Consider the following 72,089-nt stretch of genomic DNA (forward strand, 5'->3'; position numbering starts at 1 on the left):
ATTTTTCTGACATGCTAGTTTTAAGGATTCAACAACCATTTGGTCCAGAACTCTATTTCTGAGAATTTATCTAAAGGAAATGAAATTACTATCCAAAAAAGATATCTGTACCCCCATGTTCATTGCAACATTATTTGCAATAGCTAAGACATGTAACAACGTAAATGTTCACTGATGAATGAATATATAAAGAATATATAAGATGCACACACACACACACACACACACAGGAATATTATTTAAACATTAAAAAGGGAAATGCTGTCATTTGCAACAGCATGGATAAATCTTGAGGGCATTATGCTAAATGAAATAAGTCAGACAAAGACAAATATTGTATGATCTAATTTTTGTGGAATCTAATGTAAAAAATGAACTCGTGAGACACAGGGAATGGATTGGTGGTTACCACAAGGGGGTCCTGGGAATGGGAGAAATGAGAGAAAGAAGTCAAAGGTACAAACTTCCAGTTGTAAGATAAACAAGTCCTGGGGATATAATGTACAGCATGGTGACTATAGTTAATAATAATGTATTGTATATTTGAAAATTGCTAAGAGAATTAATCTTAAAAGTTCTCATCACAAGGAAAAAAAGAAACTATGTAAGGTGATGGATGTTAATTAAGCTTATTCTGGTAATCATTTTTCAATGTTTACATATATTAAATCATGATGTTGCACACCTAAAATTAATAAATTATATGGAAGTAATATATCAATAAAAAAGATTTGACTGCATAATGGCATACATTTATTTATGTGTATGTATATTTCAATCATACATAATTTTAGGACTTTGAATTCAACAGTGGATAAGACAATGTGGTGTTGGTTGTAAGCATGATAATCACATAATTCTAGATTATGTTGTAATAATTTATAAAGTAGAACTTGAAAATTTATTTTAATTTACTGTTTGATATAAAATATATGTGATATAAATATTTATGAAGGTGTTTATAAGTGTTAGGGAAATTTACTAATAGTGGTCTTTAAACAAGAACATTTTTTCTCTTATCAAATGACTATATATTAAACCCTTCATCACATTCAACACAGAATAAAAAGAGATGTTTTAAGCAATCTTTTAAGGAATATATTAAGTTTTATCTTCTCATAATGTTACTGCAAGAAACAAATGATACACTGAAGATAGTTTTAAATCAGCTGCCTGTGTTCTATTGCTTTCTCTTCACAGGTAATCGATGTTAAAAATTTTAACATTGTTGGGCCTGATATAATAAATAAAAAACAGTATTCTAAAGTCTGAGTGTTTTAAAATCTTAAACTATTAGAATGATCATAAAACAGATGCACATTTTTCTGTCCCTTTCTGAGAATTTCACAATGTTAAATTGTGATTTTTCTTTATAAATAAAATTAAAGTTATCTCATATAACAATTCAATCATTGATCTTAATGAAATATATCATATGATTCTGATTGTTTGAATGACTAACATAATTATCTTTTACTCTCTTCAACTATACTCTTTTTTTTTTTTTTTAATTTTTTTATTTTAATAAACATATAATGTATTTTTATCCCCAGGGGTACAGGTCTGTGAATCGTCTGGTTTACACATTTCACAGCACTCATCATAGCACATACCCTCCCCAATGTCCATTTCCCCACCACCCTCTCCCATCCCCCTTCCCCCCCGCAACCCTCAGTCTGTTTCTTGAGATTGAGTCTTTTATGGTTTGTCTCCCTCCCAATCCCATCTTTTCATTTTTTCTTTTCCTACCCCTCCCCAAACCCCCCCACCTTGCATCTCCACTTCCTCATATCAAAGAGATCATATGATAGTTATATTTCTCCGATTGACTTATTTCGCTAAGCATGATACCCTCTAGTTCCATCCACGTCGTCGCAAATGGCAAGATTTCATGTCTTTTGATGGCTGCATAGTATTCCATTGTGTATATATACCACATCTTCTTTATCCATTCATCTGTTGATGGACATCTAGGCGCTTTCCACAGTTTGGCTATTGTGGACATTGCTGCTATAAACATTCGGGTGCACGTGCCCCTTCGGAGCACCACGTTTGTATCTTTAGGATATATACCCAGGAGTGCAATTGCTGGGTCGTAGGGTAGCTCTATTTTCAGTTTTTTGAGGAACCTCCACACTGTTTTCCAGAGTGCTTGCACCAGCTTGCATTCCCACCAACAGTGTAGGAGGGTTCCCCTCTCTCCGCATCCTCGCCAGCATCTGTCATTTCTTGACTTGTTAATTTTAGCCATTCTGACTGGTGTGAGGTGGTATCTCATTGTGGTTTTGATTTGTATTTCCCTGATGCCGAGTGATGTGGAGCATTTTTTCATGTGTCTGTTGGCCATCTGGATGTCTTCCTTGCAGAAATGTCTGTTCATGTCCTCTACCCATTTCTTGACTGGATTATTTGTTCTTTGGGTATTGAGTTTGATAAGCTCTTTATAGATTTTGGATACGAGCCCTTTATCTGATATGTCGTTTGCAAATATCTTCTCCCATTCTGTCAGTTGTCTTTTGGTTTTGTTAACTGTTTCCTTTGCTGTGCAAAAGCTTTTGATCTTGATGAAATCCCAATAGTTCATTTTTGCCCTTGCTTCTGTTGCCTTTGACGATGTTCCTAGGAAGAAGTTGCTGCGGTGGAGGTCAAAGAGGTTGCTGCCTGCATTCTCCTCAAGGATTTTGATAGATTCCTTTCGCACATTGAGGTCCTTCATCTACTTTGAGTCTATTTTCGTGTGTGGTGTAAGGAAATAGTCCAATTTCATTTTTCTGCATGTGGCTGTCCAATTTTCCCAGCACCATTTGTTGAAGAGGCTGTCTTTTTTCCATTGGATATTCTTTCCTGCTTTGTCGAAGATTAGTTGACCATAGAGTTGAGGGTCTATTTCTGGGCTCTCTATTCTGTTCCATTGGTCTATATGTCTGTTTTTGTGCCAGTACCATACTGTCTTGATGATGACAGCTTTGTAATAGAGCTTGAAGTCTGGAATTGTGATACCACCGACTTTGGCTTTCTTTTTCAATATTCCTTTGGCTATTCGAGGTCTTTTCTGGTTCCATATAAATTTTAGGATTATTTGTTCTATTTCTTTAAAAAAAATGGATGGGATTTTGATAGGGATTGCATTAAATGTGTAGATTGCTTTAGGTAAAATAGACATTTTCACAATATTTGTTCTTCCAATCCATGAGCATGGAATATTTTTCCATTTCTTTGTGTCTTCCTCAATTTCTTTCATGAGGACTTTATAGTTTTCTGAGTATAGATTCTTTGCCTCTTTGGTTAGATTTATTCCTAGGTATCTTATGGTTTTGGGTACGATTGTAAATGGGACTGACTCCTCAATTTCTCTTTCTTCTGTCTTGTTGTTAGTGTAAAGAAATGCGACTGATTTCTGTGCATTGACTTTATATCCTGACACTTTACTGAATTCCTGTATAAGTTCTAGCAGTTTTGGAGTGGAGCCTTTTGGGTTTTCCACATATAGTATCATATCATCTGCAAAGAGTGATAGTTTGACTTCTTCTTTGCCGATTTGGATGCCTTTAATTTCTTTTTGTTGTCTGATTGCTGAGGCTAGGACTTCTAGTACTATGTTGAACAGCAGTGGTGATAACGGACATCCCTGCCGTGTTCCTGACCTTAGCGGAAAAGCTTTCAGTTTTTCTCCATTGAGAATGATATTTGCGGTGGGTTTTTCATAGATGGCTTTGATAATATTGAGGTATGTGCCTTCTATCCCTACACTTTGAAGAGTTTTAATCAAGAAGGGATGCTGCACTTTGTCAAATGCTTTTTCAGCATCTATTGAGAGTATCATATGGTTCTTACTCTTTCTTTTATTAATGTATTGTATCACATTGATGGATTTGCGGATGTTGAACCAACCTTGCAGCCCTGGAATAAATCCCACTTGGTCGTGGTGAATAATCCTTTTAATGTACTGTTGGATCCTATTGGCCAGTATTTTGGTGAGAATTTTCGCATCTGTGTTCATCAAGGATATTGGTCTGTAATTCTCTTTTTTGGTGGGATCCTTGTCTGGTTTTGGGATCAAGGTGATGCTGGCCTCATAGAATGAGTTTGGAAGTTTTCCTTCCATTTCTATTTTTTGGAACAGTTTCAGGAGAATAGGAATTAATTCTTCTTTAAATGTTTGGTAGAATTCCCCTGGGAAGCCGTCTGGTCCTGGACTTTTGTTTGTTTGGAGATTTTTGATGACTGTTTCAATCTCCTTACTGGTTATGGGTCTGTTCAGGTTATCTATTTCTTCCTGGTTCAGTTGTGGTAGTTTATACATCTCTAGAAATGTATCCATTTCTTCCAGGTTGTCAAATTTGTTGCCATAGAGTTGCTCGTAGTATGTTCTTATAATTGTTTGTATTTCTTTGGTGTTGGTTGTGATCTCTCCTCTTTCATTCATGATTTTATTTATTTGCGTCCTTTCTCTTTTCTTTTTGATAAGTCTGGCCAGGGGCTTATCAATCTTATTAATTCTTTCAAAGAACCAGCTCCTAGTTTTGTTGATTTGTTCTATTGTTTTTTTAGTTTCTATTTCATTGATTTCTGCTCTGATCTTTATGATTTCTCTTCTCCTGCTGGGTTTAGGCTTTCTTTGTTGTTCTCTCTCCAGCTCCTTTAGGTGTAGGGTTAGGTTGTGTATTTGAGACCTTTCTTGTTTCTTGAGAAAGGCTTGCACTGCTATATATTTTCCTCTCAGGACTGCCTTTGTTGTGTCCCACAGATTTTGAACTGTTGTGTTTTCATTATCATTTGTTTCCATGAATTTTTTCAATTCTTCTTTAATTTCCTGGTTGACCCATTCATTTTTTAGAAGGATGCTGTTTAGTCTCCATGTATTTGCGTTCTTTCCAAATTTCCTCTTGTGATTGAGTTCGAGCTTCAGAGCACTGTGGTCTGAAAATATGCAGGGAATGATCTCGATCTTTTGGTACCGATTGAGACCTGATTTATGACCCAGGATGTGGTCTATTCTGGAGAATGTTCCATGTGCACTAGAGAAGAATGTATATTCTGTTGCTTTGGGATGGAATGTTCTGAATAGATCTGTGATGTCCATCTGGTCCAGTGTGTCATTTAAGGCCTTTATTTCCTTGTTGATCTTTTGCTTAGATGATCTGTCCATTTCAGTGAGGGGAGTGTTAAAGTCCCCTGCTATTATTGTATTACTGTCGATGTATTTCTTTGATTTTGTTATTAATTGGTTTATATAGTTGGCTGCTCCCATGTTAGGGGCATAGATATTTAAGATTGTTAGATCTTCTTGTTGGACAGACCCTTTGAGTATGATATAGTGTCCTTCCTCATCTCTTATTATAGTCTTTGGCTTAAAATCTAATTGATCTGATATAAGGATTGCCACCCCAGCTTTCTTCTGATGTCCATTAGCATGGTACATTGTTTTCCACCCCCTCACTTTAAATCTGGAGGTGTCTTCGGGTCTAAAATGAGTTTCTTGTAGGCAGCATATGGATGGGTTTTGTTTTTTTATCCATTCTGATACCCTGTGTCTTTTGATTGGGGCATTGAGCCCATTAACATTCAGGGTAACTATTGAGAGATATGAATTTAGTGCCATTGTATTGCCTGTAAGATGATTGTTACTGTATATTGTTTCTGTTTCTTTCTGATCTACTACTTTTAGGGTCTCTCTTTGCTTAGAGGACCCCTTTCAATATTTCCTGTAGAGCTGGTTTGGTGTTTGCAAATTCTTTCAGCTTTTGTTTGTCCTGGAAGCTCTTTATCTCTCCTTCTATTTTCAATGATAGCCTAGCCGGATATAGTATTCTTGGCTGCATGTTTTTCTCGTTTAGTGCTCTGAATATATCATGCCAGTTCTTTCTGGCCTGCCAGGTCTCTGTGGATAGGTCCGCTGCCAATCTAATGTTTTTACCCTTGTATGTTACAGACTTCTTTTCCCGGGCTGCTTTCAGGATTTTCTCTTTGTCGCTAAGACTTGTAAATTTTACTATCAGGTGACGAGGTGTGGACCTATTTTTATTGATTTTGAGGGGCGTTCTTAGCATCTCCTGGATTTTGATGTTTGTTCCCTTTGCCATATTAGGGAAATTCTCTCCAATAATTGTCTCCAATATACCTTCTGCTCCCCTCTCTCTTTCTTCTTCTTCTGGAATCCCAATTATTCTAATGTTGTGTCGTCTTATGGTGTCACTTATCTCTCGAATCCTCTCCTCATGTTCCAGTAGTTGTTTGTCTCTCTTTTGCTCAGCTTCTTTATTCTCTGTCATTTGGTCTTCTATGTCACTAATTCTTTCTTCTGCCTCATTTATCCTGGCAGTGAGAGCTTCCATTTTTGATTGCACCTCATGAATAGCTTTTTTGATTTCAACTTGGTTAGATTTTAGTTCTTTTATTTCTCCAGAAAGGGCTTTTATCTCTCCGGAGAGGGTTTCTCTAATATCTTCTATGCCTTTTTCGAGCCCGGCTAGAACCTTGAGAATTGTCATTCTGAACTCTAGATCTGTCATGCTACCTATGTCTGTATTGATTAGGTCTCCAGCCTTCGGTACGGCCTCTTGTTCTTTTTTTTGAGGTGAGTTTTTCCGCCTTGTCATTTTGTCCAGGTAGGATTTGCTTTCTCCTGCTGTGGAATTCCGCTGTTCTTGGTGACTGAAGTTGGTTTTGGATGGTTTCTTGTTGATCTTCTTGGGGGAGGGGCCTGTTGTAGTGATTCTCAAGTGTCTTTGCCGCAGGCGGAATTGCACCGCCCTTGCCAGGGGCCAGGCTAAGTAATCCGCTCGGGTTCGCTTTCGGGAGCTTTTGTTCCCTGAGCGCTTTCCGTAGAGTTCCGGAGGACGGGAATGAAGATGGCGGCCTCCCAATCTCTCGGCCCGGAGGAGCCGAGAGCTTGGGGTTCCGCTCCTCAGTGCACTCTCAGAGCAAAGCGCCCAATAGCCCCGCCTCCCTGGCTTGCGGTCGCGACTCGAGGAAAGCAGTCAATTGTTGGAGCTGGAGAAAAGCGCCGGGTCGCTTTTGTCTCCGTGGCCTCCGGCCGCGCTCCGAGCCCACCCAGCCTGCGACCGGCACAAGGTAACCCCGGGCTTAGAGCTCACTCCTCGGCTTTGTCGCTATAGCCGGCTTCCCCGCTCTAATACCTGCGAGCTCTGCGGCACTCAGACATCCCCAGTCCTTCTGTGACCCTGCGGGTCCTGGGATTATGCTGACCCCGCCTGGGTTTCCCCCCAGTTTAGCCTCTGGAGCGATGTCTCCCAGTGGAGCCGACTTTTAAAAGTCCCGATTTTGTGCTCCGTCGCTCCGCCGCTTGCCGGGTGCCGGCCCCTCCCCCCGGGGTCTATCTTCCCGTCGCTTTGGATTCACTTCTCCGCAGGTCCTACCTTTCAGAAAGTGATCGATTTTCTGTTTCTGGGATTGTTGCTCTTCTTCTCTTCGATTTCCCGTTGGATTTATAGGTGTTCACAATGGTTAGATAAGCTATCTAGCTGATCTCCTGCTACCCGATGTTGTCTCAGCCTGCTACTTCTCCGCCATCTTGACTCCTCCCCCTTCAACTATACTCTTTAGGGATCCATTCCATCACCTATTTAAAATCACTACATGCCTTTTTAAATCAGTTAAAAATATGTGGAGGAAATTACATGAAAAAGTAAAATTCAGAAAATATAATCCTTAGCAAATTTATAGACCTAAAAATATCTTAGTATTGACTAACTCCATTCAAGGGGAGAGAACAGAATACTTTTCGATTAAATTATGAGCTGCCCCTTGAGAAATAAAGTTAGATGGGTATTTGTAATATTGTACATTGTATAATACTGTATGTAACATTGAAATGGGTATTTACTTCAAACGGTGCTATGGTAACCCTACAGGTTAGAGCTGGAGGATTAAAAGGGAACTGATCTTATTTATTTAAAATCTTAAAGTCTAGGGAGATATCCTTGACTGTGTATGCCTTTTAAATAGAATGCTATTAATTATCTACAGTTTAAAAGGAATTTTCAACTTTTCATAAAGAGGGAGTAAAAGAGCCAGGTTTACCTGCTGCCAGAAATCACAAGACAAGACAAATACATGAAACAACCATTTTCCAAGACACTGGACAACAGGCAACACAGGACAGTAATTCCTGAAAGAGAGGAAACATACAAGATAAACTCTTAAGATTGCCCCAGTTTGCGGCATGAGAGAAACTCCAGGTTGTGGCATTTGTAGGAGGACCTCAGGTACAACCTGGAGATACCACGTGTTGAAGAGATTGAGCTGAGAGAACAAGGAGACCAGGACTGGTAGAGCTCTCAGGACAGATTACCAGACAGAAGTGAGCTGTACAGAGAGAGAGCTTCCGAGATCTACAGCCCGTCCCCTTAGTATTCAGCAGAGCTCAGACTGATGTATGGTACAGATTCACTGGGGAAATGAATGGTTTCAAGAATTATGTAAGACCAGATAAATAAACCATCTGACATGATTAGAGATAATGGTGTCTGACATTCACACAGACATGCCTGTGAATGTTGTCGGTTTCTACCAGCCAAACTGGAATACCTCATAATTCACAGAGTACTGACCTTGCTTCAGTAGTGGGAGATAATTACATGCACACGAACTGCTTCTCTTAAGAATTCAGAGAATGTGAAGCCATGTCATTACTGGGAAACAGTTTAAAATCCCATATCTCATAAAGCACTATTATCCAGAATCTACTAACAATGCTTAAATTCGACAATGGGAAAACATTTTAACAAAAATGTGCAAAATATTTGGGCAGACACTTCATCAAAGAAGATGTATGGATAACTAATAAGTACATGAAAAGTCACCTGACTTTTTTTTTCCCCCGGCAAGGAAACAAATGTTGAAACCACTAAGAAATACTACTGTGAACCAAGTAGAATGGTTAAAATTAAAAGATCGACCATAACTAGTTCTGAAGAGGATCATCCAATTCACAATCTTATTTGACCCCAAAACTATCAAGAGGTTTTCATTCATTCAAGTTTATTTCCTACTCATATCTAGTCTTGAATATATTATTCTAATGTGCAGTTCACTTGGGAACCTCTAACTTTTTTCTCAATCCAATTTTATTATTAGTTCCAGAACCTGACCTATATGACTTCCTAACTTTGTTTTGCAGAACTTCTACGCATCTATCAATATTTTAATAGTAAAATTTAAGTGGATGCACGAAGAATTCATAGTGTAGTGCCAGGTAAACCTTGAAGACCATCTTTCCCTATGTTTTCATATAAGATTTTTGAAATTATATTAAAAAAAGACAATCTTGACTTAAATTAAGATAATCGTGCCTAAAATTATACAATCAAACAAAAATACTTCATGAATATGGCTCTATAATCCTCCCACTATATTGATCTCTTTGGTTTTGTGGAGCGCTTGTCACTTCTTATGTTATTATGAAGATTCTTTTCGACTTCTCAGAGGACTTTGATTCATGTTCCTTTATTTCAGATCCGTATGGAAGACTATATATAGATCATGCTCTAAAGAATCCCATTGCAAACAGAGGCTATAATGTGACCTCAGTCTTTCAGGCAACCACTTATGTATGACATTATAGTTTCTATCAGAACCCCCCAAATCAGTATTTGTTCTTTCCTATGCTTCCTCAGGGTGTTTTCCTGGTTGACAGAACTATTTTTAAATTGTTTTAATGACTGGGAGAAATAGTTTTGCTGAATGTATTAATTCTTATCGAATTTATGAGCTTAAAAATCTTCTCTAAAATATAGTATCTAATTTTCAAAGTGAAATCTATCTCTCAGATATGGGTCTGTCCCTATATATTCACTTGCCATTTTTGTTATGTTAAAGGAAAATATCAACAATTTTTAATGAAACTATGTATCTTCAAAATGATTTTTAAACATTTTCTCAGGCTCTAGGAAGGTATTCTTTTTTTTTAAAGAAGATTCCTTGACCAGCAAGGAGCTCAAATTCATGACTGGCAGATCTGACCTGAGCCAAGATCAAGAGCAAGTGTTTAACCGACTGAGCCACCCAGACACTCTTCTAGGAAGGTATTCTAACGAAATGCCAATTATAGGATTCTAATAATAATGCTACCCATTAATAAAGTGTCAACCTTCTCACTCTTATGCTATTAATAAAAATACACCTACACTTGAATGATGTTATATGCCAATTATATCTCAATAAAGCTAGAAAGGAAAGAAGGCTTTGAATATTACATGTTACTTTAAAGATTACTGCCTTACCATCTACTTACAAAAACTGATATCAAAGAAAAATTAACTGAATGAAGTTTATACTTTAATAGTTACACTGTATTATTAATTAATATAGACATTATATCATAGAAGAAAAGAGCCATAAAGGAACAATTTTTCATTATGTAAGTGATGGCTAGAGAAAATCTTTTCTCATAGGGAACCTTATAATAATTTTTGCTGCTCCATGGTTAAATTTATTAGATCCTGACTCAAAACTTATTCAAATGACAGAGCAATCATATTGGAAATCATTGAGTTTTATAGTGACATATTATCATATAACTTATATGTATATATGTAGGTATACATATATTTTTTTTCTTCCATTCAGTAGTTGTCCTTTCATTTTGCTGATTATTTCTTTTGCTGTACAGAAGCTTTTTATTTGATGTAATCCCACTTGTTTATTTTTGGTTTTGTTGCTTAAAAATACTTTTGATGTCATATCCAAAAATTCATTGCCAAGATTCATGACAGGGAACATTTTTTTCTATGTTTTCTTCTAGGAGTTCTAGGGTTCCAGTCTTACATTCAAGACCTTTATCCCTTTCAAGTTATTGTGAGTGGTATAAGATATGCACCTGGTTTCTCTTTTTTGCCTGTGACTATCTAATTTTCCTGGCACTATATATTGAAAAGACTCTTTTCCATTTACCCATTTAGTATTCTTACCTCCCTTATCAAATATTACCTAGGTACATGGGCTTATTTCTGGGATCTCAATTCTGTTTTATTGATCTATATTCCTGATTTTTATACCAGCATCATTCTACTTTGGTTGCTATAGCTTAGTAATACAGTTTAAAATTAGCTGTGTGATGCCTCTACACATTGCATTATTTTGATTTACATGCCTATAATTACTAACATGTCTGGATTTTTTGAAGACACTTATAATGCACATATTTTTGAACATAATGCGTTCTTAATACCTTTAGTTAAAGCCTACGTCAGGTACAATAATGGCAAACTAAAATAGTTACTAAGTTTGCATGTAAAATTCTCATTAAATAGTTTATACTGTTGAATGATAGGGAGATAAATGACAGATATTAAAATATTGAGGGTGATTATATAAGGTAAATAGATAACTTAAAAAAGAGTGTAGGTTTTTAAAGATAAATTGTTTATAAAGTTTTAAATTAAAAATCAGAATAATATACTAGTTTTCAAAACCATAATGTATTTCTTAGACCATTCTATTTAAGCATAGCTCTCTGAAGAATATGTCTTATTTCAGATTTTTGTATATTGAAAGACAGATTAAAAATGTGTCTTCATTTAATGGAATAATATTCAGCAATTGGAAGTGATAAAAATTACATCAAGTGAAAAAAAAGCCACATGCAAAAACTATGTATGGTAATATTACTTTCTTATGAACTTTGTAAAAACGAGAAATTCATAAAGAGATAGAACAGGTCAGTGGTTGCCCTAGAACAAGGGTAAAAGTTCAGATAGATAGCAAATAATAGAATGATAAGTTTTGGTTGATAAAAATCCTTCAAATCTGAATTGTTTTGATGATTGTACAAATTTATAAATTTAGTAAAATCATTGCATTGTATACTTAGAATAGATGCATTTTTCTGCATGTAAATTATATCCTAATAAAGCTATTCAACTATCATGTGAACTCTGTCATTTTAGAAATTCACCAAGAACCACTCTGAAATCATGTACAATGAAATTGTGATACCTCATGTTTGATCCAGACACGATAAAGAATATAAAAATTAGAAAAAGAAAAATCATGTAAAAGAAAAATTTGGTGACCTGAATTCCTTAAGTTTTCACTAAATACGATTTGAAAAATATAATAATTCTTAGTGAATACATTAAGAAAAAATTCCTTACAGTTTGCAGTTTGGAAATTTTTAAAAAGACACAACCTAAAAGAAATATTTGTTAAAGATTTCTGTGTGTTCTGGAGATGGAAGATTTTTTACATTTCCTAGACTATATATACCGAGCACAAAATTTCCTCTAGAAAACACATAGCTAAAAAATTTCTACTCAGTTATGTACTGACATTACTAAATAGGCCATCTGAAAGTGAGTGTAAATTAAATTATAATTTTACAATACAAGGATTGTAATCAAACTGAACTCAAGACTAAATGATCCTTTCTGCAATAAAATGTCAACTTTTAATATATGTTTAATATAATTTAAAATAATAATATAACACCGTTTGGATTTTTAGCTCACATTTTATTTACAGTGTGATATTTCCATAAAATGGACATGACAGTCAATGCAACAGATTAGAGATTCCAGAAGTAAATCCACTCTATAGACATTGAATGAGACAAAGTGCAAAGGGTAAGGATAGTCTTTGCAACAAATTGTACTGGAACAACCAGATATCTGTGTGCTAACAAATGAACTCCACATTTTCTATTAAACTGAATACACACACACACACATACACATACACACACGTCTTGACAATGACCAGAGATCCAATTAAGAAAAACAACAACAACAACAACAACAACTAGGGACCCTTGGGTGGCTCAGTTGGTTAAGCCGCTGCCTTCGGCTCAGGTCATGATCCCAGGGTCCTGGGATCGAGTCCTGCATTGGGCTCCTTGCTAGGCAGGGAGCCTGCTTCTCTCGCTGCCTCTGCCTGCCTCTCTGCCTGCTTGTGTGTACTCTCTCTCTCTCTCTCTGGCAAATAAATAAAATCTTAAAAAAAAAATTATTCAAAGAAACAAAAAAACAAAAAAACTAAAGGGGGCACCTGGGTGGCACAGTAGGTTAAAGCCTCTGCCTTTGGCTCAATTCATGATCCCAGCATCCTGGGATCGAGCCCCGCATTGGGATCCCTGATCAGCAGTGAGCCTGTTTCCCCATCTCTCTCTGCCTGATTCTCTGCCTACTTGTGATCTCTGTCTGCCAAATAAATAAATAAAACCTTTAAAAAAAAACTAATAATTTAAAATTTGTAACATAAAGTATAGACAAAAAACTGAAAAGTGGAATTGTGCAGCACTCTTTTAAAGGAGATAAAATAAGCAAACCAAAAACAAAAAAAAAACCAAAACAAAATCCCACAATAAATGTTCTTCATAAAAATTAAAACTTCATGACTTTAAAAAGCACTGTTAAGAGAATGAAAAGACGCACACCATTCTGGCAGAAAATATTTGCAAAACAAATTCTGATAAAGGTTTTGTATATAAAATACACAAAGCAATCTTACAGCACAATAAGAAAGTCTAATTTTAAAAAATGGGCAAAAGAGTTAAGCAGTCATTTTACAAAGGAGATACAGATAGAAAATTAATCACATGAAAAGATGCTCAACATTAGTTATTATAGGAATGCAAATTAAAACAATACTATGAAATACCATAACTCACTCATTAGAATTGCTAAAATTAAAAAGACTAAGAGGAGATTTGCTACTGAGGATGTTGAACTGGAGATCTCATGTATTCTGGTAAGAATGCATAATTGCTCAGTTTCTTCGGAAAGCAGATTGTCAGTTTTTTGTAAAACTAAACATACTGTTCCCAGACATTTTAGCAATCCCATTGCTAAGTAGTTACACAAGAGGAATGAAAACATGTGTCTGAAATATGTTTTCTACATGAATGCTCATAGCACCTTTGTTCCAAATAGTCAAAACCAAAAGCACTCTAAATGTTTTTTAGATAGAGACCAAAACATGTTAAGTGTTTAACATGGAGTGGGAAAATCATATAATGGAATACTCTTTAAAAATAGAAAAGAAACAGGGACGCCTGGGTGGCTCAGTGGGTTAAGCTGCTGCCTTCGGCTCAGGTCATGATCCCGGGGTCCTGGGATCGAGTCCCGCATCGGGTTTTCCGCTCCGTGGGGAGCCTGCTTCCTCCTCCTCTCTCTCTGCCTGCCTCTCTGCCTACTTGTGACCTCTGTCTGTCAGATAAATAAAAAAAATAAAATAAAAATAGAAAAGAAACAAAACATTGATATCATGATACAACACAGATGAATCTGTAGACTTATGCTAAGTGATCAAAGCCAGATACAAAAAGGCTCTGCAGACAGTGGCTCCTGTCATGTGACATTGTAGGACAGGCACAGTAGGAGTCCTGGAGTGGGAGGGGACGAGTGATAAGAAGGGGCAAAAAGAACTTTTAGGAGTAATAAAATGCACATGCTTTTTGAATTTTGTGTTTACACTACCATTTAAATCTGTCCTACATCACACTGCACATTTTTTAGCAATATTGCAAATCAAATGTAAATACATATACAGATAGGATTGTGATTTTTGAGAAACTATTCTGTTGAAATGCTGTTTGCTTGCTGTATGGTTTCTAGATCCTTGATTCTTGTCTTCACTTAACATGGGAAACCTCAGGTAATAAGACCATCTCTTAACACCAGAAGTGAGCTCTTGATCAGATATTACTAGGAAAAATAGAGTACTACAGGCATACCTCTTGTTATTGTGCTTTGCTTTATTGTGTTTCTTAGATACTGTGTTTTTTTACAGATTGAAGCTTTGTGGTGACCCTGTGTCAAAAAAGTTTATTGACGTGATTCTTCCATTTTCTCCACCTCCTGTCTCTGTGTCCCATTTGGTAATTCTTGCAATATTTAAATTTTTTTCTTTTTTATTATTCTTGTATTAGTCATGGTGATCTGTGATCAGGGATCTTTGATGATACTATTGTAATTGTTTTGCGGCCACTAACCACCCTCACAGAAGACAGTAAATTTAATCCATAAATGGAGTGTGTGTTCTAACTGCTCCATAGACCAGCTGTTCCCCTTTCTTTCTCCCTCTCCTTGGGCTGTCCCAGTCCCTGAGACCCAACAATACTGAAATTAAGCTAATTAGTAATCCTACCATGACCTCTAAGTGTTTAAGTGTAAGAGGCACATATGTGTCACTTTAAATCAAAAGCTACAAATGACAAAGCTTAATAAGGAAGACATGTCAATAGCTGAGATAGGCTGAAAGCTAGACCTCTTGCACCAAGCCAAATTGTGAATGTAAATGAAAGTTCTGGAAGAAAATTAAAAGTAATATTCTATGGAACACATAAATAATAAGAAAGAAAAACAGCCTTATTGTTGATATGGAAAAAAATTTAGTGGTCTTCATAGAGAATCAAGCCAGCTACAACATTCTCTTAAGCCAAAGTTTAATCCAGAGCAAGGCTATAACTCTCTTCAATTCTATGAAGATTGAAAGAGGTAAGGAGACTGGAGAAGAAATGTTTGAGGCTAGCAGAGGTTGGCTCATGAAGTTTAAGGAAAGAAACCATCCCATCTCCACAACATAAAAGTGCAAGGTGAAGCATCAAATGTTGATGTAGAAGCCACAGCAAGTTATCATGAAAAATCTAGTTAGGATAATTAATGAAGATGTCTACACTAAACATCAGATTTTCAGTGTCGATGAAATAGCCCTCTATCAGAAGGAAATTCCATCTGGGACTTTCATAGCTAGAGAGGCAGAGTTAATGCCTGGCTCAAAGCTTCAAAGGACAGGTTGACTCTCTTATTAGAGGCTAATGCAGATGGTGACTTCAGGTTGAAACCAATGCTCATTTACCATTTTAAAATTCTAGTGCCCTTAAGAATTATGCTAAATTTACTCTGCCTGTGCTTTATAGATAGAGCAACAAAGCTTGGATGACAGCACATCTGTTTACAACATGGCTTACTGAATATTTTAAACCCACTGTTGGGACCTACTGCTTAGAAAAAAGATTCCTTTCAAAATATGACTGCTCATTGACAATGCACCTGGTTACCCAAGGTGTGATGAAGATATAAAATGAGAATAATGTTTTCATGCCTGCTAACACAACATCCATTTTGCAACCCATGGATCAGGAGCAATTTAGACTTTCAAGTCTTATTATTTAAGAAATACATTTCATATGGCTAAAGCTGTCACAGGTATGTGATTCCTGTGATATATCTGGGCAAAGTAAATTGAAAACCTTCTGAAAAGGATTCACCATTCCAGATGCCACTAAGAACATTTGCAATTCATGGGAAGAAGTCAAAAGACCTCTATGAACAGAAATCTAAAAGAAGCTGATTCCAACTCTCCTTGATGACTCGGAGGTGTTCAAGACTTTACTGGAGGAGGTAACTGAAGATGTGGTGGAAATTGTAAGAGAACTAGAATTAGAAGTGGAGCCTGAAGATCTCACTGAATGCTGTAATCTTATGATAAAACTTTAAATGCAACTAATGAATCATTGGAACTCTACATCAAAAACTAATGATGCACTATATGTTGGCTAATTGAACTGAATTTACAAAAAAAAAAAAAAACACCTTATTGATGAGGAGTTGATTTTTGTGGATGAGGAAAGAAAGTGGTTTCTTGAGATGGAAAGAGCCCATGGTGAAGATGCTGTGAAGATTGTTGAAACAACATCAAAGAGTTTAAAATATTACATCAAATCAGTTGATAAAGCAGCAACAGGGTTTGAGAGGATTGACTTCAGTTTGGAAAGAGGAGTTCTACTGTATAATGTTCTACTGTAAAATGCCATCAGATACGGTCACATGCTACGGAGTAATTGTTCATGAAAAAAGGGAATAACCAGTGTGGCACATGTTGTTGTTGTCTTACTTTAAGAAATTGCCACAGCCATCCCAACCTTCAGCAACCACACCCTAATCAGTTAGAAGCTATCAACATTGAGGCAGGACCCTCTACCAGCAAAAAGATTATTATCACTAAAAGCTGAGTGAGGTGCTATCTCACCAAAAGCTGAGGTGATGGTTAACGTTTTTTAGCAGTAAGTATTTTTAATTAAGGTATGTGCATTGTTTTTTTAGACATAATGCTATTGCATACTTAGTAGACTACAATGTAAACAAAATTTTTATTTACTCTGGGGATTCCAAAAACTTCATCTGACTTGCTTTATGGTGATATTCAGCCTGAAATTGAAATTGTACTATCTATGAGGGATGGCTGCATATGAGAACATTGCACTTTTATACCCTGGACTGAGTATATAAAATAAAAAGTAGATTAAATATAATTTTACAAGTGCAAAAACTTTTAAAGTCATGAACACACAGTATTAATCAGCAGTCCCCTTTTAGAAATTGAAAAAAAAAAAAAGACAAATCAAGTAACTGTCACAAAATGTTAGCTGTTGTTCTTATTATGATGCTACTATTAGTAGTATGGCTTTTATTAGGTCCTGCCTTGAATGTATCACCTGATATACTTGCATGTGCCTCATATTGTCCCACCAGTATGGCTACAACTTCTTTTCATATAGATGTTTAAAGTTTGTATTTTAAAAGCAAACTTCATCAGTTTTTTTTAAACATTCCAGCTACTTCAATAACTTGTGTTAAATGATACTCAGCTGCTTATCTTAGAAAGGGAAAAAAGGGCTCAATTATTTACCCATTGCTTCTTATTCCAAGCCATATTCCCTCACAGAAGGATACTCCATGGTCTTATACCTGGTGCAGTATTTTGTGTGAGATAGTCTTAACTGGAAATTCAGTCATGTGTATTAAATATAAGTGCTTTCAGTATGTTTTAAAAAATAAATACCCTATTGCTACCTAAGTTTTATTAACCATTATATATCCATTTCATGACATTACTGTGTGGACACTTAAACACTTTAGATCTGAAACAATTCTTTAAAATTTGAAATATCGATTATTTTTCTAAATATAACATGTGGCTATATCTACCAGAGTATAAAAATATTATTTTAGAATACTTCAGATTCATTTTCTTTAAGTTAGAGATTATTTTTCCACATTTCTAAGGAACTTGGATTCAACAACCTCTTAAAATTTAGAGTGCATTAATAAGCCATTTATTAAGGCAGTCCAACTATCTTTACATAAGTGAATTTAATATATCCATTCATTTTATAAGAATTAAATGAGTTTAAGATTAAATTCTTATAATACCTGATATATTATTAGTGGTTAGACATATATCAGTCATTATCTAGTGATCATTGTTACTTATTGTATGATCTTCTCATATACACTACTTTCCAGTATCCTTCCAAAGCCTCCTAGGTAAATTTAGCCAGTAGGAGTTGCTGCTGATAGCCTGGAGAACAAAGAAAGGAGAGAAACCAGATATTCCCATCTTTTATCCCTCACATCTCTGAGCTATTCCAGTAGAGACTGCCTCTCTTTCAGAGTGCCTGCTCTCTATAAGACAAACCCTTTTTCCATGACCCCATATCTCCATGGTCCTTGAAAGGATTGCATAATCCAGAAGACAGACTGGATTGATAGCCTCATTAATATTATTTCCTCCAATTCCGAAGAATGGCTATTGAGTTTTGCCTCTTGATGATGTCTGAATTGCTCTAACACTCTCTATGTGACAGTGATTCTTTCATAACCTGTGTGTTTAGTTCCCTTCATTAAATTAGTTGTCATTAAAATACCCATAGACGTTTTAGCAAATGTTCCAGAAAACAGTTCCTCTTGATGAGCTGTTGGGATCATGTGGTTAACCAGCATGAAAACTTTCCTCATTAAGATTCCTTGCGTTGAAAAAAAAATAGAATATTACAATCAGTTTAATGTAGTGACAGTGTAATTATAAGTATCATCTACTGTAATTGTTTAGTACTGTGTACCAGGCTAAGCTGGGAACACATTTTTCAGTCTACTCTTCTCTGTGTGCATCTGAGTAGAGTCAGGCAAAAGAGAAACATGACCCTTGGAGGATGGAAATGAAGTAGCAGCCATTACTATCTGAAAGTCACCACGGATAGATATGGTGAAGTAGTTCCGTTTATGTCTTCTACAACTTGCCTGCATCACATCTATTTCCTCTTTCTGAATCCTACCCCTGCTGACTAATAGCAACCCAGGCACAATGCCAGATATGAAAGGAAGAAGCCTTTTACAGATTAATCCAGGAGCTCTCAATAGCAGTCCCACTCTGGTAGCTGGACAAGTCTTGCTACAAATTTGTCTCAATCTCAAAATTGTTTGCCTACACCATTGTTTCAGAACGACTGCTTAGTAACTTTTTTTGATGATTCTCAATTTCTCTTTTTGTGGTTTTATTTTTACAGTTGTTCCCATAAAGGCAGAAAATTTAATTGTATGATTTAATTGTATCATCTCTAATTCTTCCAAATATGTGACTTTATAATATGATAATCATAGTCTGTTTCTGTGATTGAGCCCTGGCAGATCCGTTTGTGGTTAGTCGGAATGAAGAAGTGATTGAAGGCAAGCCTAGGAAAATCATGTAAACACTGAACTTAATTAAATGATAACAATGAAGACTTCTAGGGTTTTGAAGTGTGATGCGGTATTTACTTCTATATTGTCTCTAGAGAACTTAAAAAATTACAGACAATAATTTTTTAATTCAGAATTTTGTTAAAATCTCAACAGACTTAGAAGAGTTATATTAAGAACAAGGAATTAAGTGGGAATTAGTAAGCACCTCAGATTTGACTTGAGAGTTTTGTCCACCTACCAAATCCTTTGGAACTCCATTGTCATCAGAAACATTGATCTTCATTCATGTAAGGAAACTAGATTTCATTTGTTCAAATATATTATAATGATAACATCTGAGACTTGAAGAGGTGCCTATTTTTCTCAAGTGTCATTTCATCTTCTCTTGTTGCCCCCAGAACCTTATCTCAAAGGTATCCGTAGAGAATTTTGAGGTCTATTTTAAGATGAGACAGCTTATATACCAAATAATTGCATTATCTAGTGAACTTTTAATCTCAAATATCTGTATAATATATGTGGAAATGGATTCTAATTTTTTAGCCCAAAGTCAAAACACAAGATCAGAAGACATTAAATTTATAATATTGTCAAGTTTTCCCCAATTCCTAGATTGAATATACTTGATTTACTAAGTTGATTGACTTAAAATTGGTTCAGTAAAATTGGTTCCTGGTGAATATCCTATGAAATCAATAGCCCAGAGTTGCCATAACATGAAGACAGGTAGAGAAAAAAGGTGATGTGAGGAGTGGGAAGTCAGGGATTGTGGTGGGAGGTGTCACCATTGAATTGGGCCCCTGATTTCATTGAAAAGATGGACATTTCAGATTGGTATAGCCAAGATAGTGAAGTGTAGGATGGGTAATTATTGCCTATTATTGTAGGGGGTAGAAGAGTCAGAATGACTCTCAGTCACGTTGACCCATAGGGAATGGGGAGGGGGTGGGAAATTGAATAAAACAACACTAAGAGCAAAGTATATGTATCCCTCCAAAATGCTATTTAAGCAATTTTAAGTGGAATATCCTAACCAAAACACCTTATAGAGACGTTCAAATATTTGTGTTATTCTATATGCAGTGACTTTGCTGGAACAAATTAATATGTATCATGAGATGTGAAATGAAGACAATAAATGGTCTACGTTACCTGTGTAAGAAAGATCAGAACAGTTTACTTTCAATTGACAGCAACAGCAATAACTTCATTATCTTTCTCAAGACTATGTCGAATGTCCTTTTTTAAAAATAATCCACTGGAAAGATTGCCTAAATATTGTTGAAAATAGCAAAATGACTTTTGTATGATGATTGAATATAAAAAACAGATATGTTATATTTATCTAACAAATATCCTGCTTGTTCTGTTTCTGAACCTAAGAATACTTGTTGAAACAATGATCTGTTGTAAGTATACAGAAAACCTACCTCAAAAACATATTTATTTATTTATTTATTTTAAAGATTTTATTTATTTATTTGACAGACAGAGATGACAAGCAGGCAGAGAGGCAGGCAGAGAGAGAGGGGGAAGCAGGCTCCCTACTGAGCAGAGAGCCCGATGTGGGTCTCGATCCCAGGACCCTGGGATCATGACCTGAGCCGAAGGCAGAGGCTTTAACCCACTGAGCCACCCAGGCGCCCCTCAAAAACATATTTAAACAGGTATCATAGCAGTTGCATTTTTTTTTCATTTTTTTCTGACAGCAGGTGAATATATTCATACACATCTCAGAAATACTTTTTACTTAAACTGCATTCGGTCTCCCAAATCTCTTTTAACATTGTAAATACAAACAACCCCAAAAATGTTTTTTAGTCTCCAATAATAGTATTCTATGCAGTACATCAAAGGCCATGAATTGAAGGATAAAGTGAAATAAAAGATGCTGATCTCTGATGAGATAGGTATCCTCATAAAACATATTTAAGAAAAGACATCTCTTGCAGAGTTCACTACTACTCACCCACTAACACACTCATTTTAAAAAAAACAACAACTCAGAAGAGAGTTTTCCTGGCATGATTTAGAAAAGCCAAAGTTAAATTTTTGGGGGGACCTTTTTGTTTTAGTTTTATTTATTTATTTGTGGGGGAGATGGGCAGAGGGAGAGAAACTCTGAGCAGACTCCTTCTGAGTACAGAGCCTGATGTAGGGCTCCATTCCACCAATGAGATCATGACCTGAACCAAAACCAAGAGTCAGGCGCTCACCTGACTGAATCACTCAGGTGCCCCTTTTTGGGGGAGCTTTAAGTAGTAAGTATATTAGTAAGTAGTAAGTATACTAAAATCTAGTCTATGAATTGTCAAGCAACAACCAAGAGGTTATAACATTAGAAACATATAGTAGTTCTACCATTATTTTGTTCTGTAATTGAACAAGACTTAAAGTAATTAACACAATATAAAATAAACATAACACAGTTACTAAAAGCAAAGATAAACACTAGGGAAAATGTTATCTCAATATTATTTCATATGCACCCTTAGCTACTATAGTGGGTTGAATGATGGTCTCATAAGAAATATGTGTACTGGGAACCTGTAAATATGTCTTTATTTGGAAAAAGAAACTTTGCATATGTAATTAAGGAATTTGATTTGAGATCACTCTAGATTAGAGTCAAGTATCCAATGACAAGTATTTTTATAAGAAGAGAAGACACCGGGGCACCTGGGTGGCTCAGTGGGTTAAGCCTCCGCCTTTGGCTCAGGTTATGATCTCAGGCTCCTGGGATCGAGCCCCGCATCGGGCTCTCTGCTCGGTGGGGAGCCTGCTTCCCCCTCTCTCTCTGTCTGCCTCTCAGCCTACTTGTGATCTCTGTCCGTCAAATAAATAAATTAAAAAAAAAAAAAAGAAGACACCAAGAGGAAGACCATATGAAGATGGAGACAAAGATTAAAGTTATGATGTCACAAGTCAAGAAACTCCTGGAGCTAAGAGATGCTAGAAGATTCAAGAAAACGTTCTTTCCTAGAAGCTTTGAAGGAGGTGCAGCTCTGTCCGCACCTTGATTTTGGAATTTTTGCCTCTTAAAGTATGACAGAAAAAAACCCAAAATCTGTTGATCTAAGCCACCAGATACATAGTAATTTGTTACAGGAATTCTAGGAAACTAATATAAATACTGTCAGAAGAAAAATTTTCTTTGGGGAATTTATAATTGTCGGTGGAATAGGAGGTCAGTGTAAGATTTTAAACTAATCTCAGAGCAGTGTCTTCAGACATGTGGGGAAAAACCGGCATATGTTATTGTAGTCACTTTCTGCCGGTTCCGGGACATGGTCATAGGCAATGCTTCCTCCCCCCGACTTTTCCATGGCCATTATCAGATAGCGGATGTGAAATGCCAAAGAACCCCTAACAGAGTAATGGCACACTGAAAGAGGAACCGTGGGCTATTCTATATGGTATATGGTATCCTTTCAAAGACTAACTTAGGCAACATTCATAAATGTGTTGTTCCAGTTCTAATTCCCGGTAGTCTCTTTATAAAATGTGTTTCCCCTCCCTCTTCTGCACAGATGTTAACACTACTTCTTTTTCAGTAATAATGTGATGGATACTTTAACCAAGCTATAAAATCACTTGGGGACAAATGTGTAACTCAATCTGAAATAAACTCTGTTTAAGACACCTATCAGGGGGCACCTGGGTGACTCAGTGGGTTAAAGCCACTGCCTTCGGCTCAGGTCATGATCCCATTGTCCTGGGATCGAGCTCCGCATCGGGCTCTCTGCTCGGCGGGGAGCCTGCTTCCTCCCTTCTCTCTCTGCCTGCCTCTATGCCTACTTGTGATCTGTCTGTCAAATAAATAAATAAAATCTAAAAAAAAAAAAAAAAAAAAAGACTCCTATCAGTAACAATTTCAAGGACAGTACATGTAACATGAAACCTGATGGACAGGAGACATCAGTTCTCTTTGAACAGTTATTTCATGATCATGAGAGGTTCTTTACTTATCTCTTATACAAGTCTCCCAAGTGATTGGCAACAAAACTGTGGAACTAAAGTGTCTATGAGCTGGGGATTTAAATGATGTGAAATAAAGTTTAATTAAAAGCAGAGAGGCTGAATTATGTTGATACCTTGTAATAATGATGTAAGAGGAGAGATAGCACTGTATCAATTAGTTAAGTGAACTTAATGTAATTGTTTTAGACCTGTTCGTAGGAGTGGAGACAGATAGGGAAACCAGAATCTTTAACATCTTGATCTTAGCCAATCATGAGTTTTGTAATTGAAAAAGATGAAACCTCTGGCTTGCTACCATTCTATTAGCAATGTGTTCTTTCTTGCTCTCTGACATACTGTTCATGTGTTTTCCTTAGGGATCTTATCGTATAATGATCTTCTATGAGAATGTGAGGTATATCGTGCAATACTTGAGAGCGTGAATAATTTTATTCATCACAGTGTCTGTAACAGCCAGTACATTCTGGTACTTACTAGGATGCAATCAACCTGTGGACTATGAATGGATGCAGGTGGAAAAAAAGAAGAAGAATACACAGAAGTAATGAGCAGGAATGCTGTCTGAAGAAAGGATAACAACTACTTTTTGCATTGTAATGTTAAATTTTTATTGTGAATATTATGTTTATATAAGCTCACATGAAAGGGTAATAATTATGTGACTGAGTAGTGGACATAGGAACTACATGAATATTCTGATCAGTTAGGATGTACGGTTTCACATGCATATATAGAACTGATTTTATTATTTTATTCCTTAACTCAGATATTTTATGGCCTTTCTAGTTTCTTTAGCTAGACCTGCATTTTTTTGGGTGTGTTAAATGTGTTAAAAACTAAATTGTATTTATACCTATGCCATCAGAGCTTGGTAGTTCACCTAATTTATACACACACATATTTGAAACAATATTTTAGTCATATGAAATTCAGATTTCTGTATCTTCTTCATAATTCTTCTTTTATATAATTACACACTATTTTTACTTTTATTATTTATATAGATTTTTCACCTGAAATTCAATTTTCTTTGATTTTTAAATATCACTTAAAAAGATTTAATATGTGAATATCTTATGAGACATAGTTTTCCATCTTTCATTACTTATTTTGAATATGAAATTACTGTAGGTGCTTAGTATTAGCATATAGATAAATTTTTATTTTCCCCATTTTGTTTTTATTTACCATGGTGTTACATTTTTTTTCTTTTCAAAATAGCCCTAATGTGGATTGATTGTGCTTTTTAATCAGTCTTTTGCTGATTTTTAACATTATCATACAATAAATTATATCATACAACATAATGTAAACAAGCTATGGAAATTTCAAAGAGATAGACTAAATTAACCCATCTATATCAAGAAATAGAATGGCACCAGCTCTTTAGAAGCTAAAAAGATGTGCCTTTCTTATGTACATCCTTCCATCCTTTAAAAGTTAACACTGTCATGTTATTTTTTATTTTAAAAATTTCTTTAATGTGTTACTACATATATACCTATCTCTTAAAAAAACAGTTTTATTTGCTTTGAACAATATATTATGGCCAGATGTCATATGCTTTTTCCTGTGGTTTGGTCCTTTTTATTTTCTGGTATTTTTAAGAATATTTTTTCACATAAATCTATAAGGATTTTGTATAATTTTCTTCATGATGACTTTCTTTCCCTCACCCCAGATTCACTGAGGTATAATTGACTAATAAATATTGTATATATGTAAGGTATGCAACTTGATGTTTATATGTAATATAACGTATTATAAATAATTATAAATGTATATAAACATATAATATAATATAAATATGTGTAAATATTTTATATAATATAAATATGTGTATATACACACATATTATATATGTAATATAATATAATAGTATAATATTTACATCAAAGTCCTAAGAATAGTTGCTGCACCAAAGTAGTCTAAATTTATAAATTAAAAAAACATAATTTTATATTAAAATACTTATATAACATAAAATTTAAAATGTAAAGTAATTAAAAATAATACACAAAGAGCATTTTAAGTTGCATACGAACAAAATTTTACTACTTCTTCTGACTACAAAAAGTAAAATAATCCAAAATTAGAAATGAGTAATTTGAAGTATAAGACAAAACCTTGAAAATCACTTAGATCTAATGATAAAAGAAAATAGGTTATTTTTTATGGTTTTAATGTGTGGAGGGAAATATATGATTTGGAACAGACACTTGCATTTTAAACTATGCATTAACCCATTCTCTAAAAGAAATGAATCATTTATCCTTATTATTACTAATTTAGGGAGTGACTTTCTACTATTCATTGGAAAGGCATTTGATTTGAAAGTTATTGTTCTTATTTTTTTTATTCAAGCAACTTTGGGTTAAAGAATTATTAGATAAGTATCATGTTTGATATGAAAAGTTTCTGAATAATACTTGACTTAAAAAAATCTCTCAATGTATAAACAGGATAAGTTATTCAGAAGTGCCCTTGAGATAATATCCATTGTTCTTCCTCCTTGGTGAGTACTTGCTAGCCCAAATCAGTATGTGTGATGACTATGCAGACAGCTGGCCAGTAAAAGAGATGATGGGCTCCAGCTGTGCTGAACAGCAAGGGAATTAAAAGACACTAAATGGAAATTCACCCATTCCCATGCCAAAATATTTTAAAAGCAGTGGTAGTATGATCTGTTCTTATATGCATCAGTGACACTGGTGAATAGACATACTGGACGTCAGTCAAGCAATTAGATCTACATAGTGTACAGCGTGTGCACACGCAAAAGGCAGGTGCTCATAAAACTTACCAAAACATAAATCTAATCCGGGTGCCTGTATGTGAACCCTATGAATATTGCCTTAATCTGCTCAGATTTCTATAACAAAATGCCATAAAGTGGGTAGCCTATAAAAAACAGAAATTCCACTGATTCAGTGTGTGATGAGGACCCACTTTTTATACTGTTACATGGGGAGGAGATGAAGGATCTTTCTGTGGCCTCTCTTAGGGGCACTAATCCCATCCAGGAGGGCTCACCCTCATTGCCTACTCACCTCCTAAGGGACACGCCTCCAACACCATCACATCAGGTATGAGGTTTCAGAATATGAGTTTGGGGGTGAATACAAACATTCAGCCAATAAAAATTCTCAAATAGAAAATAAAATGTGAAGACTATTTAATAAACTGATACCATCAAGAACAAATCTATATTATTATATTGAATAAAGAAAATACTCTAAAAAAAAAAGACTTATCATTTATATTTTCCCCCATAAAGAGTCATCTGGGAAAGTCTTTCTTATTGGTCCTTTCTATTTACATTAGAGAATGACATTTTTATTACCAAGCATTATTATTATTAGAGACATTGCAGTGATTCCCAGCTCTCAAAACTGTGAAGCCTGAGCCACTAATTATAACAATACAAGGCAACACAAGGCCCTGCATTCCTCAGTTTCTGCCCCACCTCTTGTCAAGGCACATGTGGTAAACTGTACATAGTAATAATTGCCCCTAATGATTCCTGCATCCATGTATCTATATCCAAGAATAGTTCTCTTGTATGGATGCCAACCATTCAACATCAGCAATATGACACCAGTAGAAGCTAGGAAAGTTCTTGTGTACCAGAAATTGTTTGCTCTTCCTCCTCGGGATGTTTTTATTACCATGTGCCAGATCCTAGCCTAGCATCCTAGAGAAACAGGGAGAAGGTACAGATAAGCCCCTGCTGTACCAGCCATTTCAGACCACATGCAAACACACAAGGAAACTCCCCTGTCACCACCTGGAGCAGAGCTAAGCTAACCCAGCTGAACCCATTACATATTGAATCAGAGCTGTGAGGGGAAGAAAAAAAAGTTATTATAAGTTATTATAACCACCAAACTTGGGGGATTTGTCATGGAACATCAAATGAAGATGATCAAACATGAAAATTTTGCAGCTCATTTTCTAAGCTATTTCTATTGCCTCAAATGGCTTTTGTGTTTCTGATTACCTCTTACTCACCTTCCAATGTTCAATTTAGGCATTATTGCTTTCACAAAGAGTTTCATGAATTTCCAGTTAGGTTTAATTCCTCTCTTTTAACATCCCATTGGATACTCAGTGTATAATTATCTAACAGTTTCTTACATTATACTAACTATATTAACAAGTGATAAGTGGTAAAATTAAGTGCTACAAGCTACAATATTAAACTTGTGAAGGTCCAATGTTTTAGGAACATTGGAATGAATTACACAGAGAACCAAAAAGCTGGAATTCTAACACTCCTATTATATTTATGTTAAAGGTATGATCTGAAAAAATGATCAGATATTTGTATAATTTTTCATATGTTCTTTTTGTTGTTCTTGCAAAAGGCCCTGTGTTCTAATATTTGTGCTTACCCCCTTATATAATTTTTTGATGGTCCAATTAGAAACCAGATTTCCTGGTATTTAACGTTCTGTTAATATGAAATCAACCATAAATAAGGGCAAATTTAATTATGGCAGGTTCCAGAATGTTTTAGGAGTTGGATGAATACCTACCATATGCATTGACATGGATGGAACTGGAAGATATTATGCTAAGTGAAGTAAGTCAATCAGAGAAAGGCAATTATCATATGGTTTCACTCATATGTGGAACATAAAGAATAACGTGGAGGACCACAGGACTCTGGGGAACAAACTGAGGGTTGCAGAAGGGAGGCAGATGGGAGGATGGGGTGTCTGCAAGATGGGTATTAAGGAGGGCACGTTTTGTGATGAGCACTGGATGTTATATGCAACTAATGAATTGTTGAGCACTGCATCAAAAACTAATGATATACTGTATGTTGGTTAACTGAACATTTAAAAAAAAAAAAAAAAAAAAAAAAGTTGGGAGTGTGCCTGGGTGGCTCAGTCATTAAGGATCTGCCTTCAGCTCCAGTAATGATACCAGGGTCCTGGGATCCAGCCCTGTATTAGGCTCCCTGCTTGGTGGGATGTCTGCTTCTTCTCCCACTGCCCTTGCTTGTGTACCCTCTTTCACTGAGTCTCCTGTGTCAAATAAACAAATAAATAAAATCCTGAAAAAAAAAGTTGGATAATTCCAGAATTCAAACAATTAAAATGATAACTTTCCAAACATTTTTGGTTTATTAGGTAAATTTTGGTTATCTAAAAAAAAACAAAAAACAAAACAAAAAACAAAAAAGGAAAAATGAAGAAAACCCACCAGTTCTGAGAGATGATTTTTTATGGACCATATCATTTTTCTATTATAAAAGATTTTAAGACCAGCATTTTTTGTCTCCATGTCATACGCCGATGTCATTAAAATAACCCAGTTTTCCAAGTTTCCAAATAAGAATTGTTTTATTTTGTTTCTTCATTCTTTGAGAGTCTCCTTGTAGCAGTAATGGGAATTATCCATTTCAATTTTTCTCTTCTCCATTTGGCAATATATTGCTAAAAAAACAGAGTTTCTTAATTTTTGTAAACTCTGTGCCTAGACATTTAGTGTTGATCACCAAGTTCAAGGGACCTTGTGTGGAAAACACTTTTTTTTTTTTTTTTTGGGAAAACACTTTTGTTTAAGGCATGTTCTCTGTTATGTCTGACAGAGACTTCAAAAGCAGCTTCTCTTAGAATGCCAGTTCCTTTTTTTCCTTTTGTATGTTTATTTTAGCAAAGAAAAAGAAGATTATGTACATCTATTTCTGTCTGTTAAAGAACGAAATTCCTCTGTCAAATAAAAAAATTTATAGATTCTTAAAACCATGAGACAGATATATTTCTGTTATTTCCTATCAACCTCCTAAAACTCTTGAGTTCATTCCTTTATCATAACATGATGTGCTTCTCAATGTCTTTACTTAATATGTTCTTGCAATAAAAAGATAGTAAATAAAATTATATATTTCTCATCCTTATCCTAAAGCACCAGATTGTATAAAATGGCAATGGAGAGCCCAAAGCATCAGAATGTCTTCACCTCTATGCTACACCCAACAGGCAAGGAATTAAAAATTTAGGATGAAATATTTATAACAATTTACTCCATTGTGAGATGATATTAAAGAATGGGAAGGGAGGGGCAAACAGAATGTCTACTCAACAGAGTGATACTCTCTTCCATTTCCTTTCCTATAGCATGCTCCTGAGTGGGGCCAGGCGTAAAAATTAATATTTAAAAATTGGGTTTAATAAGTCCTAGCCCAATGCCAGTATCAAAGTGGTTCAACTCCTCATTTGAGAATGATTTTTGCTACTTTCAAGTACAGAGAAAATAATATGAAGAAGATTTCAGAAGGAGCTTAATCTAGCTTTGAGCATTATTGGAATCCCATATTTGCAAACACAAGGAGGGAATGGCTCTTCTCCATGTGGAAATAAATTACACTCGGTGCTGTAGTCAGATTGGGCTGCTGTAACATAGTATCATAGACTGGGTGACAAGCAACACATGTTCATTTCTCATGCCTCATACCTTTTTGTTGTAGAGGAAATTAAGGATGATATTTTGCTAGATGTCTGAATTTTGTTACTTTGTTAGGTGTGTCCAGAGTGACCCTTCTGTTATGGCAATGTTTCTCAGCTTCACCAGTAATGACATTTTACTCTAGAAGATTCTTTGTTTTAGAGACTGTCCTGTTTATTGTAGAATACTCAGCAGCATCCCAGGCCTCTAGCTACTGCATGCCAATAGTACTCTACAAGTTGTAAGAACACAAAAATGTGTCCAGAAATTACCTTGTGTCTTGTTGGAGACATAATTGCTCCCATGAGAGGACCATTTTCAAGGGTAAGAGTAGGCTTACACCTAAGTTATGGTCTTTCTTGGGTCTCCCTCAAATGTGTGGTGCGTTCCGTGAGGTCATTCCACTCTGATTGGTTAAAATTCTAACTGCTTCCAGCTATATTCATCCTCCTGAATCTCTACTCAGCTCACAGGCTGTCAGTAGCTGTTTGGGGGTAAGCTCTTAGGCCAGTACATATACAGCTTAGTATTCAACCAAGACTCTAGCAGACCCTTTTGCAGATTTCTTGAGTTCTTTCTTTGTGCAGCTTCCTTCTTCGAGTACTTTGTCCTGGAAATTTCAGCTACCTCATCCACTCTGAACTCTTAGCTTTCCTCTGTTGAGCAATACTGCTTCTCCCTAATTGGACTGTATTTACCTGCTCTGTGGTTTGGAAAGTGACCCAGGTTGAAATTTGGGGTGAATGTGGAGCTTACCTCAAATATTTCCTATCTTTAAGAAATAACAGTCCTGTGTTGAATGCTGTTCAGTGTTTGAACACAGCTGCTGTATTCTACAATTTTATAGCTGCTTATAAGAGAAGAGTATGGCTAACACATATTATTTCATCATGTTGGGAAACAGAACTATATATAACTTTTAAATAATACATTTCCTTTTCTACTATCCACCTTATCCAGCCAAATGTGTACCACAGCTGTGTAGTCGCAGCTAAAACCTCATCTAAAAACATTTTTCAGATTATGCTTATTAGGCTAACTAAACAATTAGTTTTTTAAAAATACCAAGCCAGCATTTATAATATACGAATTACTTTATAATTTACAGACTTCATTCACATATTTTATTGGATTTTAACAATTGTGCCAGCTATGGATCACAACCACTTGATAAAACATAAGAATGTGGGGCACCTGTTTGGCTCAGTCATTAAGCATCTGCCTTCGGCTCAGGCCATGATCCCAGTGTCCTGGGATCGAGCCCCACATCGGACTCCCTGCTCAGTGAGGAACCTGCTTCTCCCTCTTCCACTCCCTTTGTTTGTGTTCCCTCTCTCGCTGTCTCTCTCACTGTCAAAGAAATAAATAAATAATATTAAAATATAAGAATGTGATCATCATCACATTATCACAATCACCATAATTCAAATTGTAAAAGAGGAAATCAACACATAAAATGGTATATTGTTGGTTAAGTGGGATAGCCAGGGTTTATACCCATTTCTTCTCCTTGAATGTATACTGTTCTTTCTCTGTATTAACCATATATTGTAGTCATAGTCTCTCTGAAGTCTAATATATTTCTCATAATTTATATCAGAGCAGAAGTGGTTAATAAATATTTTGATTGATTCACAACATGAAAGATTGTTTCACATTATTAAATAACTTGAATAATCATTGTGTATGCCTCCCACATCTCATTCTAATATGGCTATCTTCTTCCTTTACCCCACAATATCATTTTCAGTCCTAGAATAGTATAAATATTACAAAAGGAAAAAAGTTGAAATTATAGAAAATGAAATATTAGAGGGATTTCTAGAGTTGTCTTCATTTTTCTACTCAAGGGTTAAATGAAACGAGACCCCTGCAAAATACATTTGAACGGAGTTGCCCTTCATTCTTAAGCAGTGCTGACTACGGTGGGTAAAAGAAGGAGGAATGCACAATTCATGATCACTTACTCTCGGGCAGAGTGTACTAAATGTCATATATATTCATTCACTTAAGGATAGGTCATAGAAAGCACTTTTACAAGGGACGAACAAGCTTTTGGCTGCTCTGTTTAATACATTACATCTTTGCATTTATTTAATCGAAATTATCATATTGTGTAAATAAATGAGGGTTATCATGAAAATTAAATGTTATGTTGTAACTAATTCATTTTGAAATAATTTAACAGTCATTGGATTTTACACTAATTACTTTATGAGATTAATGAATTTACATAGTTATCTGAGTCTCATTACTTGGCAGAGTTTAGAAAAAAAGAAGCTAATAAACCAGTCCAAGAACTTCATTTGGCATGAAGCAAGTAGAAAATAAACTTCTGCCTTAAAGCAGTGCAATTTTACTTTGTGTTGAAGGAAAACTGATCCCTTTTTCCTATTTCAGCACTGTGAGGAAGAGTCAAACTGGAATGAGATAAAATCATATATTTACTCATGTAAATATATATAATTAATAATAACTGCGGCAGAATATTCTATATCTGGGACAGCAAGTTCCAGGTAGAGAAAACAAGTACATGGGATCTTAGACAATTACTCTAAGTAAAAATGCTAAAGGCAGGAGAGTGGCAGGAAAAAAGTAGTGAACTTCAGATATAAGTTGAAAGTAGCTCTGTTTTGCTGATGAATGTGTTATTTCAGGTATATTAATAAAGGTCTATTTACAACGATCAAGCAAAATGTAGTTAAACCACCCAGGAAATAAGGCAGCACGTGGACTGTTGATGACAGGGAGAGCTTTGTATCCCTAGACCTGAAGAGGACAGGGCTTATATGGTGAGCAAAGCCCAAGGAGAAATGAAGGGCAGACCACGGGTGGCTTTCAGTGGAGGAAGACAGCCTTGCGTGTGGTGACTGCCAAGAGACAGCTTACTGAATAACCACCTCAAAGTACTCTCTTTTCACGCTCAGAATCTCTTATTAGTACTCTCCAATCTGCTGCTCCAAATGAAAGCTAAACAACAACAGAAAGTGAGAAATGTTGGGACGCCTGGGTGGCTCAGTGGGTTAAGCCTCTGCCTTCGGCTCAGGTCATGATCTCAGGGTCCTGGGATCGAGTCCTGCATCGGGCTCTTTGCTTGGCAGGGGGGCCTGCTTCCCCCTCTCTCTCTCTCTGCCTGCCTCTCTGCCTGCTTGTGATCTCTGTCAAATGAATAAATAAAATCTTAAAAAAAAAAAAAAGGGTGAGAATGTTATTGGTCATAGGTTTGCAGGGCAAGGAAGATGCTGGTGAAGAGAGAGTGAGCACGCGAAAGGTGTGTGTGAATGATATGCAGCATACCCTATGCATTGACTTTCCATTGTTTCTGTAACAAATTATTACAATCTCAGTAGTTTAAAGCGATGCAAATTTATACAAGTCTGGAGATCCGAAGTCTAAAATGGGTTTCACTGTGCTCAAATCAAGATGTTGGTATGAAAAAAAAAAAAAAAAAAAAAAGATGTTGGTATGGTTGGATTCCTTCTGGGGGCTCTAAAGAAGAATTTGTTTCCTTGTCTTTTTCAGTTTTTAGAGGACAGCTCTATGCATTGGCTTATGTCTCCATCCTCCATGTTCAATGCCAACAGCATAGCACCTTCGAATCTCTCCCTCTGACTCTGACCCCTGATTCCAACATCCTGTCACATTCCTGGACTCTGATTCTTTTGTCTTCCTCTACCCTGATAAGAAATCTAGCGCTGTCATTGGGCCCACTTGGATAATCCAGGGTAATTTTGCAGTCTTAAAAACCTTAATTTAATCACAACTGCAAAGTACCTTTTGACATAAATTGTAATGCATTTACAGGCTCTAAGAATTAGAATATATATATATATATGATTAAGTATAAATGTAATTATAGACAAAGAATGAATATCACTGTTATTATTCCCTCTGCTTATACATAACAGTTTACTAAAATATATATGCACATTAGAATTTTGTAATATTATTTGAATTGTATATTTTAGAATGTTATATTTTGCTGTGTTTTTAGTATGTAGGCACTATAGACATGATTACTGATTAAGAGGAAGTAATTTTCTTATCTGTTGACAAGTCATGCACTCTACAACTTCATTTTGAAAGTCATTAGTCCCTGTCTCCTACACAAATCTCATATATGTGTGTATAATATACATATTTATATATGTGTGTATAAGTATATATATTTATATATGTGTGTATAAATAATATTTATACACACACACATATATATACACAAATACACATGTATGTACATATATCATACACATATTATACACAACTGTCATTTTATTGGGGGAAAATTAAAAATGAAATCTCCTGCCAATCCAGAAAAAACTCTCCATATATGTAGAAAAAGAGAAACCATTTTCATTACTAAACAAGCCTTAAGCCAGACTGTTATGAGCATCACCAGCAATTTGCTAATGTGATTGCAAAGACAGAATGAAATCTCACCCTGTTATATAGCCAGGCAGATACAATCTATTACATGCACATTCTCAAGATAAATGATAACTTGTCCTCGTACGAGAGGACCTGACAACAGCATTTACCATACATAGTTCATCTGAATTTTACCCAGTAATTGAGATGGCCATCTGTGTAAGCTAATTGTCTTCATCCAAAGGAAAAATAAAATTTCCCCATCTTTATGAGAGTTACAATGTGGGGATGCTCTCTTCCTTCATGCTGGTACTTCAAAAAGATAGCTCCTGAATTCCAAAACTAGGGAGAGATCCATTTAGCTTTTAACAGTATTACTTACATGTCAAAGAAACAGTAAAAGAATTTACAATCACAAATTTTCTCAAGGAACTGTTCCAAGAAAAAGGATGAGTGAAAAAGGTCTCTATCCTTTTTGCACCTGGGAAAATTCAAACTTTAAAAAAAAAAAAAAAACAAAAAACCTTTATAATAGTAACATTAATATAATGAATTAACTTCTCTTAAAATAACTTGCAAGTCCGGAATGAGTTAGAAGTTACATTCCACAATACGTTGAGTCCATAGTAGACATTATGACTGTTCCCACCAATATTTCCCACTATTTTTCTTCAGATACATAGGAGATTACATCTTTACTCTCTCTAAACTAGGCACAGTTGTGTCACTTGTCTTAGCCAGCACACTATAAGCAGAAACCTGTAGGGGTCAGTTGGTGATTTACAGAACTTCCTTTCCCTGCCTTTGCAACAGCTGAGGTACAGATGCTGGTAGCTTCTCTCAGTTTTCATCCCCAGTTGAGGACTGCAAGGATCACAGACTCCAGCTGACGCAGGATGGACATGGAGTATGAAAAGAAAATGAATCTTTGTTGTTTTTAGCCATGTGGATATTGAGATAATTTGTTGGTATGGTCTGCCTCACTCTGACTAATACAAGATCATTTAAGTTTATTTGCAGAGGAAATTACTTAGCAGAACACTGCAGAGCCTGCCATCATGAGGTGGTGATGAGGCAAAATTGAGCTTTAATCTGTACAGGCTATATGCCTGTGTATGTGTGTGTGTGTAACTTTTACCTATGTTGTTTCTAAAACTGCTGTGATTTGGGATTTAACATTCCTGCAAACACGGCAGTGACCAAACCTAACCCACAGTTGGATGGCCCCTGTCAAGCTTTGAAAAAAAAAACTATCATCTATGTTTACACACATACACATTATATACAACATAGGATGTTAAATATGTACATAAATATCTATCTATGTATCTAGCCATTGAGAGAGAGTGTGAGAGAGAGAGAGAGAGGAAATATAACTGACAGAGTTTTGACAAAGAAACAATGAACTAAGAGAGCTGAGCCTGTTAGAATGGATTTGCTTTTAAGAACAAGAAACCAACCAGCTGAGCCAGGTTCTCCAGAAACCACTCACTTCACCAGTGCTATAAAAAATGTGACGGATCGCATGTTCTAGCATTGTTGAGAAGCTAACTGTAGAATGTCATTCGTTGGTCATATATTGACAACAGGATTTTGTTGTAAGACTCTGTTTGCTCCTGATAGGAATCTGAAATAAAAGGAAAGGTGATTGGAGCGCCTGGCTGGCTCAGTCAGTGAAAGCATCTGCCTTTGGCTCAGATCATGATCTCAGGGTGCTGGGATCAAGCCCTGCCAGGCCCCCTGCACAGTGGGGAACCTGCTTCTCCCTCTCCTTCTGCCCCTCCTTCTGCTTTTTTTGTCCCTCTCTCTCTCTCTCTTAAATAAATAAATAGAATCTTAAAAAAAAAAAAAAAGTGGTTTTATTCACCATAGTAGTCCTCCAAATCAGGTATTGTTATAGTTTAGATAACTTATATATTAGCCTATAGAACCAATGTAACCAAGAATGGATGAGCAGAATATCAGCAGTGGCTTAGAAAAATCACATCCTTTGCCCATTTTTCACACTCTAGTCAGCATTTTATGTTGTTGGTATTTTAGATTTTAGCCATTTTACTAAGTATGTCGTCATATTTCATTGTTTTTTAACTTCCATTTCTTTGTTAAAATATGTGGAACATCTTTCCATATACTGTACCTCTTCTTCAGTGGGGTGTCTAGTAAGGTCATTGGCCCACTATTCACTCAGGTTGTTTTCTTACTGTTTAATTTTATGGGGTTTTCATACACATTGGGAAACATCCCTTTAACAGAACAGATGAGTCATTTGCAAATATTTTCTCCCAGCCTGTGGTTTGTCTTCTAATTCTTTTGGCATTGTTTTTAACAGAGCAAAAACTTTAAATGATCCAGCAGTTTTAAATCTGGGCATATACCAACAAAAATCAGAATCAGAGTCTAGATGTGATATTGGTACATACATCATTCATAGAAACAGTATTCTCAATAGACAAAAGGTGGAGCAATTTAAGTGTCCAAATTCAATGAATGGATAAATATATTCATCATCCACATACAATTTATGTATCCACATTTAATTATATATAAAATCAAATATTTTTCAACTTTAAAAAGGAAGAAAATTCTGGCAAATTCTCCAACATAGATGAACCTTGAGGACATTATGCTAATTTATATAAGCTAGTTACAAAAAGACAAATATTACATGATTCCACTTATGAGAGAAACTTAGAGTAGTCAAATTCACAGGAGCAGAAAGTAAAAAGATGATTTTCAGATACCATGGGTAAGGGAGAATGGAGAATTGTTGTTTAATGGGCATAGAGTTTCAGTTGTATAATTTGAACGTTCTGTAGATTGGTTATACAATGAATGAGGATGAATGTATTATTAATCATATACTTAGAAATGGTTAAGATTGTAAATTTTATGCTATGTATATTTACCACAGTTAAAAATAATCTTTAAAATACATTTTAACTATGTATATATAAAATATATTTTAAATCATTAACTCCAATAATTCTCTTATGAAAATTACTCTACCAAACTTTTATGGCCTGAATAAATTTCTAAATTTGATTTATTATGGCAAAGCAAATTGAAATTACCGAGTTTTAAAAATTACTTATATCTGTTTGTTTACTTAATATATTTACCCTCTATAAATCTTCCATCACAGTTATTCTAAAATCTGTATTTTAAGCATAACATTTTTCAATTTATTATGTATTATTTAAATGAAGCATTTGTAAACTTCTTGGAAACTTCAAAATTTTATTTTTAATTAAAAATATCAATTTGTCCAAAAATCCATTTTCTGTAAGGATGTATTGGGTTCTTTTACCGTTCCTAACTGCATATTCTGGTTCTTTCTCCCAGGTAGGAAGCTTTGGCTTTGTGCAGTCACAGGCACTAAATTATCAGTTTATCCCGTAAGAATTTATATAAGAGGATAATGTCAATGCGTGCTAGAAAGTATATCCAGCACTTAGATTGAAATGATAAGTAATATACTGCAAGAATGAATCTGCAATACTGGCAATACAGAAGATTGTGCAAAGCTTTGCTAGATCACCAGTCTTGAAATATGTTTAGCTAAGATGTGTGTAGTGCAGCTGACAGTAGCTTTATTAAGTTGTGTCCACAGGAAAAAAAGAAAGTAATGACACTTGTGTTATCTTATGGTTTCATTTTTCTGGAAATTGTGCCTCATCTGTGTCAGCATGCAGGTGAGCAGTCTGTAAGATCACTTAGTGAAACCATACCTACTGGTCCAATAAAACTCTGCCTCATCCTTCTTACCATGAAAGTAAACTATTGAATGTGGCCCCATAATGTTGCCCTTTCTTCCGGCTTTGCAGAATTGTGTCTTGTATAGGGAAAACAGAGTCTGCAAAATCCTTTCCTGTTTCTCCAATTTCTTAAGATTTAAATATTTAAATACTAATTGTAAACTGGTATAATCCATTAGAATAATGGCTTTAAGTAAGGAAGCATGAGGCCGTTAGCAGTTTGTCCCTCGTTCTCTGATCCTTTTCCCCCTTATTTGGGTAATTTTTTGTTTTCCTTCTTTGAATAGTTTTGGTTCTGATTATTGCCCATCCAAGACATGTCCATGTTTTCTTCCTTAATTTTAGGTTATAAGTAGACACTATAATTACTATTTTCCCTGTTTGAAATGTTAACAGACTACATTTAAATATATCCTTTGCTAACCCTGTCTGGGATTGGTCAGGTGCATATGTTCTCTAAGCCATATCCCTCAGTGTCATGATTTTGGAGTGCATGTCCATTAGGGAATTACTCAGTGCAAATGGGCTGGAGCTATATATACCATGACTCTAAGAATCTACATGACGATAAAATGTTCAGTACAAATGATTCTTAGTAGAAAGGAAAAACTTTATTCTCCTCCTCTATCATCATCTCCTAGAAAACCTCCCCATTGCTTATTAGGAGATGTGGGCTTTATAGTGATGGGAGAGACATAAACTAGGAGTCGACGAAACAATGTTAACGTAAAAAAAAAAGAGGCAGAAAAGAGACATTTAAGTGTTGACAAAATTTACTCTAAGAATGCCTTGAAATTTTGCATGTTGTTAACAAACTTGGACGTGTGGACTATTATTTTGTTTTACTTGTTTTCGTAAGGTTTTACAGTGCAAACTGCCATCTGTTCTTATTTCATTAACCTTAGGATCCATCAAAGCTACAGCCAACAGGGGAGTCAGGGGTTGGGAAGAGGTCACGATGTCCTAGAAAGAGTAACTCTATTTACCTCTAAGACTAGTTTGGTTGTGCTCCTAACCCCAGCCCTGGCTGTGTCACTACAGACAAAAAAATTCCTGTAAGTTGATTTCTAAAGAACAGCAGTGAAAAAACAAGAGACCTGTATCTAAGTGATGTTATATAGTACAAATCTCAGTTCCCCTCTTCATCTTTTTTTTTTTTCATCCATGAGTATATCACTTAATTTCATCTGTATCAAAGAATATATATTTTCCCAATCTTCCACAGTAACTGATAAGTTGTTCCCTCTCATTAACTTTTAATTGCTGTCTTTTTGACACATGGGTGAAAATTTGCCTCGAGTTACAGTGTTTTGAGTTACATCAGAATTACTCAGAGATCTTTCTGAACAAGTACTGATGTTGCCAAACTGCCTATGCTCAAGGTCACTGGATTTCCATTAGAAAGGCTCCAGTGGTCACTAAAAATTGCCTTGTGACAGGAACCATATGTGTTGGCTGTCTAGAAGCAAAGACAGAAAGTGCTTGGCTATTTCTGTAATCCTCTGGCTCTTGATGATACTCAAAACCTCACATCCTCATAACCTTGGACTACAGGCCCACGGGGGACTGAGTGCCTGGCATTTGACATGATGAATTATATGTTTCAAGGTTGCAAATTGCTCAATGAGTTTCTTCAAGGAGTTACATTTAAAAAAAAAAGCTTGTATTCAGATGTAGATTAATGTGTCTATCTTGAAATGCTTATAAAAATAAGTATTATAATTAAGAAAATCATTTAAATGTGTATGTTATCAAGAAAGCCAAAAAATTAAAAGGAAACAAAATCAGTATACAGAATCTAAAGTATTTAAAGTTGAATAAGTAAGCATAGATTTAAGGTCACAATATGTATGGTATTCTTAAAGGATTTGGTTTACATTCCAGAGGAAAACTGATCTGCTCTTTCATTATTTATTGAAACTTCCATACTTCCTGTGTGTATGTGCGTGTGTGTGTGTGTGTGTGTGTGTGTGTTTATGTAAAATTTGTAACATAAAGTGAACAGCTTTTACTTTGTTTTGTTTTTGGTTCTTTGAAACATGAACATACAAGATAGACCTTACAGAAAGGGTAGGTTAAGCTATGTAACACCGTTTGTTTAAAACAAATAAAGCAAAAACAAACAAGAAAAAACTTCTTAAATACAGAGAACAATCTGGTGGTTGCCAGAGGGGAGCTGGGTGGCAGGATAGGTTAAGCAGAGGAAGGGGATTGAATGCATTTAGTGTGAGGAGCCCTGAGTAATATATAGAATTGTGTAATCTTTATATTGTACATCTGAAACTAATGTAGTACTGTATGTTAACTACATTTCAATTTAAAAAAAAGTATTCATTTACCCAAACATTTGTTTTTCCTCCTCTGAAAAGCACCTGTGCTAGATGCTTTGGTTTCTATGTTTCTTTTATGTTCCTTAACAACCCTTGAATCTTGAATTATTAATCTTTGTGGTAGACATGCAAAAACTGAGGTTTAGAAATTGAAGTAATTTGCTCAAGGCCATACAAGTAGTGGCAGTGTTTTCCAATTCCAACCTTCATAACCATCTCATTCACATCATTCCAAGGAACAGATTGGTATATGTTTTTTAATCTACGGGTGTAATTAAAGGCTAAAAATCTCTTGACTGCTAAGTCAAGGACAAGAAAATGCTTATATAAAAATCAATGGATAGGTCTGAGAGGTAGAATTAACTCAATATTTCTTTTTGTTAATTAAAGTAAAATATGAGACAGTGAAATTGAAGACTCAGTAGTACTAATTTTTATTTAGCTTTAATATTTGGGAGCTGATGGAACACTTGTGACTTTTTTGCTGAGGTAATTACAACTGATGGTGCATTTGTGCTCACTGATTGACATGTTTTATCCTTGACAGTTGAACAACTTAAGGACAAATCTAGTCATTGATTAGCTGTCATCTCATCTCCTTGTCCCTTGAAAGACTGAATCATGTTTGCATTTCAAATTAGTTAATGTTAGCCAAAGGAATCACATAATAAAAGAACTTTTAACAAATATGCTACATGAAAAAGCATTAATAATTAAATACATTGATCCATTAATAATAAGGATAAAATTTTTAATAAAATTATTACTTGCAAACAAGCAACTTCAAAAAATGAATAACAAACATATGCAGGCTTACAGAAATCCAAGTGTGTCTGGGTAGATTATGTCACTGTATTATCAAGTTACAGCACGAATGACTGTCAAAGGAAAATAAAGACTTTCCTATAGATTTAAAATATGAGTAAGAGATGAAGTCTATATTTCCAAGTGTAAAATACATTTTGCCTCTTATAAGATTGGAAAAGGAACCTGAGCTACAATTATATCATAGACAAATGGGTATGTATTTTGCATATGACATTACTTAAAGTTTTTGATTCAAAACCATTAACTGTCATTGACAATATATTAAAGTACAGTGGTATGGTTTCATTAACTAATGTACTATAATGAAATAATTTTATTTTTTAAATGTCATTGACTTTTTCAAAATGTTTTTTTCTGGGTTATATTTCATTTTGTTTTTAAGACAGACACTTTTAAAATATGCCCTAAAAGAAAAGTAGATAAATATGTGTTGCTTGCCAGAATTCTTATTAAACTAAGAAAATCCATTAGTTGCGGTTGAGGTTGCATTTACTACAATGGCCTGTTTTCACTTGTTCTTTAAGAATGAACATCCAGGGTGCCTGGGTGGCTCAGTCGTTAAGCATCTACCTTCAGCTCAGGTCATGATCTCAGGGTCCTGGGATTGAGCCCTACACTGGGCTCCCTGCTCGGTGGGAAGACTGCTTTTCCCTCTCCTACTCCCCCTTGCTTGTGTTTCCACTCTCGCTGTGTCTCTCTCTGTCAAATAAATAAATAAAATCTTAAAAAAGAAAAAAAGAATGAATATCTGATTTTTATTTGTGCATTGCATGATATCTTAAGCTGGAGTCACTAAAATATGATCCAGGAATGAGAATTCATGTACAAGTAATTTATTAAAAAACCACTTTCATGAAGAGGCTATTAAAGTAGTGTGGGAAGCTGGACAGGGAAGAATATGAACAAAAGTGGAAATTCAGGCATGGTCCCATCTACAACCCGATGTCATGAGAAGAAGAGAAGACAGCTCAGGAACATAAATTATATCTCAACATTTGGCCTATCTTGAGACAAAACAGTGGGTTTTACAGCCAATAAGAATTGGGTTGAATAGGTATAGTGGATTGTAAACCCTTTGACAATTTCATCTCTTTGTGCATACAAGCAACACAATCCCAATACCTTTCCTGCCGTCTTCAGGCAAAGATTGTGTATGTTAGATGCAAAGTATAGTGAAAATAGGTGATCCGTGAACAGAAAGTATAGCAGTGATCTGAGAGGGTTGGGTGGAGCCTTACTAGCATCCACCACACAGGTTTATGGCCTCAATTCAAGAGTAATGCGTAGTCTTTGCCATATGTCCTAATATCAAAAGCACGTCTTATCAATAATGGTGAAAATGTGATTCGCTTTCTGGAACTGTTGTAGTGTTTGGTATCTACTAGAAGGCAACTGGACAAAGTTTGGAATTTGATTCTGTTATTATGAGACCACAATATCACCGCAAGTTCAATCAGAGATGCTGAACAAAACAACTAGTCAATGATGATGGATAGATGTGTGTGTGTGTGTGTGTGTGTGTGTGTGTGTGTGTGTGTGTGTATTTAAGGGCTGTATTTTTTTTTCAAGATTTTATTTATTTATTTGACAGAAACAGAGAGAAAGAACACAAGGAGGGGAAGCAGCAGAGGGAGAGGGAAAAGCAGGCTCCCCACCGAGCAGGGTTCTAAGGGCTGGATTTTTATGCAATTGTGGGAAATGACCAGTTTATATACCGTTTTATACAGCATTAACCAGTTTAAATACAGCATTACTTTTGCATTTGGTGCTGAGCCTGAGTCAGTAGGACAAATTGTGGAGATGGAAAGATTGTTGGAGGGCAAAAAACCAAAAAACAAAAAACAAAAAAACAGATCTCATGAGAAGGGCCTGGGACACATTTTGGTTACTTGCCACCTCCAAACCTCCAACATCAGTGATGTGTGACCTGCGGGAGAGCATGGCAGCATTTGCCATGAAGCTAAATATGCATCTCTCCCAGAAGTGGAAAAAAAAAAAAAGGAAACTTCTAGCAGGAGCTGGAGGAGCTATAGGTCTGACTGCTGCTCATGCCTTCAAGAAAAGCCAGAAAATCGAGGGAGAACTAATGTGACCTTCTGTAGTACATGACCCTGCACTAAACATCCTGGTGTAAAACGAATATTTCTGATGCTTCAGTGCCACATTTCAAATGTTATACAAATCATCTCCATAGCCACTGGCTAACACAAGGATACAGTTTGAGAAAATATAAGTCCATCCATCGCAGCTAAATTGTCAACGTACAAATCCACAACAATGGTTCTAAGGTATGTCAGTCTGAGTTTTAACAAAACAATAATTTGGCTGATAATCTCCTATATTTTAAATATACTTTGTCAAATTTTGATTAAAGAGAAAGGACTTATGTAATTTAATACTGGATTATTTATTTAAGTAACCCTGGAATGTCGCATTTTCAAAAACAATGTCAAGCAGTCACGCTGCTCCCCCTGATGCTTGACATTGTTTTTGAAAATGAGACATTCCAGGGTTATATTACATCATACACCAGGGCTATACCTGCCCCTCACTTCCAGCCATTCCCACTAATTTTACTGTGCTAGGAAACATGCATCCATTTTCCTTAAATAAATACCTTCTCTTCTCAGTGGTTCAGCAGCAAGCAAGCTCGGGCTGTGGCAGGAGAGGGATCTGTCATGGCGGCCCAGGGTCAAATTCACAAGGCAAGCCACCCCCCACACCACCACCCCTGGCTGAGAGCACGTTTAGTTCCTCCTCGGTCATTATTCCCATTATTTTAGTTCCTCCTCTGTCTTATTCCCGAAGCCCCTGCCTCCCTCCCTACCGCCTGGCCCAGGGCATAATTTGCCTCAGCAGGGACAGAAAAACTGTTCCTGAAATCCCCCAGCCCCTGCTCTGGGGTCTTCGCACTCTCCCTTTATTTTTGAGCAATTCATTCACATGTAATTCCTCTATTTTTATTTATAAATATTTTCTGTGGCTTTGTTATTTGTGAATGTAGATAAGCATGTGCTTTCATGGTCTTGTCTGGTGGAAATCATACCTATAATCTCAAGTCTTGCGAGAACATTTAGGGAAGCGAGATAGAGAATGGAGAACTTGTAGGATTCATAAGGAAAAATTGGTTTAAAAAAGCAAAAATACTAGTGCTTTAGATCTCAGAAAGCTGTTAACTCATATCTACAAAATCGAAGAATAAATCTTCCTTCAAAGATACATAGTGATGGGGTCCCTGGGAGGCTCAGTCGGTTAAGTGTGGGCCTTTGGCTTGGGTCATGATCCCAGAGTCCTGGGATTGAGCCCTATGGTGGGGTCCCTGCTCTGTGGGGAGTCTGCTTCTCCCTATCCCCCTGCTGCTCTCTCTCTCCTGTGGTCTTTCTCTCATAAATAAATAAAATCTTGAAAAAAAAAAAAAAGATACAGAGTGATGACGTGTGGCAGTTTTTACAGTAAGTCATGTTTCAAGTCCTTGGTAGAAATAATCAGAAAAAACTCTTTGGAAGAATAAAACCCCTGATAATTTGCTTTATTTTAAGATATTTAATTTGCAACATTTCTCTAGTACTTGAACATTTGTGTACCTGTGTGCATGTGTGTGTTTGAACATTTGTGCTGCTTTATTACCATGCTTCCCGACTACAACAGTGCTTTCAGATGAAAAATGGAAGTGTAAATTATTTATATAATTTATTCTGGCAAATGAAAGTTAAAATAATAAATTAAGGAAAATACATGTAAGTTCAGATAGTTCAGATGTTCCATTATGATCACACAGGCATTATTGCTGGACTTTCATCAGATGACTTTAAGACTAAGGAATTAGAAATAAGAAAAAAATACCCTTGATTTTCTATTGCTTTTTCTAAAAGATTTTATTTATTTATTTATTTGACAGAAAGAGAAAGCACTTTTGCGTGAAAGAGAGAGAGAGCAAGCAGGCGCAAACAGGGGGAGCAGCAGAGGCAGAGGGAGAAGCAAGTTTTCGGGTGAGCAGGGGGACAGATGTGGGGCTCGATCCCAGGACCCTGGGACCATAACCTGAGCCAAAGGCAGACGCTTAACCAACTGAGCCACCCAGGCACCCCTTCTATTGCATTTATACATAGAAAGAATATTATAATAAAACAATAATTTTGCTGAATACTATATTTTTAAAGGAAAGTGAGATTTTTATAAACATCTTGGTTTCTTAGCATCATGTAGATATTAAAAACTGCTTTGATAGTTATGAAAAAGGAAATCCATAAGGCCTCAGGGTTTCTTTCTAATTAGTACTTTGATTCCATAAGAAGGATTTTATGTTTCTGCCAGTATATAGCAGGCCTGAATTTCAAGATCTACTGGAAGGAGCTTCTAGAGGACATTTAATAGTTATTTAGTTTTTAGAATTTTGTAAACATTCAAAACTTGCAGTATCTGTCTTATATAATCAAAACATGAATTTTTTTTTAATCTGATGCAGTATGTAAAATGCTATCTTAAAGTATGCTAGACCTTGTGATTTTCCACATGTAGCTATTTAACAGGAAACAATATATCATTCAGACACACTGGGTAGCTAAATTATACCTGGAAAATCTGTAGCAATAGTAAAAAACAGTGGATAGAAATACTGTGCTCATATTATCACATGCCATAATATAATTACTGAATAGAGATAATGTACTTATCATATGTAGTATACATACTCTATATATTACTGCAAAAAGATATTCAATATTCTTTAGGGTTGAAAAGAGTTTCTGGTTTAGAGGAAGCTGATTCAGATATACTTGATATAACATATGACACAATATGGACATTTTCAAAGTCAGCTTCATGTAAATTCCAACAAGCAGGAGGGACTGGCTCTTTATTATGAGTTAGTGAAAATAGTGAAGGAGACATATTATGTATACATTTTCAAATTGGGTAAATGTGAGGTAAAAATTTATTTCCCACAAATTAAAACAAAATAAAACAAATTAATCATGTTTCTTAGGATTTCAAAATCTATTTTGTTCAAACATTATGTACTCAGCTACTATCAAATAAAACTTTTTATATTTAAAATAGCAGTGCATCTCAAAATGTAACACAAAGTTATCATTATTTGTGTACTGGTCAAAACCTTGTGGCCTGCCCATGAGTACATCCATTAAGCCCTCAGTGACTCAGTTTTCTTTGCTGTAAGGTCAGCATCAGATTGGATCAGATGATGCCTTACTGTCTATAATCTGACACAATTTACTGAGTGGTCTTATTGAATGAGGAACACAGGCCCTTGGTGATTCTGAAATATGTTGAATTTGGCAAGTAATTCAAACTTCTATGAGACTTGATTCATAAACTCTAAAATGGGAATAATAAAGCAGTTAATGAAATAACAAACACATGTTGAATTTGATTTATTTTTAATGAATTATCTGATTTAGTACTCATAGAAACCTTAAAATGGGAATATGGTTATCACAATTTTGAAAATGAGACTTGAAGAGTATCTAATTTCCCTCTTATTAAATGTCCCAGTAATAAATTAACCTCTCTGGCTCAAAGTAATTCTTTCACCAAACCGCAAGACCTCATCCTTTCCTAACAGGATCAAATCAGTCAAAGTACTTTACAATTGTAATTCACTATTCAAATATTAAAAATGATGATTTATGCATTGAATAATTGTAGCCACAGATCTTAGTATATTTCTAATGACACAACATTTTCAAATTGCAGTTTTCTGATTAAATAATGTCAGGATTCCTAAATCATCAAATATAACCCAATTTATCAAGGTTTGCTGTGTCAATAAGGTATTCTGTATATTAAACTAATATACTAAAAATAATAGGTCACATTCTGGTGTCCAAACATCTTATTTATACAGTTTTTTTTAAGATCATACTTCTCAAGTAATTTATAAGTTATAGTAATTTAGAAGAAACCTGAATCTTACAAGGGCTTGTGTAAGACTTCCAAGTGCTTCAAAAGGAATTATACTTTGGGTATTTCAAACTATGCTCATATGATATGCTTTGTAAATGTCACATACTGTTAGACATGTGACAGTGAATAAAATGATCAAGTAATATAAATGAAAAATATCAGCTTCAAATCAGCAGTAGTAAGTAACCAATCTGGAACACCAGATGGAGAATTAACTGCAATTCAATTATCTATATTAAAATGACTCCTAGGTGCAATTGAAAAAGATACAATATAAAAAAGGAGAAATTGACCATATGTAGCTGGTAAAAAAAAAAAAAAAAGATTTGTCAATGCAAAATGAATGATTGTTGTACATAAGGCATTTGTTTTGTCATGGGAGATATTTATGAGTGTGATTCTCGTCACATTGTACTACTATTGTGAAAAAGACATGGTAGCGTTCTGGTAAATTTGTGATTTGTCCTCTCCTAATTAAAACAGTTTCACAAGGAGAAGACATTTTTATATAAAACAAGTTTTGTTTCCTTATATATTCCGGTTGAATTCTGTAGTGATGAAGTGTAACTGAAGTAGAGTTCACAGGCAACGAAGCAAAGATATACTATACGAATATGGTAAAGAATATTTGGAATCACTGTAATCAGAAAATTCAGGTTGAAGCAGCAATAAGGTGTTTTTTATTGCCTATCACATAGATAAGGATAATTGAATTGATAGTGTCCAATTGTAGTGTTGGTGTGGGCAAATTGGGACTAGTATAAAATTAATGGAAGTATGGATTTACAGCATATCTGAGAGCAGTTTGGAAGTAATGAACATATTTTAACATGCTCATTTACTTTGGATCAGCAATTCCAGTTCTGGGAAGCTGTCTGTCAGAAGTATGCTTAATTACCCACAGTGATGTATGCACAGAGGTGTTTATTGTAACAATATTTATAGCAGGTAATGCTTAGAAAAATCTGGTTTATTTTCTGGTATTGGTGAATATTTTATTTTTATTTTATTTTTTTAAAGATTTTATTTATTTGACAGACAATAGGCAGAGAAGCAGGCAGAGAGAGAGGAGGAAGCAGGCTCCCCGCTGAGCAGAGAGCCCGATGTAGGGCTCGATCCCACAACCCTGGGATCATGACCTGAGCCCAAGGCAGAGGCTTTAACCCACTGAGCCACTCAAGCACCCCTTGGAGAATATTTTAAAATGAAAGTTAATAGAAGTCTAAGACGGCGGCATAGGAGGACCCTGAACTCACTTCTCCCAAAAACAAACCAAATTCATAGCTACATATGGAATAAATCCCACTGAAAAAGAACTAAAAACTAGCTGAACGGATCTCTCCACAGCAAGGTTACTGTAAAAGGGCCACATCTAGACGGCAGTGGAGGCAGAGACATGATCTCACCAAAAACCCCACCTCCACCATGAGTAGCGGAGGGATCTCAAGGTTCCTGAGCCTCTTCTTAAGGTATGAGGGGTTTGAGCCTGACATTGGGCACACAATCCTGGGGACCCACAGTGGAGAGAAAAGAACCCCAAATCTCTGGCTTTGGAAACCAATGGATTTCATATCCAAGAGACTTTAGGGACTGTGGGAATTGGAGATATTTCTTTTAAGATCATGTATGAAGTCAGCTGTCCCAGGACCCAGTACAGAGGAAGCAGTTTGGAAGGTAACTTGATAGTATATGAAGGAGATTCATTTGTTAAAGAAACGGCTGGTGGGATGGGAGCAATTGGGACTTTCTTTGGGGATGGGTGCACCAGTGAGTGCCATTTTTACACTCTCCCTCTACCTTGCTAGAACAGGCAGATGCCACAAGCTTCCTGCCCCAGTGCTCTTTCCTGCCTCATTAAAGTGAAGAGCGTGCCCTGCCCTACTCGTGTTGGACAGCCTTGGTAAAACAGGCAGCGGGCACAGTCCACACAAGGGACACCTCTTGATTGCCTGGCCCTAGTGGCCAGAAGAACTTGTGTTTCTGGAGCCACAAGACCATAACAATCAGAAAGACAGTGAGGCAGTCTACCACACCCAGGGCACTGCACAGACAATGGACTAGAGCACACCTCCCATCTGCCTGTGTATAAGGTCCATCGTTCTGTCCTGAAACTTCAACCTGAGGGACAAGCTTCAGAACTGCCACACATCTAGAGGCTTCAGAACTGCTCTCAGAGAACACAGGGAGGGAGACACCACCTTCGAGACTTCCCTTGGCCTCACCACAGCTTCCCAGAAAGGGGCTTATAGAATCATCTGAAGCACTGATTTTTGCCACGGATGCCAGGGAGACACTTCCAGATCTCCTTGCCTGGAAATGAACAGGACCTATGACTGTGGTCACACAGGACTATACATATCTGTATTCTTTACAAGCTGCTGCTCAAAGGTCTGGTTTCTAATCAGCCCTGAAACTAGGTGCTGCCTGAGGTTTCTTCCTCTGGAACAGTGGCCGGTCTTGGCACACCGTCAACACCAGGGACCTATCCAGAATAAATCAGGAGGCTTAGGCAGTCACAAATGTTCAAGGCAACCAAGAGCTAGGGCACAAAGCCACTCCTTCAAGACTGGGAGAGGTTGTTGTTTCACTTATTAAAAGGAATAAACAGAGCATCAAGCAAAATGAGCAATCTGTTCCAAAAAAAGAACAAAACACCCTAGAGAACCTACTTGCAGCAAATTCGTGAAGGCAGAATTCCAGCAAGCTCCGCTGATGCAGCATCACAGCAAGTTCTCTGACCTCCAGTGAGCCAAGGCTCTGGCCTCTCCGACGAGGTACGATCTCAGTCCTGGTGTGATGGTGGGGGAGGGGCGTCTTTGTCCCCTATATCAGCCCTAAGGGACTCCTGTTACGTCAACTCACTGCCAAGGTTCATAATTTTTCAATGTTAAACTTTCCCTGTTCAAATCACTGAGGTTTTTGTTTGTTTGTTTGTTTTAATTTCCTCATTGGAGCCAGATTGATGAGTTTTGTTTGAGTTTTAGGAGTTAAGGCCTACTTGGAATAGCTTGAAGAGAGACAGGGAGATGGGGAATTGGAGAACTGGGTGTGAATAACTCTTTTGAGGGGGTGTCTGGGTGGCTCAGTCAGTCAAGTGCTCAGGTCCTGGGATTGAACCTCAGTGAGAGTCCCTGCTCAGCGGGGAGTCTTCTTCTCCCTCTACCTTTCCCCTGCTCATGCTCTCTTTCTCTTGCTCTCAAATAAATAGAATTAAAAAAAAAAATACTCTTTTAAGGAAGACTGTTTTACTGTAAAGGGGAGCAAAGAAATGTGGCATAAGAAAAAGAGAGTAATGGTCCAAACCATAGATTTTTTTTTTTTTAAGGGAGAAATGACATCAGTAACCAGAGTGCTACAATAAAGACTCATAACCACTTCTTTCATAATTCAAATACTTGCATCAGGATATTGATCTAGCAGAAAAAATAAATTGCATCTATTGAAATGTAATGCATATTCCCCATGTGAATATATTTAGAGTATGCATCTATATATGTCAGAAAAAAGTGAAATGTTTAGGCAACTCTCTCTATAATCAAAGTAAAAAATACCATGAATACTGAAGCTACCTGAATAAGTAATTCAAAAGTGATGTAAGTTCTATGTGACCAGGGACTCTTTGGATGGTAACTGTTGAGACCAAAGACCTAAGTGGGGAGACACTTGGGGAATCCCTGATGAATGAGTGGAAATAGATTTTGATTTTCCCTTATGTGCACCCTCCTCAGGATGCCTTGGACATTTCATGTTTTGACAAAATATCCAAATTGATATAAAATATCCAAATTAAACCACAATAGATAAAATCAATATCTTGGTGTGTTTAAGCATCCCTGAAACTTATTTTACTATAAAGATCAAGATTTAAACTAGAAATTTAATATATATCTATTAGTATATATGCTATTATACTCTATTACAACATGAAAAAATGAAGGATGGAAGAAGGCCCGTTATTAGCATAAATGACATATTACTCTATTAATAAAATGACAGCACACTGGGGCACCTGGGTGGCTCAGTAGGTTAAAGCCTCTGCCTTCAGCTCAGGTCATGATTCCAGGATCCTGGGATCAAGCCCTGCATCGGGCTCTCTGCTCAGCAGGGAGCCTGCTTCTCTTCCTCTCTCTGCCTGCCTCTCTGTCTATTTGTAATCTCTGTCAAATAAGTAAATAAAATCTTTAAATAAAATAAAATAAAATAAAATAAAATGACAGCACATAAAAAAGAATGCACCTAGGTTATTTATATTTAACAAATATATATGTATTTATTCACATATATTCATATATAGCTTTGACAAATAGAGCATTTAAATTTAACTTTGTAGAGAAAGATTTTTATTTTAATGGTATTAGGATCTTTGTAAACTTTATTTCCGTAAGCAAGCTTTACAAGCATCACTTCCAGTTTAATAAACAGAAGTATGAGTTCTGATCAGAGTGACTCTGTCAATGAAATGGGGAAACATAAACTAAACGTTTTCAAAGCAAAATAAATGGTATTTACCGAGAAAGGCATGGCCTTCACCATGTCAATAACAGGAAGAGATAAGTAAGCAGTTCAGTTGGCTTCCTGAGACATGGAAACCATTTTCCTAAAAGCCCTTGGCAATTTTGTGGATAATTTTAGGGAGCAGATTTGTTGTTTGTTTGTTTACTTTAGGTAAAATAACTCAGTTAATTTAAAAAAAAAAGAGCTACTGAAAGTTATATCACATGTATCATCATCTTCACTAAGGAGTGAGGGAATTATTTATTCGCTCATTTTAGACACTTTATCAGAAGAATAGGTATTTCTGAAAGCATATATGTTCAAACAAAAATATATGCTGTATTTGGATACTTAGTGGGAAAGTAAGTTATATTAATTTTGTAAATAATGATTCTGAATCCTCATTTTTTTCTTGTAATCTACAATGTAAACACCCAACAAAATTTAACACAATTAAGTCTGAACTTGCTATTTAAATGTATTCCATGTCATTTCCAGAAAATTTACCCATGCCACTTTTATCTAGACCACCAAAATGTCTTACCTGAACTCATCATTAACCTCCTAATTAACCTTCATATTTTCTCCTTTGTCTTGTGCTGTCTAGCCTCTCTACAGCTGTCAAATTTATTTTTAATACAGACGTCAAGTCATGTCAAGTCTCTGCTCAAAAAAAAAAATGCCATCTCTCTCAGAATCAAATCTAAAAGCTTAATATGACTTAAAAATACTGTAAGATCTTATTTCCACAATCTCTCTGTCTTTATCTCTTACCAATCTTCCCTTTACAAACATAGATTATCTCTTTCCAGTACCAAAAATACAAAAATTGTCCTCATCCTTAGGGCCATGACACTTACTGTTCCTTTAGACTGTGAATCTTTTCCTTTACAGATATCATCATAATCTCCTCTTTTACTTCGGTCAAGTCTCTGCTCAGGAATAATCTTAACAAAGAAATCTCTCCTGAGCAGTTGACAGAAATAGCAATGCCACTCTCCGTTCACATCTCTTTCTTTTCTTACAAGCCTTTATTAGACTTCATGTCCCCTATCATCCTTTCAAATAGTTTCTCTTTAAATTTTAATATCTTGCTGTTTATTTATTTGTGTTTATGTATTATTGTCAGAATTAAAACTTCATAAGGCCAGAGATTATTCCCAGTACACCAAATAAGGTCTAGAAAACAATACATCTTTAATTTCTATTAGTGGGGTAAATAAATCAATTATTTTCCTGTTTCCAAATTCCTTGGAATTTGCTTTGCCAAGAGACCCACTAAAATTGTTAGACATGGGGCACCTGGGTAGCACAGTGGGTTAAATGTCTGACTCTTGGTTTCTGCTCAGGTCATGATCTCAGCAAGGAAAGGGTCAGGCTCTGGGCTCTGTTTGGAGTTTCTCTCTTCCTGTCCCTCTGCCCCTCACCCACCAAAATAAATAAATAAATCCTTAAAAAAATGTTACAAATAACATATATTTTCGTTAACCCAGGACCTCAAATAGATTATAGCAGTTTAAAGGGCACTAAGCACTACACCTAAAGGAAGTCAATATCAGATACAAAGGAGATATTAGAGTCTTCATAATGTCTTTTTTTATATATGGCATGAGGTAGGGACTGAAATTTATTTTTCCCTTTATGGAAACAATTATTGCAGCACCAGTTGGAAAGTTTTTCTATTTCCTATTAACTTCTGTTGGCTCAAAAGTAGATTGCCATTTAAGTGTGTGTTTATTTTATGACAGTCTCCTTTGTTCATAGCTGTCTTGTCTATCACTTTGCCTACAGTATAGAGGTCTGTTCCTGTGGCTTCCTATTAAGTTTTAAAATCATTAAGCATAGTAAGTTTTCAAGTAACTCTTGTTCTTTTCCAATAGTTAAAATATTTAAGCTTTTGGTATAAATTTTAGAATCCACCTGCCAGTTTCTATTTAAAAATCCTGCTGTGGATTAGGTTGGATCTGTAGATTAATTTAGGGAGAAATAACATCTAAACAATATTTAGTTCCTGTCTACCCTCTTGAAAAAATTTTCTAGTTCTTGGTGCATAAGTGTTACATATTCTACATTAAATTTATTGCTAAGCATTTTAGGTTTTTTGACCTATTGCAGGTAGAGTTTTAAGTATTTCTTATTTGTTACTGTGCAGAAAAATAGACTTGATTTCTGTATATTGGAGTTGAGCCCTGCTAACATTGCTAAATTCACTTAATAATGATAATAACTTTTTAAATATTCCTTAGGATTTTCTACATAGTAAACTCTGCCAGGATTATTTCTAGGGCTAGAAACATTTAAAATATTTTATTTCCAAAACTTATCCATTTTATCACTTTTTCCATATATATTTTAATAGCTCAGACCTCAAGGAATATATTGAGTAGAAACTAAAAGAGTAGACATCCATGTTTGATTTCTTTTTTTATGGAGAATTGTTCATTATCACACCATCAAGTATGATGTCAACTGTAAGTTTTCATAAGTGCTGTTCATCATACTGAGGAAGTTGCCTTGTCTTCTTGTTTTGCAATTTCCTTAAGTAATGCACTTTTTTTTAATTTTTTCAAATGATTTTCCTATGTCTATTAATATAATTTATCTAGTTCATTATTCAATATTCTGTCAATATGGCATATTACATTCATTGAATTTCAAACTGAGAACCAAGGTTAATGTATTATGTTTTTATATGCTGTTACATTTTCCCCCTAATGCCTTATTAAGGATGTTTACACTTATGTTCATAATGAATATTAGACAGCAATATTATTTTCTTGTCAAATATAAATATTAGAACTTTGCTACTCTCATAAAATTAGCAGGAAACAGTCCTTCGCTTTTCTATATTTGTGCTTGGTATTTTCATTCTGGGATGGTATTGATAAATTCAGTTTCTTAAATATCTATACAACTATTAAGACATTTTATTTGTTATCTTTTTAACAACTTTATTCATTTCACTTACTTGTTGAATTTATCATTCATTGGTTCAAAATATTGCTTTTTTTTGACAAAGTAATGCCTCTGAAATGTTGTGCTATACCTCTTCTATTTCTAATACTGGAAATTTGCATCATTTATTTCATTCTTGATCAATCTTGCTAGATATTTGTGTATATTATTAATATTTGCAAAGAGTAAAATTTTTCACTTTCCTACTTTGCCATTTGCCTATTCTTTTTTTTAAAAGATTTTATTTATTTATTTATTTATTATCAGAGAGAGAGAGAGAGAGAGGGAGAGAGGGTGCGCAAGCAGGGGAGCAACATGCAGAGGGAGAAGCAGGATCCCTGCTGACAAAGGAGCCCGGTGCAGGACTCCATCCCAGGACACTGGGATCATGACCTGAGTCCCAGGCAAACGCTTAACTGACTGAGACATCCAGGTGTCCTGCCATTTGCCTGTTTTCAATTCATATTTACTTTTCATTTTATCTTAATTATTTATGAATTCCTTAGGTCTTAGTTATTTCTTTCTTTTATTTTGTGTATAATCTGCACATTTAATGTAAGTAAAGTTTAGATCATTCATTTATTTTCCAGTATAAAATTTAATGTTATGAATTTCCCCTTAAACACTAAATCAGCTGCATTCCATAAATTTGATTTCTTATATTTTCTTATCTGTGAAATCTAATTTCTATTTTCTCTTTTAATTCATTTTTCAATATGTGAGCTATTTGGAAGTTGTTGTTTATTTTCAAAAAAATTTAATTTTCTGTCTCTCATATTATTGACTTCTAATTTATTTCCACTTTGGCTACATAATACATTCTGCAAGATTTTTATATTTCAAACTTGTTAAAATTTATATAATTCAACATATTGTTTACCTTGCTTAGTGCTCCATGTGTACTTATAAAGACTGTATTCTTCAGCTGTTGGTTGTAGTTATTTACAAATGTTAAGTAAGCCAATTTGGTTTAGAGTGTTATTCAGATTTTATGTACTTCTCCTGGTATATTGTTCAATTTTTCTATGAATTATTAAGGAAACCTGTAATTTGCAATTCTGATTGTAGATTTGACTATCCCTCCCTTTATTCATGTCCTGTTCAAGTTATGTATTTTGTACCTCTGGCATTATATTCAGAAATGTTTAAGATTAGATCTCCTTGATTAGTTAAATTCTTCATCATTATGAACACTTATCATTATAAAATCTTCTTTTTTATGTCCAGATGTCTATGCCTCTATTTGCAAATATACATTTTTAATCCTTTTACTTTTACTTTTACTTTTACAATCTTTGTATCTTGATTTTTAGAATGCAATCTTTGTGGAAGTATATAGCACTACAGGCCAACCTCAAGAAGCAAGAACAATCTCAAATAACCTAATCTTAAAGGATTAGTAAAGGAGCTAGAAAAAGAAAAAGAAGAGGAAGAAGCTTAAAGCCCGCAGAAGAAGGGAAATAATAAAGATTAGAATAGAAATAAATTATATAGAAACCACCACAACAACAAACACAAAACACACACACACACACACAACCCCACAATAGAACAGATCAATGAAATTAAAAGATGGTACTTCGAAAAAAAATTGTAAAGTTAATAAACCCCTAGTCAGATTTATAAAAAGAAAAGAGAAAGGAACCAATAAATAAAATCACAAATGAGAGAGTGGAGATCACAACCAACACCACAGAAATACAATTAAAAGAGAATCTTATGAAAAACTGTATGTCAACAAATCGGACAACCTAGAAAAATGGATAAATTCCTAGAAACATACTACCAGAATTTTAAAAAGGAGGTAATAGAAAACTTGAACAGACCAATAAGCAACAAAGAAATTGAATCAGTAATCAAAAACTTCCCAAAAAACAAAAGTCCAGGGCCAGATGGCTTTCTAGGGAAATTCTATCAAACATTTAATGAAGAGTTACTGCCTAGTCTTCTCAAGCTATCGCCCCTGCAAAAAAAAGAAATGGAAGGAAAGCTTTCAAGCTCATTCTATGAGGCCAGCATTACCCAGATATCAAAACCAGACAAAACTCCACTAAAAATGAGAAGTTCAGGCTAATATGCCTGATGAATACGGATGCAAAAATTCTCTGTGAAGTGCTAGCAAATCAAATTCAGTCATACATTAAAAGAATCATTTACTATGATCAAGAGAGATTTATTTCTGGGTTACATGGGTGGTTCAATGTTCACCAATCAATCAACATGATACACCGTATTAATAAAAGAAAGGATAAGAAATATATGACCCTTTCAACAAATACAGCAAGAGCATTTGACAACATCCATTCATGATAAAAACCCTCAACAAAGTTGGGTTAGAGGGAACATACCTCAACATAATAAAAGCCATATATGAAAGATCCACAGCCAATATCATCCTCAATGGGGAAAAACTTGGAGGTCTCCCTCTACAGTCAGGAACAAGACAGGGATGTCCACTCTCACCATTGTTATTTCACACAGTACTGAAAGTCCTAGCCTCAGCATTCAGACCACAAAAAAGAAATAAAAGGCATCAAAATCAGCAAGGAAGAAATCAAACATTCACTATTTGCAGATGACATGATAGTCTATATAGAAAACCCAAAAGACTGCACCAAAGAAATGCTAGAACAGATACATGAACTCCATAAAGTTGCAGGATACAAAATCAACATATAGAAATTTGTTGCATTTTTACAAATCAGTAATGAAGCAGAAGGAAGAGAAATCAGGGAATCGGTCCCATTTACAACTGGACCAAAAAACATAAGAAACCTTAGAATAAATGTAACCACAGAAGTAAAGGATCTGTATTCTGAAAACAATAAAACACTGATGAACAAAATTGAAGATAACATAAAGAAATGGAAAAACATCCCATGTTCTTGGATAGGAAGAACAAGTAATGTTCTTGTTCTTTGCTACTACCTAAACCAATTTACACATTTAGTGCAATCTCTATACTAGCAGCATTTTTCACAGAACTAGAAAACGAAAATCCTAAAATTTGTACAGAAACACAAAAGACCATGAACAGACAAAGCAATCTCGAAAAAGAAAACCAAAGATGTAGACATCACAATTCTGGATTTCAAATTATATTACAAAGCCACAGTGATCAAGACAGTATGGTACTGGTGTAAAAACAGACAGATAGATCAATAGAACAGAATAGAAAACCCAGAAATGAACCCACCACTACATGTTCAAAGAAAAAAGTTCTGGAAAAAAAAAAAAAATTGGAGTAGATAATTTTTATGTATTTAATAGAGCTAAAGAGGAGTCAGTATTTCTCTTTAAGCCTGGATTTAAACCTTTTGATTTTATTCCTTTACCACTTCTGGGTACTGTACAAAATTGAAACAATTTATACAATTTCTGGATGTGCATTGTAAGACATGCGCACTAAGGTCAAGTTGGAAGGAATAGAAGAAAAATAGAAAGGTGAAAGGAGATGAAAAGATGAAAAATACAGTAAAAGAGAGGGTTGGGGGAGAGAAGTCAGTTTACAGAGTGAGCAACATGAAGAGAAAAATAAGTGATTTTTAACCTAGATGATGGTCTGGGCTCAATTATATTAGCAATTATGTTAGCAAGTTGTCCTTCTAAGGATTAAGGTAGAAGTAAAAGGACAAAACAGAGCAGAGACAAATTGATTTTATATCTACACTTGTCTGAGTTCCTTGAGAATTTTGCAATGTAGTTATATACTGCCAGTTAGTTGAGGATCAATAAGTACTTTTTATATGAATGAATACAGTGGCCTAGCTGTGTTTCTACTTTATATATTATATAATTTAATGTCCCAATAACTCAGAAAGGTAGGCGTTATTATCTTTACAGAGGAGTAATTTGAAACTCATACACAAAATGTCATCAAGAGCTGTTAAATGGTGGATGTAAATTTCAAACTCAGGCCTATTCGATTCCAAATCTGATGGGTTTCTCATTTCCTATAAGAAATGCCTGCTCTGCCAATACTCTGCTATGCCATTACTATGTACACTTGATAATCATCTTTATGACTTTCATCTGCTTTATTGTACAGATTATACTACTTTAAAAATGTACTTACATAGAGAATCCATTGAATAATCGATGTAACCCTAAAACACAGATGATTAAAAAAAAAAAAAAAAAAAAAGAAAGGTAAAGAAAATTAAAATACCAGGTTTTCCTCAACTCAAAGCCAACCAGATAATACTTGAGTAAATGTTAGAATAGATTATAAAGAAGTGGCACGTACCATAAAGAAATATCCCTGTCAGCAGTCAATGAAGAGATATGGAAGGGTACCTTTAATGCCATCCATAACGACACTAAGGATGAGAAGATACATGTATATGGTGGAGGAAGTTGGTGGCAGCGAGAATTGGCTACATCTAAGGCAAAGCCTGAGCCTTGTCTGTGATTCAAGAGAAAGCAAGTTCATGCAAAAATCTACACTCTCACTGTAGAAAATGTGGCTGGTCGCTGAGCCCAGGTATGTAGTCCAAGGCCTTTAAACTATATTCAGAAATCTGGACAAAATCTTTTGTGAAATGAAAGAATTTCAGAAAATTTTACATGGAAGTTGTACAGAAAAAAAATGACATGATCAGTTTGAATTTGGAAAATTACTCATGCTTTAATGTGGAAAATAGATTGAACAAAAATGAGTTGATTCAAACATACCGATTAGGAACAGTGAAAATCAGAGAGATGATATCATTTTGAATCGAAGGGATTGAGAGATAGGAATATACTGAGTAGACAGATTGGGGATATATTGGGTATCAGTGAAAGATGGAGAAGAGTTAAATTCCTGGCACTAAATAATCTTAAAACATCCTACTGTGTGATGATATATTAAATTTTATATATCATTATTTGAATACACCATTTGTAATTTTTTGTATTTCTCATTTCATTATTACAGTGAACTTGCTAATTCTTAGCATCTGCTACCATTTATATGCATAGTTTATTTTTCAAGGTTTCTTATATGAATTTAATTACTTATAGAATGCTAGAGATGTAAAATTGAATACCTTAACATTTTTTTTCAATTTTTTAAATTGATAAAAATCATGTATATACTCCTCTCTCTCCTGTTTTGCATTTATGTTCTGACTCCATTTCCACTCCCCACTTGTGGCAAGAGTGTTTTAGCCGTTTAATCAGCATATTACTAAAAAAGAAATTCCTGCTTAAATAGTAACTACAATTCAAATAAGTTTATGGGAAGATTATAATAAAGAAAAAAAGGTATAGTCTTCTGTAAGAAAAAAAAAAAAAAGACAAAATGAAAACAAAAAAAACCTTATGAGCAAAAGATCCTTAACGATGGCAATAAACACAGAGTCCTTCTAGACCATTTATCTTCACTCACTCAGGCTGGAAAGAAAAATATTTCCTAACTCTAATTTTGTATAAATGTGTTTCCCACAGCATATTTTAATGCATTATTGCCTTTCTTCTTCAAAGGGAGTTTTGAGCAGGTAGGATATAAATAAGATCTGAAAAGGCCCCAACTAATGACACCTGCAAGTGCATTTGGAACCTTTGTCAATAGGAAAAGGCAATAGATCATCTGTCTCTGAATAAACCTGCCCTGTGCTTTGGAAGTGACTGGTATCTCTAACACACTGTTCAATTTTTTTGACCCTGTACTCACTTGGTTGTAATGCTCTTCTTTGAGATTCAAGACAACACAGTACAGTCTCCTAATGTTTTCCAAGAGTAAAGATAATGATAATGATCACAAGGATAGCAACATAGTTACCATCATAATCATCTTAAATATAATAGAGATTCCAATCTATTTCTGAAGGTGTTTTTTTTTTCCCCCAATATGCCAGAAGCTTGTAAAGGTGCTACATTGTTTGCAATAAAACTTAGAAAGGAGCTCAATTTCAGCTCTGCAGTAAAATCTTGACATAATCGTCATGTTAGTTTGTATATAATTTAAAACACTCCATAATACATAAAGATTTTGAAGATTAGAGGAGTAAACATAAGGTTCTATCCTGACAATGTATATTTTTGTATATTTTGATATGTTTTTCAAATTATAGTATTATAACATCTTTGTGCTATGCTCAATTCCATGCTTAAATTAAACACAATAAAATGATAGCATGCTCTTTTAAATATTTTTATTACATTGATGGCTTCATAGCTCATGATTATTTTGTATTTCCTAATGCACATTTTTTTGGCAAGGCAATTATATTAGAATTCTCCTACCCTAAATATTTTAAACTCTATAGAAACATCAAAAACTGTTGTATCAATGCACATTTACTCTAAAATTTTATTAAGTTCCAGTCTTGATAGAATTGGCAAATGAACAGATACAAATATGCATAATATTTTCCTTGAGAAACATGGGAAAAAAACTTTGTTTTATGTTGGTTTGAAAAACATTTAGAGACACATTAAATTTTATCTTCAACATAAACCAGGATATAAGATTTTTGTTGTACGGTTAAAGGACAGACTCTGAAGCCAATTGTTTATCTTGAAATTTTTCCACTACTATTTGCTATATGTGAGGGTTTCAATGTATTTCTTAACTTTCCTGTGCCCCAAATTCTCATTCTGCAGAGAAAGAAAAGACAAGAAGAGAAGAAAGAAAAGACAAGAAGAGAAAAAAGAAAAGGAGGGAAGGGAGGAAGGAAGGCAGGCAGGCGAGAAGGAAAGAAGGAAAGGAAAGAAAAGAAGAAAAAATAAAGAAAGAAAGAAAGAGAAAGAAAGAGGAAAATGGAAAATAAGTGCATTTATCTGATAAGAATACTGTGCGAGCAAAATGTATTGTGCTGAGAACTTGGCCTTATACAAAGTCTGGACTAGGAGAGCTCCTGGGTGGCTCAGTTGTTAAGCATCTGCCTTCAGCTTGGGTCATGATCTCAGGGTCCTGGGTTCAAGACCTGCATCAGTCTCCTTGTTCCACAGGAAGCCTTCTCTCTCCCTCTCCCATTCTGTCGGCTTGTGTTCCCTCTCTTGCTATGTCTCTCTCTGTCAAATAAATAAATAACATCTTAAAAAAAAATGTGGACTATATAAATGTATACTCTTCAAACTTCTACTACTATAAGGCAGAGATGACCATCACATTTAACAGATGAGCAATTTTATGATGATAGAAATTATGACTTATTCAAAGTCAAATAGTTAATCTGTTGCTAAGGAAATATTAAAATCTATATTTCACTTTAGTTATGTAAAGTCAATTTTTATAAAAGAAATTTTTCTCTGTATTTAATGATATACTGAAATTGGCAATTAATTTCAGTAATTTACCGCATGAGTCATTTCTCCAGATTGTTGATCACTTATAAAGATTATAATTTTAAATTGTATCAGAAAATACAATAATCATCATGATATACAATCACTGTTAGAGCACAGGGGAGAAAGTTGAGAAGATTTTACAAAAGAAGTTGCATCAGGTTTATGCTGGATTATAAACTGATTAAAATTGTAATTTTAAATAAAAAATATGTCTTTTTATGCCATGCTTCTGCCACTGAATGACTTTGGGCAAGATATTTAACTTCTCTAAATCTTGATTCTATCACCTGAAAAATGAAAATAACAAAAACATATTCTTCATGGTGTGTTAACTAATTCAGTTATCTTTCCCAGCAATATATTCATAATTGGATATCTAAACATGCCTGGAATATTTATCACAGCTTTATTTAGAATGGTAAAAAGTATCATTGAATATATGGATATATCTTTTTTGATAGAGGAATGAAATTATTTTAACAAAAATCTCTAAATGGCTGAAGGGGAGTAAGCACATGATGAGCACTGAGTAATGTATAGAATTATTTAATCAGTATATTGTACACCTGAAACTAATATAACACTGTATGTTAACTATGCTATAATTAAAATTTAAAAAGTTAATTAAAAAAAGAAAGTTAAAGGAAAAAATCTCAAGCACACTAGGAAGAATAGTTGTTGTTTAAAAAATGAAAATAAATCTATATTAAAAAAACTGGCTTAAATATTTCTTTTAAAATGAGAAACAGACCGTAAAAGACTTTTAACTCTAGGAAACAAACTGAGGGTTGCTGGAGGGGAGGGGGGTTGGGAGGGTGCCGTACCTGAGTGATGGACATTAAGGAGGGCATATGATGTAATGAGCACTGGGTGTTATGTACAACTGATGAATCACTGAACTCTACCTCTGAAACAATAATACAATGTATGTTATTTGAATTTAAATAAAATAAAATTTTAAAAAATTCTCAGAAAAGAATAAAATGAGAGACAGGAAATAATGCTTACTTTCATCATCTTTATACAATTTTATACTGGAGAAATCTTAGCAAATGTAGTAAGACATAGACAAATAGATGATAATAGATACAGATGATAGATGATAGATAGATAATAGATAGAAAAATGATAGATAGATAGATAGATAGACAGACAGACAGACACAAAATGGAGTGCCTGGGTAGCACAGTTTGTTAACTGCCTGACTCCTGGCTTTGGTTCAGATCACGTACTCAGGGTCTTGATATTAAGCCCAGAGTTGGGCCCCAACCTGGGGATGGAACCTATTTAAGATTCTTTCTCTCCCTCTCTCTCTGCCCCTCCTTGTCTCCACTCTTTCTCTCTCTCTCAAGCTCTCTCTCTCAAAACAAACAAATGAACAAACAAAAAAAGACCTAGAAGTATATAACATCAGAAATAATAATAAAATAACCTACTATATTTCAAAGATTCATAGTTGTCTTTGTAGGAAATTCCCCAAAAGGATACCAAATCTTCATTATAATCAATAACACAGTTAAGTAATTTGCTGCATGCTAAGTACATGTAAAAACATGAATGGCATTTCTCTACATGGATATTAAGTATTCAGAAAGAATCCTACAAAAAGGTGAAAGACTTTTATGAAAAAAAAAATCATGCAACAGTTTCACATGGATATTTCTTCACAAGTTGCTCAGAACCCACGTAAAGTGAGAAGAAGTACTATATTTATGGATAGGAAAATTATAAATGTATATAATTCTTACTAAATTAATTTACAAATTAAATGTAATTCTAATAACAATAACTCCTACCTTCTTTGTCAAACTTGTTGAGGTGATTCTAAAATGATATGTGAGGGGCACCTGGGTGGCTCAGTGGGTTAAAGCCTCTGCTTTAGGCTCAGGTCATGATCCCAGGGTCCTAGGATCAATCCCCACATCCGGCTCTCTGCTTGGCGGGGAGCCTGCTTCCCCCTCTCTCTCTGTCTGCCTCTCTGCCTACTTGTGATCTCTGTCAAATAAATAAATAAAATATTTTAAAAAAATAATAAAATGTATATGTGAGAGAAAAGAGTTAACGATAACCAGGACTCTCCCAAAGAACAGTTTCTATCAGTAATCTGAAGCAATGCACATATATGACATTTAATCCATGACACAATTTTCTTTATTATCACACAGAGAATTATATTTTTGTGATAAAATACTAAGTGTTTGTATTAGTTACCTCTTGTTGCATAATAATTGCTCTGCAACTTATCAGGAAACATTTATTATTAGCAGTTATAGTGGTATTTTAAACTGCAAAAATGACAAATGTTTATTGAAGTAAGGCAGTCCAGTGGATACAACTGAGAAAGCACAAATCAGTTGGTCAGGGCCATAATAGCCTCCACCACATTGCCTATGCATTCCTCAAGCTCTATTCTGCTCATTGAGATGTCCGTCTTTGACATTATCAGCTCCAATTTTATTTTTAAAGATTTTTAATTTATTTATTTGAAAGCAAGAGAGAGAGCTCACAAATGGGTGGGAGGGGCAGAGGGAGAGGGAGAAGAGACTCCTCACTGAGCAGGCAGCCCCACACAGGGCTTGATCCTAGGACCCTGAGAGCATAGCCCGAGCTGAAGGCTGACGCTTTACCAACAGAGCCACCCAGGAACCCCTCAGCTCCAAATCTTCTTTTCTTTTCCCTCTGCAGTTTGACTTTGTGCGCCAGGAACTGCCTGTCCCTGATCACAGACATGGCCGTTTCCAGATTGGAATTCTGTATCTTCTTCTTTCTCTCCTTCTCCTTCATGTCTTCGCTGACTAGCTCCAGGCCTCCAGGACTACTGAGTTCCATGCTTCTCAAGAAGTTGCTCTGGTTTCTTGAGTCTGAAATCTAAGTGTGACTTAGCTCAGTGGCTCAGGCTTAGAGTTTCTCAGGAGGCAAAAGTCAAAACTGTTGGCTGAGACTGCGGTCTGTGAAGTTGATATTCAGGTTAAAGGATCTGCTTCCAGGCTTACTCTTAATTTTATTGGCAGAAGGCTTCAGTTCCTCATCAGGTGGGCTCTCTCCACCGGGCTGCCGACAGCATGACTTCCTCCAGAGTAATGATAAAAGAGAGACGGAAGGAGTGAGCACACGAGTATGCCCCAAGGAACTAAACAGGAAGACTACGAGGGGGCGTAAATTTCAGGGAATGGCCATGGTAATCGACATCCTGGAGGTTGGCTACCATGTTGCTTAAGGAAAATGAAATGTGAATTCAGTTTTCAAAAAATTCCTAAACCAGTTTTATAGGATAAGATTCTGTTCCTTTATGTATTGGTATATCATAAGAAGAATCACCCAGAAAACAGTTTTTTTTCAGCATGTAATTTTCAAGTCTGAGAAAAATATAGAAAAATATTTCAAAGAAATGCATGTTCATTTCTTTCAGTCTACTCACTTAAACTGATAACTAATTAGACAACAGTGAGTAAAGACTTACGGGATGCATTCATTCATACCAATGAGTGTTGGGATTCCTGAAACAATGAAAATAATTCTTTTCATTTTTGGCTTCTGAGACACTAAAAAGGCAAAGAAGAAACAAAAAGTCCAAAATATTACCTTATTTGCTGATTATGTTAATGTTGGATAATCTAGATTAGCAAGCAGACTTGTAATTCTTAACTGTACAACTAAACAAACACACCCATTGGCTACTGGCCTTATTCCACCACTGTCTTCTCCCACATGTGGGCAGGATGTGGAGAAATCCCTGTTATAGATTGGAACAACAGAGAAAATGTGCACTTGTTATGGATAACTCTTTCTATGACAAAAAAAGTGTTACTATTCATAGAATTGTGATTTTTCTCTTTCACTCATTTAGGTCAATTATCCACCATTTCCTCAATAAAAGTTATGTCCTATTTTGTTAGTGAGTAAACTCTCAGAGAATGTAAGACACGAAGCAGTGGAAACAGTAATGAAGTTCTTTAAGTGTTAAAAGATAAGGTTTTTAAGCCAGCCCTAAGTGTAACTGACTGTTCTATCTTGTGCGGTCCTGAGAAGGCAACTGATTAACTATGTCTCAGGAAAGTTTGTGGAGGAAAAGGGAATAATAAAGGAAAAGACTCATGTCTCCTACTGGTTACTGGTTAGCCTATGGGTTATTACTCTACTTTCCAAAGGTTAATGCCATGGGTCATTAAATCCACTGCCCTTCAATTTGTGTGCACACATAGCCCCTGAGCAGGAACCCAGAGCCTATGCCTTGGTATCAGCAGGAAAGCCTCATGTGATAGGAAAGATATATGATGGGCAAGAATGGGGCAGGTTTACTGTCCTTACTACCAGGGTATTATTCCTGTCTCACCTTTGATGAGCAACCCAGCTCCTGGATTTGTAATGTCTACCTATTATAATCATAATGAGCATCCATTAGGGCATAAAATTTTTTCTATCTTCCTTCCTTAATAAATTGTTCAGATTTCTATGTTACTTAGAACTATTTTCATGTTTTTTTGGGGGGGAAGAGGGGCAATTAAATAATTTTAAATTTCAAAATTTTGTGTTGTTAAACCAAGGGTATGTCAAATAAGTATTTACTAAAACTTTTCATATTTTTTGGCATTTTTATAGCAATGAAATGTATATTATCTGTGGTTCTTAATATAGAAATCTTATAATCAAATATACATTTACCCTAACTTAGATTATTTTTACAGTTTAATAAAAATAAAATCTAGGGGAGCCTCTGTGTCTCAGTTGGTTAAGCTTCTGACTCTTGATTTCACTCAGGATCCAATTGCAGGGGTGGTGGGATCAAACCCTTTGGGGGCTCAGCACTCAGCTCCAAGTCTGCTCGTCCCTCTTCCTCTGTTCCTCCCCCTGTTCACATGCTCTCCCTCTGTCTCTCTCTCTTTATTTCTGCCTAAAATATATAAATAAATAAAATCTTTAAAAAAATAAAATCTAATCTGGAAAACTTCAAGATAAGGAGAATATGTAAAAGAGAACCTTTAAAAGGGTTAATCAGATAATATAAAAGATGATATTTTTCTAAATTTACAAAATCAACTTCCATCAAAAGAATTAAAATCAGGGGCGCCTGGGTGGCTCAGTGGGTTAAAGCCTCTGCCTTTGGCTCAGGTCATGATCCCGGGGTCCTGGGATCCAGCCCTGCATCGGGGGTCTCTGCTCAGCAGGGAGCCTGCTTCCTCCTCTCTCTCTGCCTGCCTCTCTGCCTACTTGTGATCTCTGTCTGTCAAATAAATAAAATCTTAAAAAAAAAGAATTAAAATAATTGTTTGTTTGTTTTTTAATTAATGTTTCCTTTATGTCAGATAGAAGCTAGTAAAATAGGTCTATAATAGATGCTCACTTCCCCGGTGCATCCACTAGGTGTCAGATACAGTGTTTGTAGCTCCATTAAGTAACTGTTGTTCTTTTCTAAATTTTATTTTTGTCGTTTGGTCATTTGAGATAATAAAGAGCACTGGACAGGACATAAATAGGACCTTACATAGTAGGACTGAGATTTCAAGGGTTTTTTGTGTGTGGACTAGACTTTGCTACATACATATACACATACACTCACTCTTGTTTCTATTCTTTTGATTTGGTCAAAATCAAAATTCTGAATCTTTAAACAAATGTTCACCAAATGCTTAGGATAGTCATAGGACACAAAAAAGAAATAAGCAACCATCGGAAGGCAAAGAATTTACCAACTATTGGTAAGAAACATATAGTAAAATAAAGCACATAGGAACAAATACATAAAAATATAACAATTTACATGGCAGGATACCTACAAAGATAGTAGATGGCAAAGGTTAAATTTATCTTTGGGGGCGGTAAATGAAGTGTTTGGGAAGGTTCAGCAATTTCTTTATAGAAGAAAAAATATGAATTTGTTTTTGAAAGTTGGATAGGAATTCACAAAGCAGAAAACTGGAGAAAATCCAATTATGGCGGAGAGAAATAACAATTTTATTCAGAGACATTCAATCTGTTTTATGTTGTTAGAAAGTAAAGCTGTTTAGTTCCTTTTTAATCTCATATTCTTTAAATATTATCTTCCATTAATCTCTGCAAATTAGATGCCATTATGATACTATTAAAAATATGAATCACAGATATGACTTGAAAAGCTGCAGGTGTAGGAGAATCTGCAGTAATAGTTTGAATAAAAATAGCCCACCCTACATTTCACACATTTTGCAACATTTAATTTACCTTTTTACCTCTTTTCTTAAATATTAATATTATCTAAATATGCGAAAATACTTTTATCTCCAAAGATTCTAAAATTATAAATAATTAGTGACATATATTTCTATTTTCTACTTCATTCCACAAATGATTTCAAGGGATTCTCAGTAAATCTCATAATCCTGAGTTTAGTTGATCCTTAATGTAACCTTTTCATCTCTCCTTCTTGCTCCTTTGTTCCCCTTATACTTGTGTCTTAACCTCATTTTGTAAAACTAAAACTGTTTACTTTCTATCAAGTTATCAATCAACTTTCACTTTAAAGATTTTTAAAATGTATATATAGAGAAAGAGAGTGAGACAGATTGAGACAGCACAAGTTAGGGGGAGAGGCTAAGGGGGAGGAGAAGCCAAGCCTGGGATCATGACCTGACTGAAGACAAATGCTTAACTGACTGAGCCACCCAGGTGCCCCCCAACTTTTACTTTAACCCCACACAACAGAGCCCTAATAATTCATAATCTAAGTACTTTTTGGTCAATACCATCCGATGACTTATCTCCTTGTGCTTCAGGAGAACTGACCTACCACCCCTCATCCTTGGGGTATTTGTCTTCTTCCCTTTCAATTTCAGGAAATAATGCTGAGTGTTTCTGAGCATTCCCCTGAAGTACACAAACCAGTACTAACGGAAATTTATTCTCTTCGATTCAAAATGTCCTCTCTATCTTTTTCTATATTTTACAAATACTATAGAACAGGGCAGTTTGATATCCTAATATAGGGTATTAAGAGCATGAGATTGAAGTCAGAATGGTATGCAATAGAAACTCGTCTCCTTTATGCAATATACCACTGTGTATGGACTTAGTATGCCACTAGTAGAGTATCTGTGGACTTAAGTTTTGATCTGGCAGTGAAAACTTTATAGAAATATTTGAATGAGGATTAAATAACATAGTGGAGGTTGTTTTTAACACCCAATGTGTGTTAGATAATAATACTCTTACTGTTACTACCCACAGTGGCTATTCAAAGACTTCTTCACTCTTCAAATGTGATTTACTCCATTAGTTCTACGTTTACTCTTGTCACTTGGATATTTCTAATACCTCAGTGAAGAAATAGAATGCATTTATAGGAGGACTCTGAACTTTCTTCCCTTTTGTGTACATTATCTGTAACTAGACTTGAAAAAAATGTATTTTTATTATTATTATTACTATTATTATTATTTTAGAGAAAGAGAGGGAGCTCATGAGTGGGGGAAAGTGGGGAAATGGGGGAGGACAAAGGGAGAGAATCTTAAGCAGAATCCATGCTTAAGATGGAGCCTGAGGAGGGGGCCCTATCATGACCTGAGTTGAAATCGAGAGTCCAGTGATTCACAGACTGAGTCAACCAGGCCCCCTTTCGTTATTTAAATGGACAAATACATATGATTCTCTGGCTGACCTCTTTATTTATGCTTTATTTCATGTCTCTTAGTCTTTAGGAAACTGCTCCATTACATCCCTACTCGTTTTGTTTTGTTTTGGTGGGGGGAGAAGGTAGTAGTTCTATATCTTTGATATTTGATCAAGTCTATAAGCAGACCGCATTTTTTTAAAAAAATTAACAATATCAGAAACCTTCCTCAAGTCTCTAGCTTACCAGCTATCATGTACACCTAGCCTCTTCCTTAACACACCACTTAGGCACATAATTTTTCTCCATTCTCATGCACTATTCCTGCACTGCTTTCAGCTTTCTTTTCTTACTCCATTATAACCCTGTTAAAACTACCAACAGCACAGGTGATACTGTTGCTGTTAAATTTTTAAGTACCTACCTCTATTTAAGATCTTCTCTTTATTTCACAGACACAGGCATACTTTGTTTCATTGTGCTTTGTGTTACCGTGCTTTGCAGATACTGCATTTTATTTTACAGATTGAAGATTTGTGGTAACCCTGCATCAAGCAAGTCCATCAGGGTCATTTTCCAGCAGTTGCTCACTTCAGGTCTGTGTCACATTTTGGTAATTCTTACAATTACCAAACTTGCAAGCTGTTTCATTATTATTATATTATTATATTTATTATGGTGATCAGTGATTGTGAATTAAAAGCTGAGATGCTTAGCATTTTTTAGCAGTAAAGTATTTTTAATTAGGTACATACATTTTTAAGATATAATGCTGTTGTATAATTAATAGATGACATGGTTATTTTTAGTAGTATAAAAAGCTTAAGTTATGTCCAGTTATACTAAAAATTAATAAACATGTGTGATTAACTTTGGGAGAAAACATCATTTTTAAACATCATTTAGTGCATGATTAAAGATGTAATCATCAATAATCTCTCACCATTCTTGAAACCCCTTTTTTTTCATGTTCTAGGTAATAACTTTATTTAATTTCCTCTTTCACCCCTGACTCTTCTTTGAAAGTCTTTCTCTCAGAAACTCTTTTCCTAATCCTTAAGAATTAATTCTAATTATCAGAAATTAATATCTAACTTTCAACTGAAAATTTGAGCTGCCTACAAAGCCATTTCAAACTCAGTACTTATGGACTAAATGTGTTTTCTCCTTACACCATGCCCCGTGACCATCTCAGCTCCTTGTCTCAAGAGCATTTGGCCACTTGGTGGAATTCTCTTACTTCTATAATGTAGATTGTGTTTCTGTTCAGAACATCCCCTTTTCTTCCTTATCAGGCCTATTCTCATAGGACTTTACCTTAGTGGCTCTCTGATAGGGCAGGGAAATTCTTCCCACCTTATTCATACTAATCTAATGATATTCTTTTCTTTTGCAAATGAAAAATCATATACCAAATCTGAGCAGATTCTGTAAGAAGTAGTATGTGACCGTTTCCTTTTTATTTGCTTTTTCCATGAACTTGAGGATAGCTGGTTCTAATTGGAAACTCCTTTTTCATCCTGAGTCCTAAAGTGAAGCAACATGAAAGTGTCTCTAAAATCAGAACTGGCATGTAGTTAAGTGTGCTGTAGTTAATTGTTTACTTATTGACAAACCAGTCTCTTTTCTACTATGGTCCTTGTTTTATTCAATATCACCACTTTATATACTCAATTATCTAAACCCGAAGTATAGAAATTGTTCATTACCACTCTGTATAGTTATCATGTGCAGTTAATATTCTTTATAAGAAATAAGGGTAAAAACATAGACTGTGGAGCTAACTATTTAGATTCAAATCACAGTTCTGCCATTAGCACTACAGCCTTGGGAAAGTTACTTAAACTCTCTGTTTCAGTTTCCTCATTTTGTAATCAGAATTTTTTTTATACTTCAATTTTCACATCTTAAAATAGTTTATAAATGTTTAGTATTATCAACAATGACTATATCTCTTTAATTTCCTTTGTATCCCTCTACTTGTCATCATCACCCTGAATTAGTTAGGTTTCCATCATTTCCATTTTAAATATAGAATGATTTTGTAACACATATACTCAGCAGCCTTGCTGATCTTTCTTCAGTCCATTATTTCCTTATTAAAAAAATATTTCTAAGCCCCATACTGATCATATTACTCTTTCCCTTACAATATCTGCAGAGAAGGTCCAAAATCATTGTAATATAAAGTCTTCATGAAGTTCTACTGCCTGTATATGAAGGCTCTTCTCTCATCACACAGCTTGTGATTGTGGTCAAACTTTGAGTAGGGTCAGGATGCAATTTAGGACTTTGGAATCCAGACCCAGTGTGTTTCCCCAATTTGCCTCAAATTATTCTCTAATTTGCCTTCAGTACAACATCTATAATCTTTTTTTCCAAGAAATTTAAGTTAGGTATACAATTATGGGGCTAATTTAACATGCACGTCAACTATGTATTTCCCTTTCTTTCTTGTAATAAATTAATTATTTAAAGTAAATTTCCCACTGTATACTTATTTAATGATCATCTATGGTAATCCATACAGACCTATACAATCAAGCATTTCCTAAAGTTAAACTAAAATTTATACTAGGACACACATCATGTCTTTATATATTTATGATTTATGTTTGAGTTCAGAGATTATGTTTGGCTTTTATTTTTTTATCAGCATGAA

This window comes from Martes martes (assembly GCF_963455335.1).
Source record: "Martes martes genome assembly, chromosome: 15".
Taxonomy (NCBI): Eukaryota; Metazoa; Chordata; class Mammalia; order Carnivora; family Mustelidae; genus Martes; species Martes martes.